Raw genomic sequence first — 72,089 nt, forward strand, 5'->3', positions numbered from 1 at the left:
ACACAGGCAGTACCTATTCAGTCACCCATTCAAACAGGCAATAACCATGTACACATCCAATCACCCAGGCACTACTGATGCATCCATCCAATCACCCAGGCACTACCTACACACTCATCTATTCACTCAGGCAGCACCCATTCACTCATCCAATCACCCAGGCACTATCCATGCACTCACCCAATCACCCAGGCACTCTCCATGCACTCATCCAATCACCCAGGAACTACCTTTGCACTCATCCATTCAATTAGGTGCTACCCATGCACTCATCCATTCAATGAGGTGCTATCAATGCACTCATCCAATCACCCAGGTGCTACATTTGCACTCATTCAGTCACCCAGGCACTATTTATGCACTCATCTAATCTCTCAGGCACTATCCATGCACTGACACAATCACAAAGGCACTATGCAGGCACTCATCTCATCACCCAGGCACTATCCATGCAATCTCCTAATCACCCAGCAGGCACTACTCTTGCATTCATCAACTTACCCAGGCACTACTTATGCACTCATCCAATCACTCAGGCACTACCCTTCTACACACCCATTAACTGAGGCACTACCCATGCACTCATCCAATCACACATGCACTACCCTTGCACTCATCCAATCACCCATGCACTACTCATGCACTCATCAAATCGCCCATGCACTATCCATGCATTCACCCAATCACCCAGGCACTATCCATGCACTCGCCCAATCATCCCTGGCACTACCCTTGCCCTCATCCATTCACGTAGGCACTACCCTTGCTACTGAAGATACTGATGGTGGTACAGCTGAAGATACTGATGGTCCTGCAGCTTCTTTGTCTTTGTTTTCCCTTTTTATAGCATTATTATGGTATGTTTTAAGATGGTACAACATAGAAGTTGTACCACAGGAGTACTTCTTATTTGAACCTCTTGTTAACTTTTTTCTTGGAAAGAGAGCACTTTACAAACTTTGCAACAGTCTTAGAATCCCCAGATGGGATAGTGAAAAATTCCCAAAGCTATACTGCACTTCTTCAGCTTGGGCTCTTCATCTTCTTCTTCTCCTCCTTCCACCTCCTCAATATCATGTTTCGCCTCCTATTGGAGCTGGTTCTCCTCCCACCTCCTGCTGACATTTTCTTTCAAAAAATTTAAAAGCAGCCAACCTCCACATTGAACTCTCCACTGCACACATACCTGCTCAGAATAATTCCCCAATGAACGTAACATTCAAGAAAAAAAATATGGGTGGGGACTTTTCATTAATATAGCTGAAAACTGTTTTATCCAATCATGTCACACTCTTTTCAGGTCACATGATCTTTGGACTACATATGTAATCCCGAACACCGGAGATGGAATATAAAAGCAGTTTTGAATAATGTAAATATAAAAGCATAACTTTAAAGATGTGGTATATATGCACCTAGTGTCGCACTTACTCTAAAATATGTGTATATACATTTTTAAACTTTTCAAAAACACTCTGTTTTCATGAATATAATTATGTTCGCAAAAACCAGCACAACTGCAAAATTAGAAAAATAGATTTTACCATTAGTTTTAAGCGAAATAACTACAACAACATAAGTTCAAACAATAAATAAACACCTCTACTGTTAAACATACTGTAGCATGTGTCTCTATATGTGTTTTACACTTTGTACAAAACATGCATTCTTCGCGACTACCTACGTCATTGCGATGCCCGGCGTCACCCCAAAAGTGGAAAATAGTCTTTGAAGACGATTTTTGGGGAAACTCACTACAAAAATATGAGTTTCACAAGTACACTAATAAAGCTCCACTGTACAATATGGCTATATATTTTTTTTACACTTTGTACAAACCACCTGCTCTTCGTTGCTACCGACGTCCTCACTGTGACATTGGTAGTTGCGAATATTGCAATTTTTGGTAAGAGTGGTTTTCTCATAAATTGATCACAGAAAGAAATGTTAAAACAATATTTTACTAAATATCTAGACTTAAACTTTAGTTATATGTCTTTAAGCGTATTTTTCAGTATGTGAAATACATTTGATTACCACACATTCTCCACAGTAAATTTGGAAATGTTGTGCCGACTCAAATTAAAAAAAATATATATATATATTAATGTACTTTCTGATAAACAAATACTAAATAGAACAAACAGTGGTATATAATATATTTATAATGTACAATATCAAATTATAGAAATTAATTATGAAAATCTTAGAAGTCACTTAAAAAATGGATGTTACAATAAAAAATTTTTTTAAAATGCCTTAGAAATCCACTGAAAAAACAATGGTTACAGGGATGTTATAGTTTGGAATTAGCATTTAAAAAAACAATAGAAATACATTTGCTGAAGAAAACAAAGGTTACCGGTATGTTATAGTTAGGAATTAGCATTTAAAAAACCTTAGAAATTCACTGAAAAAAAACAAGGTTACATAGAGGTTATAGTTAGGGGCAGCATAGGTGTCCATGGTGGGCACCCAACAAACAATTGTAAAAATAGCTGGCTCACACCAGGGGAGTGGGCAGGGACTGAGAGTGTCCTAGGGCTCACCCATGCCCTATAAAATTGGGTGCCTTGGGTGGGTTCCAGGGCAGCCACCATAAATTAACAAAGAGACCGGCTTCCACCACAATGGTGCCTGGGAGATTGCCAAGCTGCAGAGGCCTGGGGATCTTTGTGGCTCTAGCATAAAAGAAAAGGTATGTGTCCCCCAAGTGGGCCCTGGGGCACCCAAATACCATAGTAAAACAAATCTAATTAAAATGAATAATATATGAGCCCCAGGAGCCACTTATCTATTATTCACTACTCCCCTAAGAAGCACCCCATAATGCCCTGCAAGTGTTTTTGGTTTATATCTTTTGGAGCTTGGCGGTGCCTCTAGAAGAAGGAGGGGCACCACCAAGCTCTTTTTTCAATGCTGTGGGTGGGTACTGGGAGCAACATTTAAAAGAAAACAGTAAGTCTCCTGGGTCAGCAAGTCCTTGACTCAGAAGAGCTTACCATGTTTTATTAAAGCACTCCTAGCTAGAATTCTATGCTCTTCAACTAGAGTGAAGAGGCCCATTGTGGTTGGTTCTATGGCTGCATTTTGCAGCCTGAAAACTGTTAAAAAGGATCTAAGATGTTGATTTGTAAAATAAACTCTATAGAAAAATGTATTAAAACAATTACTTTTAATACATATTACAATGTGTGAATGAATGAAATATGTATTTAATTATAATGATTAGTGATTTTTTACAAAGAAAATAGGTGTGCTTTTTATATGTTAATATGCTGACCCCTTCATGAAGCTAATAGGCCCACATTTTATATTTTGGTGTTCTGACCCATTGACAAACCCTTCTGCTGTACATGGCTTGTGCCCAGAAGCGATGCCCTGGCACCCTGACCCCCTGCTCTGCATGGCTTATGGGCACCAGCAGTGGGTTGGGGGCAGGGCCTGACCCATGGCCAACTGCACATGTCTTTTAGCCATAAGCAGCATGTGGTTGGCTGCTCTGGCAGGTTGGATGCAGAGCCTGGCTGCAGGCCAGACCTTGCGTCCAACCCTACTCTGTGCACGGGCTTTAGCCATGTGCGGCATGGGGTTGGCTGCTCTTACGTGAAAAAATCCTAGTAATTCACTGACAAAACCAAAGGGTAAAGTGACTTATAGCTAAGTATAGCAATAACATCTTACTTTACTTTAGAATTTTATTGAACAAAAACAAAGCTTAAAGGAAAGTTACTGTTAGATAAAAAGGTATATTGAAACAAACCATTTTAAATTAACAAAACCAATGAAATTCACCAGTTATAGCTTTCTCAAGTAACTGTAACTCTTGCCCTAAAGTAAACAAATTTGGCAGGAAACGAGATCTTGGTGAAGAAAGTGTGCTTTCATTATTTGGTGTAAATCTGTTCAGTAGTTTTTGAGATACTATATCTCAAAAATATTTATATATCTTGACTGTTGGGTTCAAGGGACTCTCACAAGAGGCCCTCAAACACAGCTTTAAAAAATGTAGCTTTCTGATTGGCCTAGGAGGCTTTTTTACCATTGGGCCATCCTGCTCCTGCGGGAGCAAGGCTCTGATTCACTGGTTGTAACATCTTCGAATATTTAGCAGCAACCATTACAGGACTGGGGGATTAGTTCCCTATCTTGAAGTTGAATAATAGAAATACTACAGGGGGCAGGGAAGACCACAGAGGCACCCCAAGGGCCAGAAAGCTTTTTTTGATCTTTTAATAGTCATGATCCTGCTGGACTCCCACTGGAGTCCTGTTGGTCTCCTGCGGGAACTTAACTTTTAAAAATGTTAAAAAAATAAATGTTGATCCATTTTTTTTACTAATAAATACGGGGAGGGGGTGGCTGCACTCTCTGAGTTGCCAGTGGCCCGTGGGGAGTCAATCTGCTAGGGCAAAAATCATTATAAAGGGGTGGGTGGTGTGCAGCCCTCCTCCCTGTGCTGCCAATTGGCCCCGTGGAACCCATTTTCTGAAGCCAAATGTTTATTAAATGGAAGGGGGGCCTGTGGTTCTCCTCTTAGTGACGGCAATGGGATGTTTGATTACGTACAGAAGGTGATCCTTCTATAAACGTTTCAGCAGAGCATGAAGGCTATAGGTAGTATTACCTTTAGCACCTGCAGGCCTTGGGTGTTTACAAAGAGTAGTCAGTCTTTTAAGAGATTTTGCAATAGGTGAACACTGTTTTTAGTAGATTATTTTTTTAATATGCTGTGTATTCCTCATGAGTTTCACTCTCTGAAAACAGTGTGGTACAGGGTAAAGTTCTGCTTAGGTTATAGGGTATACACATTTTTCAGCACCCACTTTGCTACTTATATCCGCTTCATATCTCACAAGAGGTTTGCTAACTGTCAAGGGTTTGATGCAGGCTAAAAGCTGCCGTAATAAGGCATTATTGGTAGCCCCTTGGGAGTGCTATGGGCTGAAGAGTGTATTTGTTATTTGTCAATTTTATGTTTACATTATGACATTGTGCAATGCTCCAGTACTCTACTCCCTGCATTCAAAAGCTGCCAGAATTTACTAGTGTAAAATTAGGAGCGAAACCTTTTAAGTTGAATATGGAAAATAAGTTAAAGTCATAATTTTACATCCCAATGCTTGCATTCAAAAAGCCCTGGCATATACCGTGCTGTGCCTTGCATTCGAAAATATAGGTACCAGCAGATCCTAGAAGCAGGGATGTGCTAATTTACCCCTCATGGTTTGGGTAGCTTGACCAAAAGTATGGCCTATAAAATGGTCAATTATGAGCAATTTACCCTGAACTTAAAATTTCCCGCTGAGGCATGGCGATCATAGTTTAAATGGTTTTACATGTTACATTTTCGTCACTACTTATTTTATCAGGTGTATCTTTATCTAAGTCCATGGAAGTCAAGGTGTATTTTTAACCTCATTCAACAATAGCAAATCCTAAATTGGCTTTCAGTGGAGAGAAGACATGTTGGGTAGAAAATGCATATTCTCTGAAAACAGTCACCAGAAACCTTGAAAGATAGCCGAGAAGGCAGTTTGCACCCTGTGAGGTAGACGGCAGAGGTGCAAATTGCATTCTAAGGTACTTGCCAAAGGGGTCTTTATTTAATTCAAAGAAGAGGCAGGATCCATTTATTTAGTGGCTGACCTGGATACACTTAACCACTTCTGTGATAATGCACTTCCAGTAGCATGCACGCACGCACTAAAAGCACTTTGTCTGCGCCGCCAATGCAACATATAATGGCGAATCGTTTGTCCTGCTCGCAGGCAGTGTGGAAGATGCTTTCGGTTAATATGCATCTGCTAAGCTCCTGTTTGGCACCATTTAATAGTTTTCCATGTTCCGAAGTGTTGCTGTTATTACCGCCGCAAGATCTACATTATTTTAATTAAACCCTCCGTGCTCCACTGAAACTCTAAAAGCCCTGATTACCTGTCGGTCGGTATGTTCCGACCCTACATAAACCCCTGTTTATGCACTGGTCAGAATTACGAGTTGGTACGTGTTTAATGCAGCTGAGGAATTCTAGGTTGCATTAAATACCTCAACCTGCGTTAAGTTTCAGTCAAACCTACCGAAATTTTATGGAGGAAAGGCATAAGGGGCCTCATTTATGAGAAGTGACGCATCGCTGCGTGAAAGCAGCGATGCGTCACTTCTCAGTGCGCCCTCTTTGCGACATGATGGATGCGTCATATTTACAGTATGATGCATCATGTCGCAAGGCGTTACAGATACGTCAGTATTTCTGATGTATCTGTAGGCGCAAAAGTGACGCATTGCTGGAGTGTGTCACAAAAGGGCCTGCGTCAGTCTTACACCTGCTGTGAGGCAGGCATAAGATATTGATGCATTTTCACCCTAGAAGTGGCGCAGTGAAATCTCGTAGATTTCACTGCGTCACTTCTACGTGGCTTACTTACGTGGGAACGCCTACCCTGCATACATTATACCAGACTCAGGTATAATGTAGCGCAGGGGTTTACAAAGTGACGCATCTGCTTAGATGCGTCACTTTGTAAATAGGGCGCAACAGGAAGCATGTTTTACGCCGCCGATGCGTCTCAAAAAGTGACACATCGGAAGCGCAAAACTGTCGCAAGGCCTCATAAATAAGGCCCTAGGTATTTACCATATCACGCGGATTTTGGTGCATTAAACTTCAAAATCTGCGGGGGGGCGTGGCTTTGGAGCCGTTGGTGATGGCCGCTGATTTCGGGAGCTCCGCGGCGACGTAGACAGTGGAGGGCTTCCAGGCTTCTTTTCTTCTGTTCTGGGTCGCAGAAATCGACATGTCCTTCGTCGGAATACCTCAGCTATCGGTGTGAGGAATAGCGGAGAGTTTCCATGCCGTTAAGGTGATTTTATTTCGGGAAATGCAGTCAGTCAGAACAACGGCCGCCATTTTGTTTTTTGTGACGATAGTTTCCTGATACGTTCGTCACCCTTTTTATCAGTACCATTCACTACGAGACTGATATTATATCATATGCACAAAGGTTTTTTCTTCATGTATGGTGTAATTTCCGGGTCTTCTTTGTGGCAACTATTGGAGTACCTCCTGCAGAATCTTTTTTCTTCAGTTTATCATTCTCCTTTCATCAACGCTCTGTGGCGGACTTCTTCCAACTTTGACAGGTATTGTTGTCTGAATCATCTCTCCTTGTGACCGTCTCTTCCGTCACCAAAAGAGACTTTGTCTTCCGTTCCTTCATGGCAATGCCGCGCGGTGCTCGCAATGGCGCTCGCGCTGGGGCTCACCAAGGTATTTCCTCGCCACTGGCTGATAACAACCCTTTTAATGTCCTACGAGGCGCTATGGATGAAACTTCTCCGGAGTCCTCTGATCATAAAACCTCATCTTCGGCGGATACTCGCCCCAAACAACTCTCCAAATTACCTGCAGCTTCGCCCTCTGGCAAACGGGCAAAAATTAACCCCCCTTCTCCTACTAATCCACCCTCTTCAGTCTCTATGGAGCTTCTCCTTGAGGAAATTCGTGCTCTGAAGCCGTATATGGAAGAAACTAATTCGCGCCTACAAAGCCTTGAAGACAACTGGTCTCACACCGTCCAGAGAGTTGGGGTCCTTGAACAAAGAGTTGACGCGTCTGAAGATACCTTACAGCAAGTACCCCTCTTACATACAGAAGTTGATCGGCTCAAACAACAAGTCGAACAATTGGAAAACCGCAACAGGCGCAACAACCTGCGTATTTATGGACTAGCTGAAGGCCTTGAAGGTTCCAATCCAATTTCATTTTTTCAGTCATTCCTACCGTCTCTTCTTGGTCTTCCTGAATCTCCTCCTTTGAACATTCAACGCGCTCATCGTTTGGGCCGGTTGTCTGCTTCTTCCTCCTCCTCAGCGAGACCTCGAGGTACTATTTTATATTTTTTGGAATATACGGACCTCCTCAAAGTACTCCAGGCTGCCAAACAAAAAGGAAAGATCTCTTGGCATGGCTCCAATCTATTTTTTACTCAAGACTATGCCAAAGTGACTGCAGATCGTCGGAAAAAGTTCCTGGAAATGAGACCTGCTCTTCGGAGTCTTAATGCGAGATATGGCCTTTTTCATCCATGCCTTTTTAAAGTGACATATAATAACAAGACTGTTTCTTATGAAGATCCGGCTGTTCTCCAACAATTTTTGAATAACTGTCGTCATGAGTCTATGGATGTCTCCAGATTATAATTATTTTCTCTCCCTCATGTAGAATGTTTGCTGTTTTACTGTATATGGTTTTATTGTTCCACATCGTTAACATTTGTATTTGGTCTTTTTTTCCCCTTAGTTTTGGATACTTGGGCCCTTGTTTGTTATCCTCTTCAATTTTCCTGGATGCCGCCCTCCCTGCCGTCGTTGCCCTGTGGTTTCCCGTTCGGCGTTTCATTTCCCTGATGTGGTTCCAACACCCTCATCCTTTCTTGTTCTCCTGTGGTATGTCTTTTGCCATTGTGTTCTTCTGTTTATGGAATTGGTTGTTTTTGCTTTCTCGCTTTCTTCTCCTTATTCTACTCTCTTCTCTTACTCCTTCTTTCTTTTCTCAATATCATTGTCTCATTCTTTCTTCTTTTGCTCTTACCTATTGCTCTTTTCTTTCTTTTTCTCTCTTTCTCGGGATCCAGTTCCTTCAATCTATTTTTTATCTTTTTTCCTTATTTGTTTATGCATATTTCATTCTCATTTTATCACTGTATTCCCTTTTCAATATAATGTGTTTTATGGTGGTTCCTTGGTCGTATTTATTAAATTATGTATCTGCTTTTCTTTCTTGTATTTGATACTATCTCTTCTCCCTGCAATGCTTTGTCTTTCCTTCCTTTACTAATGTAAGGACTACTATCCAATTTTTCCCTATTTATGCTTTTCTGTTTTCCTTTTATTTACATTTTTATCCTTCTATGTGAATGACTTTGAATATTTTATCCTGGAATGTTAAAGGTCTTGGGTCACCTATTAAACGCCAAAGAGTTTTATCTCATGTAGCAAATTTAAAAGGGGATATTGTTTTACTACAAGAAATTCATGTTAAAGATACTGAAATTTCTAAATTGCGTCACAATTGGGTTGGTCATGTGTTTGCCTCTCCTGGTTCTGGGAAGCGCAATGGTGTTGCCATTCTATGCCATAAGAAGTTAGATGTTCAGCTTGTCAATCAAGATAATGATACAGATGGTAGGTGGATAGCAGTTTCTTTGTTGATTAATAAAGTTCCTTTGACTATTATTAATATTTATGCTCCCACTGTTCCAGATAAAGTCTTTTGGCCCCATATTCTCTCCTTACTTATGCAAGTCACCGATGATTATCTAATTTTGGGTGGAGACTGTAATATGGTTGTAGACCCCTTTTTGGATAGAAGATCTGATTCTAGATTCTCCCCTTCCCACATGCACTCTTTGTTTACTTCCACTATTTCCCAAAGAGCCCTTGTTGATTCGTGGAGGCTCTGCCACCCTACTCTTAGAGAGTATACCTTTTACTCACCTCCTCACTCTTCCCAGTCCCGGTTAGATTATATTTTCATTTCCAAAGCCCTCACTCAGCTTATTACTCACTCAGACATAGGTTCTATCTTAATTTCTGATCATGCTCCAGTCTCCTTAAGCCTGGAATTACTCCCCCCCGTGAAAGGCACTAGGAGATGGAGGTTTAATAACTCTCTTTTACTGGACCCACAATTTACACCAGCTTTTATGGAATTTGCCTCTTCATTTTTTGTAGAAAATGACTCACCTCAATTAACTCCCTCCCTTATTTGGGACGCATTTAAAGCCGCCTCTAGAGACTTCATTATTACATTTGTTGCCCGTAAACGTCGTAAAGCCTCTCAATCGGCCCAGTTACTTAATACACAAATTAAACAATTAGAACACTCCTTTTACCTTTCTAAGAAGCAATCCGACTTAGATAATCTTATTAAGGCTAAGCTTTCCTTTAATAAAATTTCCACTGATTCTGCCAATCTATTTTTACTTAAGTCTAGTGCTAAATATTATACTGCCCAAAATAAAGCCGGTAATCTTTTAGCTAAATACCTCAAAGTCAGGAAGGAACGTACTAAAATTGAATCCATTGTTACCTCCTCTAATGTTGTGGTCCATAAAGATGAAGATATTTTGGCCGAATTTACGGATTTTTATCAGCGTTTATATACTCCGGAATCCCTCCCAGCCATATCCGAAATTACTCGTTATTTATCACCCATTACCCCACCTTCCTCCTCAGAAGTTGATTTTTCCCCTTTAGAGGCTGACATTACTCGCAATGACATTCTGGAAGCTATCCAAACTCTGAAGAGGGGTAAAGCCCCTGGCCCTGATGGGTTTACTTTAGAATTTTATTCCCATTTCTCCTCCTTACTTCTTCCTAGGATTCACCAACTATTCTCATTTTTTATAACTTCCCAAAGATCAGAAGGTACCTTTCAGGAGGCCCTTATTTGTCTTCTCCCCAAGGATGGTAAAGATCATACCTTCTGTAAAAATTATAGGCCCATTTCCCTAATTAATTTAGACTACAAAATCTTTGCCAAGATCCTTGCACTTCGTTTAGAAAAAATTCTCCCAAAATTAATTGCCAAAGAACAATGTGGGTTTATCAAAGGACGTCACTTATCTGATAATACCCGTCTCTTCTTTAATGTTTTAAGTAAATCGCACTCTCATAAGTCGTCATTGGCAGCTATTGCATTGGACGCTGAGAAAGCTTTTGATAGAGTCAACTGGCAATTTATTTTTTCCTCCCTTTCTTGGTTTGGTTTTGGCCCTAAATTTCTTTCTTATGTCTCAATGCTTTATTCCTCTCCTAGATCTTTTATTCTAGCCAATGGCCTTGTTTCCTCTTCCTTTCCGCTTCTCCGTGGGGTTCGACAGGGTTGTCCGTTGTCCCCGCTCCTATTTATATTAGCATTAGAACCCTTTTTAACTAAAATTCGTATGAACGCTGATATTTCTGGTTTCCCTTATGGTTCTACACAGTTAAAGATCTCTGCATACGCGGATGATATTTTATTATTTCTCTCGAATCCCCATACATCTCTTCCGGCATTTTTATCAGAAGTCTCGAACTATGCATCAGTGTCTGGTTATAAGCTTAATGTAGACAAGTGCGAAATTCTTCCTCTTAATAAATTTTGTTTTCATGACGATTTCTTAACTTCTTCCTTTAATTGGAGCCCGAACAAAATCAAATATCTTGGTCTTTGGTTTACACCTTCTATTAAGGACACAGTGGCTTTGAACTTTAAAAATTTACTTACTGCTCTCAATACCTCTACGAATCAATGGCATCCTTTGTTCTTATCTTGGTGGGGTAGACTAGATTCTATCAAGATGATGTTGGTTCCTTTAATCTTATTTCTTTTGTCGAATCTCCCGGTTCACATTCCTAAGTTCAACTACAAGAGTATCTACTCCATTTTATCTAAATTTTTATGGCAAAACAAAACGGCCAGAATGTCTTTCTCTAGACTTAAGTCTCCCAAACACTTAGGTGGTGTTAATTTTCCTGATTTTTCGTTGTATCATACGTCCTTTTTTCTTGCTCATTCTGCTTTTTTCATTTCTGATCATACTCCTGACCCCTCTTCTTGTCCTCTATGGGTAGAGATTGAGACTTCCTTTTTTCAGCCTTTTACGTTTGAAGAATTTGTTTCATTGTCACAACCTCCAAAGAAATTTTCTCTTCCTATTCTCCAACATGTTTGCAAGACCTTTCAACCTATTATTTTACATAACCTGGATGACCGTGCTCGTTTTTTACAATCCCCTATTTGGTATAACTCTCTTATCAAGATTAAAAATAGATCTATCTTTTGGAACGATTGGCTTTCCCTAGGTCTTAAATGGACTCATCAACTCTTTCATGATGGTTCTTTTATTCCCTTTTCTGTTCTTCAGGATCGTTTCTCTCTCCCCCTTTCTTCTCACCCTAAATATAATCTATTAAAGTCAGCGGCTCAAGCTACTTTTGATGCCCTTGCGGATACTTCCATTCAACACAGTTCTTCTCTCATTTCCTTGCCATCTTTACATTCCTCTCCATCTGCTTCTCAAATTTATAAAAAATTGCGAGATACGTCTGCTAATCGAATGAAATCTCCTGTGGAATGTGCCTGGGAATCAGATTTAGAGGATTGTTTTCCTCTTACTACTTGGGATAACATTTGGAACAAAATAAGGAAGTCATCTAGAGCGGCAAATACAACCCAAACCCTATTTTTTATATACAATCGACTTTTAATTACCCCATCCAAACTACACCACATTGACCCCTCTATCCCGTCCAGCTGTTGGTCCTGTTCGGCTTCAGTGGCTGATCTTAATCACATGTTGTTTATTTGCCCTGCTGTTCATCTTTTTTGGGGCAAAGTTTGGCAACAAATTAACTCCATTTTTTCTACCAATTTCCCCTTCTCTTTTTCCCATATTTTTCTTGGGAGTCTCTCTCAATTGTGGTCCTCTTCCAACACTGATACTTCCATAGTTGACCTCCTTCTTGCTGTGGCATTTCAACAAATCACGAAAGCTTGGAAAGATACTTCCCTTATTTCCTATCAAGCATGGTGGTATGGGGTTTGTTATAACCATAGGCTAGATAGAGCATATGTCCATCCTATCTCCCTTGCGATTAAAAGAGACTTATTATGGCTACCCATTACCTCTTTTCTAAATATGTCTGCCCAATCCATCCCCTTACACAACCCCTGCAGGGAGGAAGTATCTAAACCTCCTTAATGTTTTTGTTCTTATTAATAATTCTGATAGTATTAATATAAGTAATTTTACCAATTTGCTCTATCTCTTGTTACATACTAATTCCTGTATTATGAAATCATATTTGTTCCTTATACTGCCACTTATTTAATATATTGTTGTAATATGTTTTTGATGATATCCCTTTTTCTTTCCCTCTTTTCTTCTTTCTCTTTCTCTCTCTACTTCTTTCACTGATCTGAACTGATTTATAATGTATTTTTTCACCATAAATGTATATTATTATTGTATTGCAACTTTTTTCATTCTTCAATAAAATCCTCTTTAAACTAAAAAAACTTCAAAATCTGCATGTTATTTCCCAACTCGCGATAGGTGTCATTTATGGTATCAGATAAATAAGTAGCCCCTTGGTATGGTTCTTTATCAGGAGCGATAAATGGCACTTAAACGCGTAATCAAGGCCTATGTAGGCCTGTGCATACATTTTTTAAACATGTACACCCTTGCTAGATGCTGCTTGGTGGATTTATGGTAGCTTCAATAATTTCTTGCATTTTTTATGCCTAGGCTACCCAGGTAGCTTCTTTTTGTAGGTGGCTTGGTTCAAGCACAAATTTCTTGCGGAAATTGGATTGCACCAGCAATGTGACAGCACCACAGACAGAAACTGGATATGGGACAGTCACGAGTGAAAGGGATCTGGGAACATATATAGTCACAGTTGCAGCGAATGGGGAGCTATCAGGATCAAAAGTGTAGGTTGAATCTTGATTTCTCAGGATAGTTACTTTCGCTCAGCGCAAAATTGCATTCACTTTGTTACAATATCTATCATAATATTCAGGGCAATTACTTGGATTGCTTTTGTATCAGCACGATTCACAAAGCCATTAGAACCTGTCAGCTTGACTTAAAATTAGATGTACTTGTCGGATTGTAGGTGTTTTTAATTTGTTTAATTGCTTTGTACATACCTGCTATCTTCCTTTAAACAGATTCACTGAGTGGATGGCATATTACGCAGGTGATTATGAAAAGCATACCTTGTATTATGCGAATTGTGAAGGTTTTAAAATAATTACCGTTTTGCAAAATGTCGACTGTCCAGCAGCACTAACATGCCCTACAGGAATGTATGGGTCCAAATGTGAATTGCATGCGGCCATCTGCCACCCTTTTCCTGAATGCTTCGACATTTAACTCCATACATTGGAGCTAGCACAGTGATGTTTAGAGCGAGATTCACACACAATCCTGCTGTACAATGTGGTCAGTGCAGTCCCAAGAATTTTGGACTCGAGATTAGCAGCGTCTGAATGCACCAACTGCGTTTTCTTGAAGTGTTTCCTTTGTCGACTGACAGACTGGATGAGCATGTATTGAATATGGTTCTGTGAAAATGGCGAATGCTCCTTCATGTAGGGGATTTAGACACAGGGCAAGAGCTTAATTTGAGCTGTTGGTTGATGATGGGAGGCATCAGCACTCATTTTTGAGAAGCGGCGCCTCATTTTCCTCATCGGGCATATCCAGAGAGCAATAAAGGGAAAAACAAATACACTGAAAAGAAGGAGAAAGAAAGACAACTGCCAGGTAGGGAGTAAACAAGAACCTTCAAGAGTGATAAAGGGGCAGATGTGTGGTAGCCGATTAAAGAGGTGGATTCCAAGCTATGCAGCCTTGATTTTTTGGAGTGGACATTTAATAGCGCCAGCCACAGGCTTCTGAGTGGAGTTTCGGGTACCAGCCTCCACATTTTTACAAATATGCAATGCACATGACTAATATGAGTACACTTTATATATATTCAAAACTATAAATCCATCTTTTGCTCAAAGTAGCTATAGATATTGCCAATGCGTTGCAGGATGATGCATTTTGCCACAATGGGCAACAGAGCAGATTACTTTCTTTATGAAAACCAGTCTTCATAGTGGGATGAGTTTGCATTATAGATTGCATTACAGAGCTCTCCTCTATGTCACATTGTCAACTAACATTTATTTGCCTGAACTCTACAAGCTTCTGTAATCAGTGGACTTTGCATACATTGGATTATTCTTGCACACAAATAGTAAGTTTTCAAAAATCCAAACTCTCCATTCACTTCATTCAACATTCTCCTTGCCCCAAATATTATTTCCCCAAACTTGGCAATACAGAAAACCTGATACATATCCAAAGCAACAGAAATCACTCATCCCACAATGTACTCATGACTAATCCATTGAAATAAATACTCTCTAACAGATTTAAGCATGCTGAGCAAGGTCTTGGTGAAGCTGTTGAATTTTGAACGGAAAGCTCAGAGTCAAAGAAATTGAAATTGTGCACCTACAGAAGGTCCCTCACCAGCTGAATACTTTTCATGCCTTGGCCCAGTGAGGATTTATACCTTCAGACCTGGGGTCCAATTTATTTCTTGGCAATAGGAATACTCCATCGTAATGGCAAGGGAATATTTCTACCACTAAGAATGCAGTCCATCCACCACATTTACAAGGGGGCAGACCTTAGGGTTAATCACGGTGGAGACTAGTCTGTCTCTCCCATGATCTATCCCCTCCGACCACCCTGAGGAGTCAGGGCCATCGAAGAAATGACTACACGTCCACACGACCAATTTAGATGGATGGATATGTAGTCATTTTTTGCTGTTCCTTCCCACCAGATTCTACCTGGTGGGAAGGAACAGTAACACTATTATAATGCCCCCGTGGCATGGGAGAAGCCCACCCCATGGCAAGGGGCGTGTGGTGTCTTGTGAGTTTTATGACGGAATCCTTTTGGCTCTGAACAGACTCCGTAGAGCTGTGATGTAGGTGTCAGAGCAGAATATAAAGAAAGCTTGTTTTAGAATGCTGAGTTTGCAGTTACACGCAGATTAATAAAGATGTGTAATATGAAGCTCTGTGTGTGGCATAGTCATTGACTGGTACCCAGGCTGGGTAGGACGCTATAACTGGTGATGAGATAGGAGATAAGTAACCCAAGAGAACAATGTTCTCTCCCAGAGAGTTTGCCATGGTCCAAGAAAACTGCTTGTGTGTGCCACATGTGTCTCTGTCGAAGTACGGAATCAACGCTTCATGCATGTGGAGTCAAAGCGTAGCACCAGCCACTGTAAAGAAGTTGAAGACCACAAAAGCGTTAAAAGAAACAAACACATCTATGACGGAGAACCTGCTGGTCAGGCCATATGTAAAGGTACTGCGCTGCCATGCAAGATAAAGTTGTACATTATGCAGAGTGTTAACGCTGAAGGTAGATTCAACCGGGTTTACAAAGTGCAGCCACTGATAATCATAACTTGATAATAACAATGTGAACAGAAGCCCTGCAAGGCAGTTATCATCTAGGTGTCAGAAAAAGCAAAATTACCTTTAGAAGAGAAGAAATAAATGACTTGCTGAATCCATTAAAGAAAATCATTGTACCACAGTACTCAGTAAAGTGGCTTGGGGAGAAGTGCCCAGAGTTGTGCTTACCGAGCTGCCCATACCTGATGTGGGCAGCCACCAAAACTGCAGAGTGGTGCTCAGAAGAATCCACAGGTCTTCGAAGAATGAAGAGTCAAGAGCGAGTGTCTGAATAGTAAAATGTTTCAGATGGCAGCAAAGAAAGTAATGTTATCAGCTATCAGTAAAGATAATTCAAGGTCCAGTAGGTCGCAAGGTCTGAAAGATGAGTTGCCTCAACTAACTGAAAGTGATCCACCAGTGATGTCAATACATTTCTTACTGGTTTACAATGCTGCTTAATTCCTGAAACCACTATCACCTTTCGATACATCCAAAATGTGAAATATTGGCGGATAGAGACATTTGAGGATTTCATTGATGCACCAAAAGAGACTGATAACAAAAAGATTATCAAGTATCCTAAAAATTCTGCTGGTTATGGTATGACAGAAGGCATTAAAAAAATGCTGCAAACTGATAATGAAATCACATATTGCTAGATTAAAGAAACATTGAATCTCAAGTTTAATCCAGTCCCAAATGTTGATTACAAAAGATACATTTTCAGTCAAGAATGTCAAAAAGCTGGTGAAACCATCGATGAATTTGTGAAGAGGCTGGATACACTCATCAAAAACTCTAAGTTCAATGAATTTAAGAATGAAGAAGCTATACGTGTTAGAGTTATTGATGGATGCTTGTCAAATTAATTCAGATGACGAATGCTGAGAGAAGCTCTTTGTCTGGAGTGAGTGTTGAAGCTGCCAGAGCTGAGGAGCTTACAGAAATACTGGCTGCTAACATATAGGCCAGAGGTGCCTTGAGTAAATCAGTCATGAGTAATAAAAGTAAGTCAAACCAAAAGACTGAAGGACACAAAGTGATGTCTACATGTAAAAAGAAGTTATGTTTTAGATGTGGATTTTCGTTTCCACATGAAGGTAAATGCCTGGCATTGGACAGATATGTAAAGGCTGTGGCAAACAGAACCATTTTCTGATGGTGTGTAAAGCAAAGGAAAAAATAAGTGGATTACAGCGTGAAGACAAAATGGCTGCCAGAACATTCCAGAGGCAAAGTTCAGTGAACACCCACAAGGCCAAGTGACAACATCAATTCAAGAAAATTGACACTAAACGAAGTCGATTGGCATCTAAATCATTGTCAAACAGTCCTTCCATCTCAATATCAAGTGAAATTGAAGAAGATGGTTGTGCCATGTTGATGTTTACCTCAAAGAAACAGGTACATGTTATATGTGAGGAAAAATGTCAAAGAAAAGTCGACATGCCAAAGCACCAAAGTCATACAAACATTGCCCGAAGATTACATTGAAAATAAAGGGTTGGGGGAAAAGGGAAACCGATCGGTGCCCTAGATGTGATCAGGGCCCAGCAGATATGATTCACATGTTTTGCGGCTGTAATAAGCTTGGTACCCTGAAACAAAAAATAGATAATTTTCTTAATTAAGTTATAGGCGGATTAGCTCGATTAACTCCTACTCTGATTATAATTGGGATTGATGATAGTTTACAGATGCATTCCTCCCAAATATATTTTTGTTTCATGGTAACTGCCATTTTTCGTTTAATTATTTCAACTCATTGGAAGGATGCTGAACTACCTTCCTTTCAGGAATGGTATGCAAGGCTCTATCATGTTTTTAACCTAGAGAAGGCGCTTTATAAATGTAAAGGGAAAAGAGCTAAAAAAAGCGGTCTCCGGGTTTGGGGCCCGATATGGGAAGCTGATGAGAATTAAAGTAATAATCTGGCGCTGTAATGAAGCAGCTGTAAGTTCTGTTGTTTTCTACCCTTCCCTATGGGATATATGGATGTAACAAGTAATTTGTGAAATTTGTAATGATTATTTGACGGAATAGATTGTGTCTTTTTTTTCTCTCTCTGTAACAAAGTATGTATTGGTTTTCCTGATTGAAATAATAATAAAAATATTCAAAAAAACAAACCAAAATAAAGGGTTGCTCAATACCTTTCATCATCAACAGTGGGGCATATATAAACATAATGGCTGAAGAGAAATAGCACAAATTATCTCTGTTGCCACGACTTATGGCACTGAAAACCAAAGGTACACATGGGCTTCATCGGTGCTCATAAAAAGTCAAGGTTAATTTGTAGCAACAATGAAACACAATAACACAAAGGTGCAAGCACCTGTTCATGTGCTTCAAGGTACAAAGGCAAGTGCTAATCTGCTCTGCTTCAGTACAGCTGCTGATATGGGACTGATTTCTTTGAATTACAACATGTTTGCTCATCACAACATAGTAAGTCAATTCCCTTCATTATTTCATGGTTTAGGAAAGCGTAAGACTGTGAAAGTAACATTGCATATTAATGAAGATGTCCGCCTGTTGCTCAGAGACTTAGACGTATTGTTTAATTTACAAGAAGCTGTTGAAAAAGAACTTGAATCATTACTTAAGAATGACATTGTTGAGCATTCAACTGGTCCGATGCCATGGGTTTCTCCCATCGTGGTAGTGCCCGAAAAGGATAGTGAAGGAGCTGCTCTCATATGCGTTGACACATGCATCAAGCAAATAAAGCAATTGAATGAGAACGATTTCCAGGTCCACACATTGCTGATATTATAGTGCAATTCAATGGTGTACGGGTCAACTCTAGCCTTGATTTAAATAAAGGTTATCATCAGTTGGAACTCAAAGAAGATTGCAGGTACATTAAAACCTTTTCGAAACATGTTGGTCTGTTTCAGTACAAGAGACTCAGTTTAGGTGTTTCAGTGGCTGCAGAACTTTTCCAAGATGTCATTCGACGTTTCATACAGCCTGTTGTGAATGCTTCCATTTATAGCGATGACATTGATTTTCGGAGCTACACAGAAGGGGTATGCTAAAGCTCTCACACAAGTATTCTTTTTATTTACTGATGCAGGTTTGACTTTGAATGCAGACAAATGTGAGTTCCACAAGACAAAGTAAAAGTTCTTTGGCTATATTTTTTCAGACGGGGGTATGACACCTCATCCTGCAGAAGTGCAAGCACTGTCAAATGCTGATCCCCCACAAGATGTATCTACGATACGTTGATTTCTTGGCATGGCTAGAGCCTGTTCAAGATACATACAAGACTTTGCTACTTTAACTCCTCCTGTAGAGTTGATGAAGAGAAATGTTTCCTTTAACTGGTCACAAGAATGTGATAGAAATTTAAAGAAAATCAAACAAGCCAATGAAACTGCTGCTGAAATGTCCTACTTCAATCCAAAGCTTCATATAGAGGTTGTTGCTGATGCAAACCCAGTCGGGTTATGAGCTATCCTTGCACAGCACAGCGGACACCCAAATGCTCGAAAGCATATTGTGGCATATGCAGTAAAAGTTGGTCCCAGACAGAATGTGCTTATTCAGAACCTGAGACAAAAATTTTAGCCGTGATATGGCTTTGTGAAAGTTTTCATTTATTCCTGTACAGAAAGACTTTCTCGCTAGTACCTGATTATCAAGCTTTACTGACTATCTTTGGCAATCCAAAAGCCAATATGCCTCCTCGCATTGAATGGTGGGGACTATAATTACAAGAGTATGATTATACCATTGTTCATTGTCTAGGGAAGGATCAAAACCCTGCAGACTACTTTTCCAGAGTGCCCATACAAGGTCAGGGTACTCCATCCAAGACGGCTGAAGCCTCCAATAATTTCATTGTAAGCTTAAATATGACAGCTGCTATATCGCTAGCCCAGATCATCACTGCCACAAACAATGATGGTGACATTCTGAATTTGAAAGATATAGTTGCGCATCAGTCTTGGAACCTAAACACTCGACCTTTCACCAGTGATGGTGAATATCAAAAATGTTAAAAATGAACTGTCCATAACTCAGGAGGGAGTTATAGTGTGAGGGTTGAGAATCCTGATTTTGGAGCATCTGTGAAAGAAAATAATTGAAATAGCTCACGAAGGACATTGTGGTATTGTTGCCACCAAAAGAGCTCTCCTAGAATGAGACCATGTTTGATTTCCATATTTAGATGAGAGGGTTGAAAAGGAACTCAAGGCCTGTCATTTATGAAATTGCCTTTCTACCAATGTTACTCAACATACTCTTAACATGTCAGCACCCCATAAGCATGCATGGGAGAGAATTGCCATTGTCTTCTTTGGTCCACTCGATAATGAACATCATCTGATGGTAATTTGGGGCGATTACTCAATTTTCCCATCAATAGAAGATCTCTTGTCCACAGCTCACAAGTGAATCATTGAGACTAGATGGCATCTTTGCAACATGGGGCGTTCCAGCATTTTAAAGTCTTTTAATGGTCCACCTTTTAACAGTCGCGAATTCAAGGATTTTCTGGAGCATCTGACCAAAAAGCATCAGAAGAGTACACTTTTATGGCTGCAGGCCAATGGACTCATTGAGCATTTTATGTGTCCACTGAAGAAAACAGTACAGCGTGCAACTCTTGAGAGTCTCAGTTCCAAAACTGTATTGAATGCCACCATACGAGCTTATCGTTCAACACCTCACTTGACCACAGGCTAAAGTCCTTTGATTTTGATATTTGGGAGAGCAATGACAAAAAAGTTACCTCAATGGACCAACAAAAGAGAAGGAAGTGAGAACACAACTCATGTAAAGGACTTGGTTAACAATCAGAAAATGAAAGCCCACTTAGACAAGAGGAAACATGCAAAGGACATAAAGTTTAAGAGAGGAGATCTAGTAATCGACAAACAAAGGCAGAGAAGGAAATCTTATGCTCCATATGATTCTGAACCTTTCCACGTAGTGTCACCAAAGAGCACTTGGTGACTGCCCAGCGTCCTGGGAAGTCTGTAAATTCTGTTACCAGATACTCTTCTCACTTCCGACTGTTGGTTCATCAGTCTTTTGAATGAAATGGTGAAGGAAAGACTGAACCTGAAAACGTAGTGACTGCTGTTACACTGAAGATGATAGCTCCCAGCTTCTAGAAACCAGATCAGGTTGAATAATTAAAGCACCTAGAAGGTTGATTGATGAGATGTCATTTACATACATACTGATTTGTAAACATTTTTAATTTCTTTTTATTTATCAGAGAGCGAGTTTTTTGACGGAACCCCTTTGGCTCTTAATGGATTCCGTAGAGCTATGAGGTAGGTGTCAGATCAGAACACAATGATAGCTTGTTTTAGAATGTTGAGTTCACAGTTACACACAGACGAATAAAGATGTGTAATATTAAAGAACGTATGTGGCATCATTGTTGGTGGGTATCCAGATTAGGGGGAACGGGGCGTTACTATTTTCTTTTAAAAAAGAAAATCCTGTTTCCGAATTTTCTTTTTGAAAAGAAAAAAAGAATACTGTTTTCTACAGCACTGCATCCTTCTGACACAGCTATGTAGCAAACAGTAAAATGCATGAAAGCGTCCGTCATGATGGATGGTCCTGACAATGCTTTAATAAATGACCGCTAGCAAGTCAGTTATTTATAAATCTGGTGGGTGGAGTAGTCTTGGCCTGGCAGATGTAAAGCCCTCCACCAGGTCAAGGGAACTACTGCATCCACTAGGAAATAAATTAGGCACTTTGTCACTTTTTTGGTGCGCAGATTCTTCCAGCAGGCCAAGGCTGTAAGTTGTAGCCAAAGAGGTTGCCACAAGGCCAGATACCTTCTCAACAGGGTCCTGCTGAATTTGATTTGGTGTTGCGGAAATGCTTTGAGTGGGAGCAAACTGAATCTTTAACTCATCAACAACGCACCTTTGGCAGATCAGCTTGGAAGGTTGGTCCCGGCCTCTGGATGTCTTTGATGTCAAAATGTTTCTAAGACCCAATTTTCAGGAAAACCTAGTAACAGACAGTACACTTTGACCCCAGCCAAGGGTCTAAGACCTAGGGGAAAGCACTTAGGACCAAGATTCACTCCAGAAGTGACCAGCAGCAAGGTCCAGGGCAGGTCTAGTTGAATCTAGCCAGCTGGGCAATTGCAAAAAAAAGGCTCTTGTAGCTTTTTATGTCCTTGTAGGCTTGAAAAGATGGTCATCCTTATGACCCTCTTAGTCTACGTCTTTGTCCAGGGTATGAGAGGGAAAATAGGTCCAGTCTTATAGGTTCTTCTCAGGTCATAGACACGAGGCCCAGTCCTCTTCTGTTCTTCCACATGTCCAGACAGTGTTATGCGGAGTGTACTGTTGATGCCTCATTTATGCCTGGCACTAACCTGTGGGCTTAGGTGACTCCTGGGCACTGAGTAACCAATAAGGTAAACATTCCTAGGGGCAATGCTACTCTCTTTTGTAGATCATACTCTGTGTACTACTGCAAAAAATCCCACAGTGCCTCTCTCGGACTAAATCCAAGAGGGTGAAATTCTTCTTCCCTTGATCAGAGCCTGTGGGTCTACCTCAGAGGTGTGGCCAGGGAAACAAGCACATCCTCTACTTTGGTCACTCAAAACTGGTTCTGAAGGCAGTTCCTCAGCCACTGGGATTCGAGTCTGCTTGGCATTTTTGAGAAGGGATCAGAAGAAGAGCCCAGCCCAGGTGTCAGTTAATATTTGCCTGTGACAGGGAAGGCCTCTTTGAAGTTAATTACGTTCCTGGGCACAAAATAGATGGTCATACTGCAAGAGAAACAAAACACCTACTTTTTATTTTTATATGATTTTATTTTACAGAGTTTTATATAGCGCAAACTTGACCCGAATCGGGTATCAGAGCGCTTTACATAGCACCAGTTGCATTACATGAGGACAGTTTCATTTTTTTTTGTTAGGCACGGGGAGATTAAGTGATTTGCCCAGAATCACAGGATGTTCACCGTCATTGCAGAGACTCAAACCCAGTTCCCCAGATTGGAGGCCGACATTCCTAGCCGTTAGGCCAATTCCTCTCCCCACCTACCAACATTAAATGTCTTTGCTCATCTCTGGTAGCAAGTTCGAAACCTCACCAAAAGAGCTGTAGAGCTGTCAAGCGACAATTGGGATCATGCACATGGGCACATAAAGGCTTTGGACAGGGAGACATTAACTTTGAAAAAATGCCCTTTTCAAAATATGTATTACAAATCCGACTTCACCCTGAATTGGGCTTATAATAAATATTTCAAATAGTATAGGGATTACATTTGTAGCTGCTTCCTAGCCAGAGACAACATTATAACATGTAATACTGCCTCCCAATGCTCTCCTATAGAGCAGCCAACCATGCTGCAGTGAAAATGTCTTTTAGACCCTTTTCACTGTAAGGACATGTTTAACATTAAATGTTTACATCTCCTTCTTTTAAATATCATACACGCTGCCTTCTGGTCAGTAAGGCCTACTTAGGGGTAACATTAATGTTAAAAGGAAGGTTTAGGCCTGTCTAAAGGAATTATGTGGCAACAGGTACCCACCTCAAATTAGAGCACATTTGAAAGCTATGAGATTTACATCTCACCTTCCGAGACAACTTATCTACAGTTCATTGCTTACTTACCCATACTCAAATCCAATGATTTACTGGATTATAGAATAGTCAAACATTATAATTTTGCGGACCCTCAAAGTAAACTGTGTCAATGTATAATGCAAACATTTCCTCAGTCTTGGTAGCCTCTTACACTTACATATTCTCCACCAAACCTCTTCCCTCCCAACCCACAACATAGGGCAAGTGTTAAAATTCATTGTGACTGATTTTTCCACCATAATTTCCTTCTCTCTATGACCGTTCAACTACTTCTATTTTTCAGGAACCTCAATGTAAACTGAGTGAATGTTAAATGCAAACTTTTGCCCACTCTTGGTAGCCTCATACAATTACATATTCTCCACCAAATGTCTACCCTCCCAAGCCACAACATAGGGCAAGTGTAAAAACTCCTTTTGACTGATTTTTTTTGTTATTATTTTCTCCTCCCCATGAACACTCAACTCACTTCTACCAAATCCTAATAAATTAAAGATGGAGATAGGTGCTTCTAGAAGACTTCAGGCCTGTCCAGGAAAGGGGATGGGGTGTATTCAAATTTGTATTTAGATTTTGAAAATGTAGGATTCATCCTCACAAGTACATTATAGCCACATTATAGTGGGCTGCGCTTCCCACCGCCTTCAGAACTGGTGATCCCATCCTATGGTGTAGCATGGTCTTCAATGTACCAGTAATGGCAGGATGGGCAAAGAAGGAACTCCTACGGTGTGAGGAGTCCTGACTTCTTGCATTCCTTTAGAAGTATGCACTAAGGGTTCTAGAAAGGGAGGTAATGCCTACTGTTTTCCAATGTTAAAAAAGTCTTTCAGTTGCATAAACTTTGGGTAGTTAGATGGAATACAGCTGTTGGTGGTCCTATTTACAGAAAAAGGAGGCTGGAGTTAACTCTGGTGAGTTTTTCACATTGGAAGTCAGGAAATGTACAGTGATGACACTTGCTCAATCTCATGCACCTCCTTCCTCTCCTGAATGTTCACAGAAAGTCTTAGTTCTCACCCATGGTGAACTTCAGGAGATTGTGGATAAGGCAGCTGCTTCTGCCTTAAAACAAGATAATGGAAAAAGGCCCAGGTTGGAGCTTGAAATTGAGCACACAGAGTAGTTAGTCCAGGGAGCCCAATTCCAGGCAGTGGTTCAACACATCAGGGAGAAGCTGGGATGTGAGATATCAGATACTGGGGGTGACAGTGATGAGTTCTTCTCAATTGTCTGATGCCCTCATGATTCATCAGTGATGTAATTTGTGATATGATAAGTAGTGCACAGCAGGGTGCAAGTTATAGTTAGGTCAGTAAAGTAAAACTTGTGAATTTTAATTTTTTTTGTTATTTACTTTATTTAAGATCTAACTTTATAACACTTTAACCTATGTTTTTTTCAGTTAATTTCTAGTTTTTTTAACATAAGGTAAGACATTATCACTATATCTAACTATAAAATTGCCTCAGCCTTTGTTTTATCAGTGAATTTCAAGATTTTTTATAGTGTAAAGTAAGATGTTATTAACATAACTCACCATAATGTTACTTAAATCTTTGAATCTTTGCAATGGATTTCTATTTCTTTTATTTTATTCATCCAGTCTCTCCCACTAAGCACAGCTGTTGATTGTGTGTGTAAGGAGTTGGGCCTAAGTCCTGGCCTGCAGCAAGGCTGTGCACGCAACTGTCCAAAAGAGGCAAACCCCTGCCATGCACAAGTTTCAGCCGTGCATGGTAGAGAGTTGGGCACAGGGCCTGCTCTGAGGCCCGGTCCAGCAGCCAAACCCTGCTCTGTGGCCAGGTCCTACATCCAAACTACTGTGGGTTCTCAAACTCATATGTAAAAGAGAGTGGGTACTATTTTTTGTATTGTTTTTCAAAACATTTCACATTTTTGCAGTTTTCAACTACTGCATTTGTACATTTTTTATATTGTTTTAACTTGTTTTGTTTTCCTTCTTTTTTTGTTTTTAACTACTGATTTTCTATTTTTTTATATTGTTCTAAACTTTTCTTTTCTCTTTTTACACAAGTCTTTGTGTTTTCTTTGCAGACGCTCTTCCCTGCCCTTTGCATATATTCTTCTATTAATACCACCATAGGCCACAACTTTATGACAGTGTCTGCAGTGTACTCTGAAGTTCTGCATTTTGTCATCATTTTCCTGCTGCTCTTATTGGAGCTTTTCCGCTTAAGCCACTGTAAGTTTGGTGGCGGTGGCCATCTTTAAGGGGTCTATTCACCAAACTTTTTCATTTTTCACAACCAACCTTCCAAAGAAGATTTGATTTTGAAACAAAACAAAAAAGAACTTATGATCACCACACCCTGGGCCTTTTCGTGTGCAGGTCATTTTTCTTTTTTTTCTCTCTGGTCATACCAGGATTTTCCTGGCTATGATGGACACAAAAAAAACCAGCAAACCATCCGCTCTAAATATGGTGGGCAGACTGATGTTCCTAACCTGATGGACAGTTAGAGTAAGCGTTCAGAAAGTGGATTCAGATGGAGCACCCCTGTGGGAAAGATGACAGTCCACCAGACTCTAAACAGAGTGGGCAGAGCAAGGGTTTTAAGTAGCAGAGTATCTTGTATGCCGCACTCTAAATCAGCCTCTTAGTTATTATGTATTTTGCTTGGTAAGCCTACAAAAGCAATTACCAAGGGCCTGATTTATGGATTGGGGGACAGGGTACTCCGTCGCAAATGCTACCGAGAACCCTACCCGCCAAACTCTCGATCCATCTGCCATAAGCTTTCTATTGACAGAGCTCCGAATTGGCTCCAGTCACAGAAAGATTTCGCCAATAGCCTGGCAGAGTAGGAGCCATTGGAGGAAGGGCATCACCCCATTCACTGGAGATGGGGCTGTTGGTTAGACAGGCACCATAAGCTTAATTACAGGCACCTATTGGGTCCATCAACAGAAAGCTTCCTCCGATAGCCAGACAGCGTAGGGGCTGTCAGAAAAAGTGCATTACACCACCTATTGGTGTAGTGGGCCATTGGAGGAAAAAACTCAGAGGCTGTGAGGGTCATTCATTTTTTGTTTTTTAGCAACAAACTCTCACTTTAAGAGTTTGTTTCTAAAACCAAAAAAAGTTGAAAAGTTTGGTGGACAGCTGTCAAAACAGATGGTGACCATCCACCAAACGTTTTGTACGTGGGTGAGAATGTTTTTGTACCTTGATGGAATAATTTCAAGGTACAAAGATGGGTACTGGACCGCCTGTCATCTCTAAACTCCTTCAGACTGGCAGAGGTAATGTCCTCCACCACCTTGATGGACAGAGTACCATCTGCCAAACTCTAAATCATGCCCGAAATTTTGATCAATTGTGTAATGAGAAACACATTAACATTCAATCCAGTGATAATGTATACATATTTGGCCCTTTCTTTCTCTGCAAATTTTGCAACAACTGAATCAAAGGTTTTAGCAATAGCAAAGGACTTAAATGCTCTCATAAGACAAATGGAGGTTATTCATTAATTGCATAGCTGAAAGGTATTCTGCCTACAATTACCTAACGTGCATGCCCTATGATGAGCCAAATTGTTAGCACCAGATGAGAAAACTAGCTTTATGCAAATATATTTTTTGCTTCCTAATACTTGCAATTTCTATGAAACATCCCGCGAAACTGGAACCATGGGCCTGATTATGATGGCAGTGGTCCCACCACCATCGGACCGTGAAGGTCCGCCCGCCACATTACAATGGCAGGCAGATGGTTGGCGATCATAGAGACCGACCGCCACGCATCTGACGGGCGCAAGGAGCCCGTCGGTGCATCAGATGAACCTGAATCCCTACAACAGTGGTGAGTAGGCACTGCAGTAGGGATTACAAAGTCCCTTTCCGACTGCCGTTCCATGGCGGTTAACTCGCCATGAAAAAGCAGGAGGAAAGAGACTTTGAGGGCCCCTAGTGGACCCCCTTCCACCTTGATCTTAGCCTTGGGTTCTATCCCTGCACCATGTGGCAGGCACCGCATGGTGCCTGCCACATAGTGCAGGAATATGCAAAATGTGCTCTTTTTGTACTGCTGCATGTGCTTGTAGCCCGCAGCACATGCCGCAATAGAAAACATACACATTGCGACCGCCTTGGAGGTGGTCGCATTGTAATCCCTATGGTGGGACCGCCGAAAGCTAGTTGGGCGGTCCCATTCCTGACAGGATGGCGTCAGACAAAAGTCCGACCACCATCATATCAAGCATCAAATGTCACTGCTTGGAACATCTAGTGCAAAAACCTTTTAGAGGTTTTTACCATGGATCTTCCAAATTGGGGTGTATGCCTAGAAAATTTTGCGTCTAAGAATATTGGTAAATCGAGCTGGGAAGTTTCGATGTCTAATGTCTAAGGTAGAAAGTACAAATAGAAGATGCGTTTGTAAGTTGTGTGTGAAAATGTATATGATAAACCTTGTATTCAATTTTTCTTTGTTGACTAGCCAAAATCCATTTTACATTCTATATTTAAGAAATATAATTGCAGAACAAGAATTATAACAATTTGTTTACATCTCCTATAGGGATGTAGAGATTGCCATGGTACACTTTTAAAGTTGGTTTCAAAGGTGTTGTTGCAGCTGACTTTTAGGTTATGAATTTGTTTATTTTGAATGATATCATGAATAAGTGTTTTTATGTATAATGCTTTATAAGGCAGATTTCTTGCTGAGCTAATTAGACAATTATAAACTATTTTTCAGTTAATGAGGGACATCTTCTGGAGTCTTTGCTGTGTTCATCTCTTTTTACGAAACACATCCTTGTTACTCATTTGGCCATAACCATCTTTACCTTAATATTGGTCTAAACCCTTTCAACTCACTGGCACTTCAGCAACCATTTTTCCTTCTAATGGAGCATGTCACAGGCATTCCACTTTGATGGTGTTGTGTTTTTACCTCTTGGTTGTTTAACTGTATTGGTTGTTTTAAATGTAAACTTTTTAAATTAACACTATTACTGTTCTAGTGGCAGGCACGTTTCATTGTTCTTCTCTTGCATCTTGTTGTCTTTCAATGATCTGCTTGCAGACCTCTCTCTAGCGCTGCAGGCACATTCTGTAATGTCAATTGACTTACCTGTCAGTTGGAGGTTATCTGCTTTGCTTCTGGTCGCCTTTTGCTGCTGGGGAAGTTGCCACATTAAAGTGTATTTTACTTCTACATTGCTTTCAGTCATTACTTCAGATGGGTCACTATACTGCCTCTGGGCGGTGCCATATCTCTCTGTCATATGTGCCCTAGTCAGGGCACACGTGGAGACTGAGATAGCCTCAAATAAGACCTTCTGTAGCAATCTTTGTCCACCCCAATAATTTCCAGTGTAAGACTGTAAGTCTGTGTAGTTATCATAAGCTCCACTTGAATCTCTCCTGAAGACAATCTCCTGAACCAACAACCAAGGAGGTTGTTGTCCTAATAAGGTGTGTGAGTCCGCAACCTGTGCTGCCTATCTCTTGAGCCTAGTTAAAAAATACAATTGTGCTCAAGAACAGGAAATCAACACAACTTCTGACAATAACATCTTGGATTTCAGACAATTTGTAGATAGTCCTCCCAATAATATACAAGCTCTGTGACATTCTCTCTTTTCAACAGATATCGGAGCCTTTTGGAATTGCCTGAATTAATTGACTTGTAATATTATTTGGTTGCAAGGGAATACATGATCAAATATAACGCTCTGCATTTTGCTAAATTTGTGATTCAAGAAATTAAGGTATGCACTCTGATCTTTATAATTATTATTTTTCCTTTATCTTTCATGCCTCTTCATTTCAACAGCCTTAGACAACTCTTATACCTTCTCAGACATATGTTAGGTTGCACTAATAGAATCACTTTGCAGGTGTGATCTTTATCACAGTTATATTTCAACTGTTATTAGACTGGGTGATAATGTTTATATTTGAGAGTACTTAATTTCTCACACTAACTTAGCCAGAACACTAAAACTATATGTATCCAAAATGATAACCTTATATTAAAAAACGTAATGGTATATGGAGCCCTAAGCCTAAACCTAAACCTAAACCTTAACTTCCTTCACAATCTTAATCTAACTCTTAACCTGAGCCTAACCACGACTCTTAAATTTTAACTATACTTAACTTTAAATCGAACACTCATTCTACCAGCGACTAACCGTAACACTAATTCCACGCACCTTTATAATCATCTTATTATTTGATACTCATTTTGAGATGAATTACTAAATAATCTAACATGTTTTTCTAGAATTGTGAACTGGGCTTAAACTCATATATTTCTCAATTAGTTGGCACCATTTTCTACTTTCGAAATGACAAGATGCTGATTCTCACATCTCTGCATGATAACATGGATCTGCTCGACTTGTCTGCAGGTTAAGAAGATGATGTTACAGCAAACAGCTATTTGTTAGAGGAAGCAGAGGCTCGGGTGCCAAGAGAGGTGGTTCTATGTCTAGAAGGATTGGGAAACAGAGGACTGCCAGGGCGCTTCGTTGGGAGGAATTAGTAAAATATTATTAAAATGCTGGGGCTGCAGCAAAGGATTAATCATAGCGAGGCAAAGATGAGGCTGGAATCAAGTAGGCTATGGTGTTGCACAAGGAAAAATGGTACTCAGAACCAGTTTGGCAGTGTCAATGTAACATTACCATAGATGCATCTAAGTACAAAGCATTTCTTTAGTGTCATCAAAAAAATATTTATCTTACAGCGTGCCCACCCAACTAATAATCTCAGTGGGGAAATTCCAAACTCTGTAAGTGGTTGCTTACACATACTACATATAACCTTAAATTTGAATTTAGATCTGCTGAAGTTCATGTGGGCTCTAAGGCAACAACTTGAGCTTGCAAGTAACAGCGTATTTCCTGGTGTTCTGTGCCGCGCGTGGATGGACCCTCAGATATTACAGAATGGCCACCGATATGTTCCGCTCTCAGGACAACACATGTTTACGGCCATCACAATGGGAATGAGCTTCTTAATTAGGCCCTTAGGAACCTCTTGCTCCGGCATCAGTGTATTCAGTGGTACAACGTGGGCTTAGCCCCTCTGGTTTATCTGCTGCATAAGCACGTGAATGATGAATGGTGCAGCTGTGCACAGACACTCTGAAGATTCATCTTAGTTTTATTGAACATTCTTTATGTCCAGAAATCAATCAGAATTCTCATAAGCAAGAGTCAGGAAGCAAGGGCAGGAAACGGCAGCCATGTGTCCAGGTTCTGCTGCGTTATTAGCCATTTTGGCTCCTCATATGATAAAGTAGAGAACGGAACATCGGAATGAGGCCTCCACTTGACACTAACTAGCTCAGAGAGAAAAGAGTGCCTTGAGGCAATTCCAAATTTAGCCGGGGTGAAGTAGGTGTAATGATTAATGAGTGTGGCACGAACAAAGGGTCACTGTCAGAAACAGAGCATGAAGAGAGCAGCATTTCCACAAATAACAACGGAGATCTGAGCGCTCACGCATACCGTTCTTGTCCGTGCTAAGTTTACTCGCAGCTCTCTCAAATATGGTGATGTACCATTGACCCCCGGACAAGACAAACAATTATATATGGAGACGTGGCAACGTGATTGCCTTTGTACACAACGCAAAGCCGCATGGGTAATATGAGGTATTGATGCACATGAGAAGAAGAAGTGATTCCTTAGGACTCTCTGTTAGGATTTTCTCAAACTTTTATGCATTTTCAACCAACCAAAAGGGGAGCCATTCTTATTTAACTACCAAATTGAAGGACAGAAGGGGGGGGGGGGCGGAAAACCCCTTAAAATGGTGGCTTAATGTTATCAAATGTAGACAATGTAAATGATAAATGCTGTTACTGGGATTAAATACGATGCTAGTGTGCACTCAAGGGGGCAGAAAAAAACCTGCGATGGCTTATTTTTGATAATGTGTAAATTAGTCTGGTTTACATTGAACATTTTCCGAGCTTCGTGATTTTAATGTTCATGCTGTCATTTGGGTATGCTGTCACATTGATGTCAAGGTGCGGTTTGTTTTCTTCTCTGATCTATTTGAAACTATTTTTCTTTCACCGTCTGTGTGATTGTGTAGCAAAAAAAATGCGATTTTTACACGACCAGTGCTATGTAGGAACTACACAGGTATGTTCACACAACAACGAGCTGCTGGGCCAACATGCAGGATCTAAAACGTCTCTGTCTAGTGTCCACATTGCATAAGGAATGCTTTGAGAGAACATTCGAACTGCATTGTGGGACAGGTAAACTTGTCCACACTACTGTTGAAAACAAGGCATGAACAGGAAACGTTCTACGAGCATGTTAGAGTACATTTTAGGAGGATGCTTAAGGCTCTGTAATGCGAACACAAATTTGCTAAGGTCACTCAGTCTTTTTTAGTAAAGGGTTCGAGCTACTAGAAGGACCTGGATATCTGTGTTCACGGTCTAGATAGATGAGTTGCATGTCATTTGTTTATTTCGAAATTTCCTAAATGCCTTTGCAAATTGGCTCAAACATCTGCATTTGGAAAAAGCCGAGTATTGAATGGCTATTCATGGACAATTGGTGCAAACAGAAAGGACTCTGCCCTCTTTGCACTTTTATTATTATTGAGTTGGACATTTCAGGTGTCATTCACAAAGGCATTTATGAGTATATAAAAAAGTACTCTGGTATTACAACTTCACATACTCATAAATGCCCTGTGGAAATCTACCCCATTGATCAACATGCTCTTGTATTTCTTAATGATGAAATTCCAATAATTTTATTCATGATGCCATAAGTTTATAGATCCATAGGCAAGATGAGCAAAATCATATATTTTATCTGTATATGCCAACCCAGGGACTCCATCGGTAAGATCGATCCCCTTCAAGTTACTTTTCTGATTTTGTATCCTTTCAAGAATTGATCAAAAAATGGTTATTTCACTCATGCCTTCATAATGAGGGAGCGTGGAAAGTAAACCAAGGTATTTGTTCCTCTGTCTATATGTTCATGAGAAAATCGAACATGTGGTACAACTAGGCATGTTTCATAAAAACACCAGAATAAAACTTGGAAATATATTCACTTGAGCTTATGCTTACATTTGAGATACAATTCTCTCTTTTTAGATATTCTTTATTCCTGGTGTACTCACGAGAATGTGATACTATTGCAGATTTATGTTAGCAACCAGAAGTGTAAATTTATACAACTAGATATGCATAGGTTTGCAAAACGGCACGCACAAATGGAACATAGAAGCGATCTTTTTTCTCCATGGGATACATCTATTTCCCGGTGTACAAACTCCTTCCTCTAGACTGATTAGGCTTCATTCCCACTCTATAATAGATTTACTTATCAAACATTTTCAATTTTGTAAATTACCTAAAAATCACTGGCAAAGCTAATACGCCTTTCCCATGATAACGATCTTAATTTTGCCAGATATTGTTTTTTTCCTGAAAAAATAATTCCGGTCTTAGTTAGGATTTGGGAGAGCGGTAGGAACACTATAAACTGGCAGTCCTCCTGCCCCACCACACCTTGGTTCCCTTGTTCTGTTTAGATTCAGGGAAGCTGCTGGGTTACCCTTAGTAGAGCCCCCCCTGGCTCTGCCCCACATAACCATTGGCCCAGGCGTCCGTGTAACACAGGGCATATAGCACACAATGTCAGTTTCCTGTTACTCATATTGAATTACTCATATTAAATAGCTCCAATGCACATGTAAAAAGCTCTCTGCACCTCAAAACCATTTTTGTTCAGAGAAAACAAAACCCTGCTGTTCAAGTTTGCTTTCTCTAATCAAAAACAGAGCAAGTGCTTTAAACTTGGTGGCTGCTCAGCAAACTTCACAGCTGTGAAGAGGAGCCACTGCTATGAAAGGCTGCCTTCAAAGTATAGAGATTTCTGGATAAAGGGATGTTCCTTCACCAAGTAAGTGAATGTCATGACGTCCACCATCCTGGGGGGATGATGAGTGGTTAGCCAAAGCCTAACTAAGCCCTTAAAGGGGCTTTGTTTAAACCCAGCTGAACTGTCTAAAGGTGAGATCTAAAATGTTTGATGAATACTGTAAGAAATTGGGTTATTAGTTAAGGTGGTAAGTACCCACCCCAAGTAATAATCACAATCCTTGCCAGCGTGAACCACTGAAGGCACTAAATAAACCTGAGCTCAGCCCCCTGGCTGCTATATTACAGAGCATACAGGCTTAAAATAGAGGCAATGTGTAAAGTTTTTATGCAGTACTAAAACAGTAATAAAGTCAAAATGAAAACAAATAAAATTACCAAAGTGAATTAGAAAAACAGAGTAAAACTTGATGAGTAAAATGACACTAAAATAGCAAAACCCCTATAAGGGGAAAAAGATTTACGAAAGCTTCAAGTTTTGACTAGAAATAGCACCAAGAAGCACACAGTACCAATGACAGTCCATGGTCAAGCAGGACCTAGGCGCAATTTGACACAGACCGCATTGAAGTTGAGTCATAATACACTAACCAGGGTCATCCTCGTCAAAGATTTTAACATCTGCTTTTAGTCATTTAAGTCTCACTCCACCACAATATTACCCTTCTAGAGCCCCCCCCCCCCTTGAGCTTAGGTGAAGCATTAGAGCCTTACAAAGTGGCAGACAGAGGCAAACAGGTTCAGTACTTATGATTTTCTGCAGATTCAGTAGTGCTCTGAGGAGTGTTCTAGCACGAGCTAGTAGGAATGGTCCTTGGGGATGCTCTAACAAGTGAGATAAAGGTTCCTGGGGATTACCCTAAACACTTTGGGTATTTTAAGATAGTAAAAAGTATTCAGTCACACTAAACGTGGGCTCTGAGGGCTAGTGGTGAGTGGAGGTGCACTATGGTAATCGTGTGTCTTCCACCATCTAACACAAAAAATTCAGATTGAGGTAGGTCCTGTGCCAACAATAACCTTAGAAACAGAAGTTTGGAAGAACAAAAGCTGTGGTTTCTGCAACCAGACTATGGATACACAAGAATTGTTTTGCCATCTTGTTTCCCTCCTTTAAAGTGTATCCCAAGTGTTACATGTAAACCCAGCAGACCTGTCAACCCAGTTTTAACAGTGTAATGTCAAATAAAATGCTCATGGTGATTTTGGGGCTGGACTGACTGAGGTGACTAAAGAAAGGTGCAGGCCTAGGTGTTAGCTACTTCTGTTTGTGACAGCGCAGGCCTCCTTGATGTTAATGAAGCTCAAGGTCCCAACCCACGGATCATCATGTCACAGGAACAAAACACCTTCCCTCACCCAAAGCATTTTGTCTCTGTCTTGGGACTTCAGGCAGTGAAAAGGTAGCTATCTAAAAGTACATTTTCCTTGATAGCTATACAACATTTCATTTTGCCATTAAATTAGATTTTGAATAACTAATGAAAAGAGATCTTGAATTGTTTTTCTAGCTGCTTCCAAACTGAAATTACTTTAAGGGAACAGTGGTTCTGCCACTGTTTAACTTAAACAAGAAACCTTCAATTAATTGTGTCTCTCTTATAAGATGAAACCAATCAATTAATGAAAATGAATTTTTACTTATGTCCAAACCAAAAACGAAAAAACTCATGTATTCTATTTCATGATATGATTTTATATCTTAAATAATTGTAGGTTGTTGCAAACAATTTGAACATATATATATATATATTCACACACACAGAATGACTCTCTACAATGACATTCAGGTTTGTGACGTGAAGTGAACAAAAAAAACAACAACATATATATTTACATATCACAACACATTATATACAGATTACATGAACATATACTCAAAAGACAAAATAGACACAGTGTGCAGTTCTTGAAACAAAGTATCAACCCAGTCGGTAATTTATTACTTTTCAGTCATTCTGGGTGATCATTAACACTTGACATTAAAGCATTGACGTTTTGACCCCTGGGAAAGTTGCGATATTAAAATCGTCTATGTGGGGTCTTCTTCGGGACTAAATAATTGGTCTGTGTGTGGCCTTTAGAAGGGTACCACCCTGGCATGTGTTGCAGCACGGCAACTCGTACTCATGCGATGATTGATGACCTGACTCTGATTCATGTTCTTTAGTCACTCCATAATGTTTACTCTGTGGCAAGGCTTCCTCCGGCGTGGGGCGCATGGGGTTCCATGGATGTATCTCTGAAGCTTCCCGGTTTCCCTTTCTGATGGACTGAAAGTCCAAGAAGTATCCAAAGGTGACTATCCTGCCTTGGATACCACTGCAAAGTTATATTTGGAGGCGGAAGGTCCCTAGCAGCTATCTCTTGAATCGTAAAGTGATACATCCATTGAACCCCGTGCGCCACACACCGGAGGAAGCCTTGCCACAGAGTAACCATTATCGAGTGACCAGAGAACATACATCAGAGTCAGGTCATCCAGTGTTTTCCTATGGGGGAGCCAAGCTTGCTAAGGCGAAAATAGCTTTTAGGCCTTTTCCTCTCTAAGGACATGTGGAACAGTAAACGTTCACAAGTACTACTTTTAAATATCATGGTCCCTGTCTTATGAGAAATAAGGGCCACTGAGGGATGGCTTATTAACATTTAAAAGGGAGGTTTTGACCTGTCAAAAAAGTTTTGGGACAGGTTGAAAGGGCAGTTTAAAACTACGCAGCTAGGCTACAATGGCAGGCCTGGAGACAGACTTTGTGAGTCACTGCAGTGGGTGGCACAATGAGTGCTGCAACCCACTAGTGACATTTAACTTTCAGGCCCTGGGTACACTCTGTTCCTTATACTAGGGACTTATAAGTAAGTTATATATGTCAATCAGGTGTATACCAATTTCAATATTATATTCTAAATGTGGGAGCCCATGGACTTTACTACTGGTTAGCAGGACTAAAGTGAACGGGGTTCTGTGGCCAAAAAAATAGTGTTCAGCAAAAAGGCAAACAATCCACAGTAACCCTGCTGAAAGGGCAAATTTCCAAAAAAAATCCCCACAGAATTGCAGTAATATAAATATATTCAGATTCTACACACCATTAGCAACCACTGACACACACCATGACTGAGCTGACATAAATATCTGGCCATCCATGGAGTCTTGAAAATTCGGTCCGACAAGCAGCATTTGCCATCCGTAAATGAACCTTTAAAGTAGTTTTAGAGCCCACTGATTTACATCAAATAATATGTAATGTAACATATATTATATATTTTAAAATGTGATAACATAGTTACACAATCTGCAGCAGATGCGTCAGAGTCTTGCTTTTTTCAAACTTTTAAGTTTACCTGGAGGTAGAGTCTGGGAGTTGCTGGGAAAACATTCGAAGGGGCAGATTTACAACTTCTGGCGCATCTCTGCAAATCAGCAGGGATGCGCCAAAACAGATGCGTCACGTAATCCCCCCCCTTGCGCCACCACGGATGCATCGCATTTACAATGCGGCGCACAATGGTGCAAGGAGGGGAAGATGCGTGACGCATCTTGTGGCGTACGGGCTGCGCATTGCTGGAGTCGCGTCGCAAGCACGACACAACTCCTGCAATGCACAGGGGCCGCCCATACTTCACGTGGTGCGTCACTCCTTACGCCTGCTTCAAGGAGGCGTAAGGATTTGACGCAGCAGCGACGTAAAACTGACTCAGTGAAATCTTGTAGATTTCACTGCGTCAGTTTTACGGGGCTTTCCTGCGAGGGAACGCCCACCCTGCGACAGACCGCCCACATGAAACCTGACGCAGGTTTCATGTGGCGCAGGGCTTTAGAACGTGACGCATCTGCCTAGATGCATCACGTTGTAAATAAGTCGCAACGTGGCACATGGTTTACACCGCCGCTGCGTCACAATAGCGACGCAACGGCGGTGTAAAAGTGTCCCAAGGGACTTGTAAATCTGCCCCTTCGTTTTCATTTCTATGCTAATGCATGTATCAGCCCTCTCTTGGAGTTTACTTCACGCAGAAAGTGTCCATGTGGTAGGGGTGGGCGGAATTTGCGAAATTCACTTTTGCAAATTATCGCGAAAATGTTAAAAATCTCCGCAAACACGCGGAAATTTCGCGAAGATGCGGAAGTTTTTTTCCCGCCCGTTCGCGGTATTTTCTGCGTGGTCGTGGCTCTCCAACTTACCCATGAGGTTGCTTCCGGGCACGGCCATCTTGTTTTCACTTGTCTCACGGTGCATGATCGTGAGAAGAAAGACGTGATCGCGCGATGAATGACGTTACTGCGTGCGCGAACTGTCGCGAGACAGCGCAAATGGCTACCAACAATCCAACATCTCGTGGAGAACGCGACCGGATCGGGAAAACTTGTCGGCGAACACGGGGATTCAGGTAGGGCGATCGCGCGCACGCGAGAATGTATTATTTTACAGCGCGAGCAAGCAAAAAATTTCCGGTAAAATGCGGATTACGGAAATTTTGACATTTTCGCGCTCTCCGCGGAACGCGAAAATGTCAAATTATCGCATTTTCCGTGAGCGGATGGAATTTTAGCCTAGGCCTACCATGTGGCACAATAAATAACTACAGCCCAATCTAAAGCACTGCAAAGCAAGTGACTAGTAGTAAAACTGCATGCAATTTTGATTGATATATAAATGGTAATGAACCAGATGATTTCACGGAAGTATTTTCTCAAGGGACTTCTGCCAATCCTCATCATCTTTTTTAATGGAAATCACTTACCTTTCATGTCCATTAAACAGACTTTAAAGTAATAAATACATAACTATGCAGATGTAAAGAAGACCATATCAGTTAATATTTCAGCAAATAGAAATTCTGGCGGAAATGTTTCATTCAATTGGCAAGCTCATTTCCTACGGGTACAGCCTACATGCCACTCACTGTTGATCTGTGGACACAAGGACATTTAAGTCGGCTTAGGATGCTGTTCTTCCTGAGGAAGATCACCTAAAACTGTTCACACTCCATGGCATGAGGTTGAAACGCACAGAATAGAAATGTAACTGAAAAATTTGATATAAAACAAGAGTACTTAGGGAGCATAAATACGTAAGGATGGCCAATTAATATACACTGTTATGAGTTTCATTTCACTTTCTGAAGGAGTGATGTAAGCATTACAAGTGGTCTGTTTTGAACAAGATTCCTACTCATTTTTTATTTCTTTAAAATACTGTTGCATGTCTGTATAGAGATAAATGACCAGTTGACCAGTTATTTTAATCCTATAACTTGTTTGATTACATTTGTGTCACTAGATAGAGTGAGGGGTGTAATCCATGTGGAGTTAGAGCATGCAATGTGTTCAAATTGATTGTGAAAATGGCTACTTTTTTCATTTTTTTATTTCTGAAAGTTCCCTAAAATTATTGGTAATCTCCAAAGTGGTTATTGATGTTGTACTGAAAAAGACTTTTTGATAGGTATATAAATAACAACTGACAGCAAATGGTCGGAACACCTGTGGTTTTACATACTTGTATGATCAGTGCTATTAAAGAACCCCTTCCTTGTTTGTAATATAAGATATCCCCCTCCCCAGCTTGGGAATGTCCTGTTCGATAAGAAGTGTATGCTACTGCTGGGATACTTTATTGAAATTAGTTTTATTTTGCATGTTGATGGGCTGTTTTAGGAGTGCATCTGTTTACTTTAGTTTTATATGGTATTGCGGCTTAATTTTGGTTTATATTTCGTTCCTTTGTTTTCTTAAATGGCACCACTGCCTCTGCAGTGCAGCCTCAGCACGCTGGTTTCTCTTCCCTTCCACTTTCAATAAAGGTGTATGTGCTTCCGATAATATATTAAAAGCGTACAGCCAAATTTCTATGTGTGTGCCTGTAAATGCGAGTGAGAGCTACAAATAGCGGGTGAGTTTAGTTGTTGTCACTCCTGTGATAATGCATTCAACAGAAAAGAGTGCGGTAACAACATCCTTTAGTAGGTTGCATTAAGGGTGCAATACCTTATGTGGCTAATAGAGGTCCCTTTAAAACTCCAGAGAAACACCTAGTAACAGCCTGTGGCGCTGAACCCTTTCCTTGCTTCGTGGATTTTCTTTTATTGCTTATGCTACTGGGATATTTTTTTTAAATTATTTTTAAAGGTTTTTGTCGTCAGGTTTCTGTGGTCTTTCAGAATCAGCCACCGCAAAATACTTTTTCTAATAATAAAACCATTTCATTCTGTGCTCCGCTGCTGCAAGGAGGGCAGACCTACCAAGCTTCCTTTACTGTAACATAGTGGAAAAGACACAAAAAAAAATATAAAGAGTTATCTCCAACTTCCACCACCCGTTGTTAGTGGCTGGGTGCAACAGGAGATGTAGCAGTTACTACTGCCTGTTCCCACTATCACCAGAAAACTCTCAGCCCCTCCTCTTGCTGCACCCCCACTAGAGGGACACAAGTGAATGAATATCAAACATATTGTGATGTTGGATTCTGCCATCGTGGCCGACTTATGTTCCTGGGGTTACCTTCGCTATGCACGGTTGCCAGCTGAATACTTTAGTGGTTGGTGTCCCCCCATCAAATTATTCAGTCTTTTGCCCCATGCAGCACAACCAGGCAAGTTCCCACTTGTTGGTAGAGAGATTGAGAAGAGGCAGAGTGTTGGCGTAGGTAGGATGGGAAGCAAAGGCACATTTTGGGCCATGGGCATAACCTCATCAGTTTGAATCTCTGTTCAGTTCTAAGGGCATTTGATTCCTGAGTGACTGCTTATTTCCTTTACACAATTAAGCAATTAGTTGGAAGTGTGACATTTTTGTGAGAACAATCATGTATTTCATAAAAAAATATTTCTATTACTATGTTTTGCTTTTATGCTATGTTTTATTTTTTACTATACTAACAATTTACCTAAACTTTATGGGAGTGGGGTGTGCCTAATCCTCCCCACGAACTTGGTCATATAATTTTTATTTTCAAGACAGGTAGGAACTTTGATATGGCTCTGCCGCCTCTTCATTTCCATCTCAGCACATTGGTTTGTCTTCCCCTATCTCAGCTGCACCAGACTCTTTCATAAACACATCAAATGTTTCTGTGCACTGCAGCGCTGGCTGAAACCAGCACTTAATGTTTTAGATATCATTGTAAATGACACATTGCATGAGCATAACTTGTAACACATAATTTTGATTGTTTTGAGTGTGCCACAAGCTCATTACATGCTCCAGGCTTTCTCCGGAAGGCAGTTCATGATTATCAGACCATTTTCATATAATTATTTTAGGTTTTGTGACGCTTTGGGTAGTCTGATATATGGGTAGTCTGATATTGTGCTGCATGGGTAAACACTTTCTAGGTCAGGTGTTAGCTCAGACTTTTTAGTGTAAGTAAAACTATCACTATAATATACTTTTAGGAGCTTTCAGCCACCCTTTTTTGTCCATTGGTCTGCTGTTGTGTCATTCACATTAAAGCCTAGTGCAGTGCGGGGAAGTAACACAGGCCCCCGCAGCCCCCGCAGTGCGGGGGCCCCCTCAGCACCGCACTTCGGCTGGAGAACTCCAGATTGAGTTCGGAGGGGGGCCCTCCACGTACCCTGTAGGGGGCCCCCCTCAAGTTTCGTTATGGCACTGGTGGAGTGGTTACATGGGTCATCCCTCTTCAGCCACTGGCTTACTTCACTGTGAGTGGCGGCCTTCTGCTCTTTCACAAGGAGCACATCTGCACGTGAAGTAGTTCCCTTAGATGATAGGGACTTATATGTTAGTGTGTGCCTTTTTCAGACCAAGAATATTTTTGGCTTTAGCCACTGTGTTTTTTTACATTGATGAGGGCCTGACAGCCTCCCTGAAGAAAACACAATGGGGCCTATTACGATGTCGGGCGGTCACCGTCTTGGAAACTGGACCTCCTTATGATGTCGCATTCTGACATTTCCATGTGTTATGGCTGGAAACCGGCTGTAGTACATGCTCCCATAGGGACATGTGAGGTGGCATCTCAGGGTGCCTGCCACAGGCACAGGGATTAACTGCCACCAACCAGAGGCCTCAAAGGAAGGGGGGCTAGTGTCCCACAAACACACTTCCCGACAGGGATTCCATGTCGGAAAGGCCGCCATGAAAACCCTGCCGAAAATCGTGCATCATAATCCGGATGTCCTAAACCTTCCTGCATTATATGACAGGCCAGTTCCGACTTGAGCCCGTCAGAAGCCATCTGGAACAACCGGCCAGTTTCGATTCCAACCGGCTGGATCAAAATCAGCCGGTCTGAATTGAAACCAACGATGTCGGTTGTAAGGTCTCCGAACTGAGGTCGGAGGCCTTAAGACCGACATCGTAATAGGCTCCATTGTTTGCAAAATCCATGATAATACAAAACAAGCATATACAAACCCAAAAGGCTGGCTGCCATCGATATATCTCTTGACACTGCCACTGCTTGTTAGTTCAGACAATTTTTGTGCCAATGAAAGTCTAAGTTTGTTGAACTGTTTCCTATTCCACTTGGCCTTGATATACAGGTTCTAGCTGTGAGCTACCACCCCAAAACCTAGTACCGTGCGTGGATTAGCTCTGATGTTCGGGTGGCTGCTGCCGTCCCTTCCTGGCTCTTTGTTTTGCACTTCATGGGCACGCGCCTTTCTTTGTTCTCACGTGCTTTATTTTCCTGTTTTTAGTCGCACTCAGCAAAGCTGTATCTCTCAATCTGGCTTCTTCTTTAACGTTATTCGAATCTTATTCCTGTATCGTCAGCACACTTCTTAACCTCCAAATATATTGCACGGAAGTACCTTTATTGAATGTTTCCCATCTGCTCATTCGTTGCTATGCTTTAATTAAGTCGTTTTTTTTCTCCACTGCGAATTATTACGCTGTTTTGTACGTGTGCGTCGCATACTTTTGGTAAAGGGCTAAAGTACATTTGCCATTTAATAAACACTGATTTAAAAGATGAGGATGCTAATAGGACCATAACTCTCGAACACATTACCATTCAACACCTGTTCTTAAGCGAGTAGTCATCCGAGCATCCGAAATCATGCAAAGGGCCTTGGCTAGGGGAGGGAAGGGTTAACCGTATATCACGAGCCCCCGGGGAATGCTCAATTACCTTTTTTTTTTCTCCTGTGGTCAATTGCAGAACCCATATGCCCAACCATAGAAAATATGTTTCCAGCAGTGGCGTCTGGCTCCTTGGTAAGCCCTACAAGCAGCTGTGTTGATGAATCTGGAGTTGCCCCGGGCTCTGTCATGCAGTTAAGATGGTGATGAGCTGTCACGGCAGACGGGTGCTTGAGGTTTCCATTTATTTTCTGACACACCTTTGGTTTTAGGGAAAGGGCCCGTTCGCGATCCTTTCTTTTTCTCTCCCCACAAAATCGTTTACGTGACCCTTCTGTGGATTATTTTATGAGCAAAAGAGGCATTTTCTGCACCCAGATGCACCTTCCGTCTGGCAGAGGAGGTAGCCACTCTCTCTTTGCGTTCCAAAGGCGTCTAACAGTGCATGTGTGAATAGCAAGTGAGCACAGTTGTTCAGCTGTGTGGTGAAGTTGCACTTTCATTTCCACAATTATGTCTATACAGAGTGTTTATGCACATGCTAACAGAGCGCTAGAAGGTAAAAATAGATATTAGATACATACCTCTTTAAAAAAAATGGTGATTTGTTTTTAATTTAAATTAATTAGAAAATCACAGTAATGTGTACTTGTCTCTACCACTGGCGTTCATGGTCCCAGCATTTTTTCTTTATAGTCAGGTTGTGGAAGAGATATAATTCATAACAGAGTCTAAGATGACTACAGAGGTGATAGGGAAAATGTGCATTTGTGTACATTCTATGTTCAGCTGCCTTTCGGCAAGATGTATGCTACATTAATACCACATTCATACATAGATTCATATATTTACATGTGAATTCGTGCACTGTTCTTAGAGTGTGTGCCTGGGTGTTGTGGGCATGTATGATGTGGAGTGGCATCAGCCTGCATGTGAATGTGGATGTGCACATGTAATTCTGTATGTGCATGAGTACGTGTATTTGTGAAGGCATGTGTGTGTGAGTGCGTGTGTGTGTGTTTTTGTGTCCATGCGTGTGCGCCCATCCATGTGTGTTTTTGTGGGCTTTTATGGCGTGGAGCAAGGTCTGTGTGTTTGGAAGTTATTTTTGTGTGCATATGTGTTGGTCACTCAGTGCTTGTGCATGTATGTGTGGACAAAAGTATCATCTACTGTTCCTGTGTGAGTGTGCGCTTGCAAGGGCATATACTTACAGCATCTTGACCAAAAGAAATAGAAAATAAAATAGCACCGACATAATATTTCAGCAGAGATTGTGGAACTTGGTAGAAGTAACTAATACTGATTCTCCTTTTTCGTTAAATATTGCTACAAAAAAAACAGACGGTCTACCTTTCCCTTGTGACACATTCCATTATTTGAATCCACCCTTGTGAAATGGACTTGGCCTTGCAATTTAACATTTTTTTAAAAAAAATTCAAGTTGTACGTTTATTCATGTGCACATCCTGCTGTTTCTAGCTCTGTTTGCCTTGTCCTGGGTTCCTTATAGACATCGATAGTGCAATGTCAACAAAAAGCTACAGTGACATTTCTCTCTCTTTCTCAATTACACGTCGGCTTTTCACTGGCAGTATAAAATACATATTGTGCTCCTGCCAGATTCATTGTACTGAGGTCAGCTGGAACTTATTGTCCCTGCTGCTTTAGAACAAGACAAAACTGACATCTGTAAGATTTGCTGTTAAATAATCCAAAGCAGGCAAGGTTCAGAGAAATACACAACAATAAAGAAAAAATCTTTTTTTTTTTTTAATAAGAAACCTAAAAAGGCATCCACGTAAACACCGGCTATAGAAGGCCAATTCAAACAGTTGCATGCATGTTTGATTATCAAATGGTTTATGGCGCACGGATATTTATGAGTGCTTTCAATGTACCGATATTTTTAAAAGGAAATCATACCTACATCGAACAGTTTGATACCCTACAGATCTAGGAGGCCTCTATGTTGGGACTCTGGAGAATGCCATCATATATCCCCTTTTCTCATCAAGCCAATTAAACACGAACTCTTGCATCACATTGATATGGTGGTATATGGGACCCCAATTAATACACAAATGAATGGGAGGTTGAATTCATTAATGAAGAAAGGTAGACACAGGCGGGTGAACTAATGTATGAATGAGAGAATAAAGAGATACGTTGATGAATTAACACTTCAGTTGGTGAATGAATGAATGAATGGATCGGTGAAACGGAGTAGTTCCTGTGTAATCATTAAGACTCACATACACACAATAATGCCTTTGGCTTTTAAAGGAGCATGGGATGATGTAGAAAGTGTGGAGCATTGTCTAGGACGCACATATTGACAAGGAGAAGCACATCCGTTCTCTGCTATTCACAGATATTCATAAACGTGTCACACCCATGCTCATATGTTTAAAGAAACCACTCAGCTCAGAAACAAAAAAACAAATATGGTGGCTCCACCCGCCCAGGCGGTAGTTATGCTTTTTAAGCACCGTATGAGTGCCGCAACGAAAGGCCTTAGTGGAAAACATCCGGAGCGCGCTCTCTTCTCTTTCTAGAGCTGATTGCGCACGAAATGCCTCCTTGCAGATTACCGAGAGAGCATATTCCTGGATTGCATTATATTAGCGTTTGTGCCGAGGCCGTTCCATACTACTCATTTCGCAAGCTCGCGCGCTCGGTGGCGATGACAAGTTTCCGCATTTCTAGTATTTTTCAGACTGACACAACTGCATTAACCTAAACTCTAATTTTACAGCCCTGGGTTGGGAGGACTGTCATTGGGAGACATAATGGAAAGAATAATTGCTTGGGAGCAGCACGTTATGAGATGTGTTGTCAGGCTGCAGTTTGCAGGCTATATCTAGCCTGGGAAATGATTGATGCTGTTTGGAGTGTGATGTGGAAGCATTACTTGTACTGAAGTAACCGGCGTTGCTAACGCGGATGCATTCACAGCTATTCATTGGCTGTTTGAACTTGTTCACCTAAATGTGTCTGATAGGCTGGACATTCCACATTCAATTCTACCAGCCAGAGCAGGCACGAGATCTTAATTTGAAAGCAAATGTAATGTCTGAATAACAGGACCGTTTTTCTCATTTCCTAATAGCATGTTTTTTTACGACTTTGCATTCAACTGTGAAAAGTCTTTTAAAACTCCGAACAGCCGTAAAACTTGAATGAATTTTTGACCTATTATTGCATAGCGGGTGCGCTTTCCAAGTTCGAGCTGCTGCCAAGTTCTCCCCACCTAATATTTCCACTTTAATTGTGCCACTTGAGAAATTTACGTGCCTCAAAATATGGCATGAATCTTACGCTTATTGCAGTATCATTAGCAGCAACATTTAAGCAACATCTGTGTGCTATAGAACTAATTGAAGTAGCAGAAGTGGCAGCTGTAAATCCACAGGAAGATGGCAGTTTGCACCCAGCACTGCTGAGTTAGCTAGTAACTGTCAGCCTGTTCCTGCAATCTGCTCTGGAGTACTTTGGTACAGGCACACAATGTCCAAAAAAATTCAGCGAGTAGGCTAATGATCCTATTAACCACTTTGCTGCACCAATTTGGCTGTTTTTCCAGTTTTCTTGTTGAATTTCATTATATGTTTTTTTCCTACTCCGGCGGAAAGTCCAGAACGAGGCATGTCTGTGTTTAAACCTCTTACCTGGCCTGAATGTGGTTTGCTTGGCAGAACTAGCTCAGCATTGATTTCTTTTCTTATTTGATATAGTTTTCCATCCTTTCAATTGCTCAAATTGTTTTATCGTGCAATATAGTGGGGAACAGATTTCAAGCCACTTGTGATGTTTGTATTCGAAGCAATGACATTTTATTCAAGCAGACATGAGGTTTTTCTATGATTGGGATTGCAAAGGAAACGGTGTGTCCTTTTAGTGGTAATGCACCACTTTAGAGCATTTTGTGTGAGAAGATCTATGTTACAAAGCTTTTTTGCAGTCACAAAGCTGTGATTCACAACACTGTAGGCTTGCAGCTGCAAAAGGGCAATATGCAATATCCTAAGGCAGGGCTTTAAGTGGGATGAAAAAACAGGTTAGTCTTTCAAAGGGGTGTGGCCAATGTAATTAAGGGCGCGGCTTAAAACACATAAGCTAAAAATCTGTGCTTAGCTCAGTGTGCCACCCGACTTGTATTTTGCTGTTTCTGTCATTACATCCAGATATATGATACAACAAGTAACATCATACCTACAACAAGGCAAGACTATTGGCTTTGTCAATGGTTGTTAGTTGCATAAGATAAATAAGCAGCAACTATGGCTTGTTGTATATAATATTGAAAAAGCTTCCACTTAAAGCCCTGCTGACACTACGACAATGTTTCTGGTCCCGAGTTTCAAAAAGAGAAGGGAAATCCAGAGAGAAAATGGATCTCTAAAGGATTTCCCTTCTCCTACAACGTTCATCTGGCATGACGTCATGCCCTAACTTCTCCACTAGTGAGAAGAGCAGTGTGAGCATGCGCACATCAATGTGCCTGCTGTCACTGCAATCCGGAAAAAAGTGGATTGACTGTGCCAGGGCACAAAACAGAGCCCGATAGAGACACGTTTCGAGGCCTCCTTAAAAAAACTGCTGGTGCTCAGACCCGGTGAGACCCGGCCCACTTAAAGCCCTGTCCTAAAGGTAAGACGAGAGTCATAGAAAGGCAATTCACATGAGAGTGGCATCACTCTTCCCTGAGAATCACATTGGCATGCATCAATACTTTGAGGCTTATTGTGATGTTGGGCAGAGGCAACACTGTCGTGAAAACAAGACAAACAGACCACCTAATTGCGATGCAACCACACATGGTGCAGTTGCATACTTCCATTCCTCTATGAGAGCTTGTGTTACAGCCGTAAACCGGCCCTAACACAAGCTACCATAGAGGAATGGGAGTCTGTGTTCATCCCTGCACCCCTAGGCAGGCACCTCAAGGTGCCTGCCACAAAATGCAGGGATTAACAAGGGGGCACCTATTGTGCCCCCTCGGCCCCCAACCAGTGGATAAAAAACAGAAGTGGGCCCTGCTAGGGGCCCCCAAACACGCTTTCCGACTGGGTTTCCATGTTGGAAAGGCCGGCATGGAAACCTTGTTGGAAACCATGCACTGTAATCCAGAAAGTGGAAACACCTTCCATTTGGATTATAGGCTGGTCTACAATTGGCAGGCAAGCTCCTGGAGTCCGCCGGAATGACTGTCCGGTTTCAATTCCGACCGGCTGAATTGTAATCAGCCGGTCGGAATTGAAACCGATGATTTCGGATCGCAAGGCTTCCGACCTTAGGTTGGGGGCCTTACGACCGAGATCGTAATCGGGCCCTTTGTGTCCTCAAGTGCGCTCCCAAACCATCAACAGGTTACCAACTTTTCCAACCACATTGTATAGAATTTACAAAGTGGAAGCTGTACAATGTGGAAGCTGTGTGAGACACAGCTTCCACAGAGTGAATCACAGCTAGGGGCACTAGTGGAGAGAAGACAGCAGTTCATTCGTCTGCTACATGCTCCCCCAGAAGCTCATTCGCAAGATGCCACACTTTTTTGAGCATCGAAGTATCTGTCCATTCATGAGCTAAAGGCTGCTATATTCAGGGGCGTAGCTTCCATTGATGGAAGAAGGTGCAGTGGCACCGTGGCAAAGAGGCCTTAGGAGCCCACTGAACCCTGATTATTGACGTATTATGCTATTCTATATACTGCTACGTCAGCCAGGGGGACATTTTCTTCTTTGCACTAAGGCCTACTGCGACACACTGGCTTCGGCAATGGCTGTGTTCGCATACTACTAAAGATAATGCAGGGATAGTGTTCTGAAATACCTAAAAACGCAGTGACGCTGAGCCTCTCCCTCTATATATCTATGTATGGACTCCATGGTCTTAGTGGACTTACTTACCATCAAACTAAATAAACTAATAAACATGCTTGTTGGATGTTGGCTTCACTACAAACCATTAATACATTTTTGTGGTTGATTTGTGCACTGCCACTCCCCAACCACAAGTGGGTAGTGACAACATGCAAGTAAACAGATGGAAGAGATGGAGGTGCCTGAATCTCCTCACATATGCAGCTTTGTTTTCTGCATCACACACTACAACTGACTGACATGATATAGATAAAGCACAGGCATGTGAAAGCACTGTTTTTGTAAATAAACCAAAAATTATACCATCATCCATTAGCATCATGTGCTAATCCTTACACTACTTGTATACAGACATCAATCTCTCGGAATATTGATGATTGAAAAAAAAGACATTGACGCCTTTTTTGTTAAAAACTACATTTGAAACAAAATTGGCATTCCGTGATCACATTTGTAGCGGTGTTTGAGAAATGTCTTTTCCTCTGCGCTTTTGTTTTCCCTAGAGTTGGCACCAGGGAATGCATTTTCTGCCTCAGCATGGCCTCACGCAATGATGTAACTGGTATCGCTAGAGGCACTCGAGTGTGTGTGGAGAGCGCCCATAAGAAGACCTCATTCGCCATGTGATGACTGCTGTGTTTGCCAACAATCCAGCTTCATTAGAAATTTGGCACGTCCACTAAACTGCCTTGTGACACGCCGTTAAATGGGGATATTTGTTGTGTTAATACACACGTACTTGGGGACTGAGCTGATGAGAAGAAAGCTGTTCTAAATCTGTTGAACCACACACCTATGGTGGCCGGGACTACTGGAATTGAAAATCAATAGTCATGTGCTAGGTGAGAGGTCAAGGGTTCCATAAATTAACCCAGAGGCAATAAACTATTTTCCCTTGAAGGTTTCAGCCTATTTCTTTCTTAAAACATCCTCGGAAAAGTGCAGATACGTTTGATAATTCATTCACTTCAAAAAGTCCAACACTTTTAAAAGGAAAAAAATGAAAATATTTTTTTCATATGATAATTTTGTTATCCGTGGCCTGTTTTCCTGGGATTTTGTGTGGGATATTGAAAATATGGTACTATTACCATCCGAACTCTTCTTCTGTAGGTCAACGACAAACTTGCGATCTGCAAATGTGCACCAGAAAAGAAAGCTTATACGAAAATAAAAATATATGCCCTTATGTCCTAAAAATGCATTTAATAAAAGTAGATGCAATTTGCACACCGACATTTGCCGAATGCATTTGTATTTTGCTAAGAGACGTATGTATTGATAGGTCAGTAAACAAAATGCAGAATGATATTTGGCTGCAATTCGACCTACCATATAAATATTGTTGAGGTACTTAGCAGATGGAGAGCCACTACCATTGGCTTCAATCACAGGAATGGAGGACCACTAGGGTCTGCAGACCACCATGTCTGTGATTGCATTTCAATAAAGCAATACTTTATTGAAAATGGAGTCCATTTTCATAAATGGAAATTGGGATGTGTTTTAAAAGAAAAAAACAATGTTTTACAAACATGTTTTACTAGTAAGCAGTGGTCCATGGGACCACTGCCTACTCCAATTATATTTTTTAAGCATTGACAAAGGTGAAGCAGTCCCTTGGGGACTCCTTCCCATTTGCCAATGGTGTGGTGGTAAAATATCAATGTTTTGCAACCGGATTTCGATTGCAAAACATTAATACATACCATAAAGAATAAGTATTTGGAAGGGATGCCCTTCCTAATACCGATTCTTAATGGTTTCCTAAGCCTGTTTAATAATTCTGAAATCCTTTTCCAAACTGTAAAATTGGCTTTGTACATTTTAAAAATGGTTTTATCATTCGCAAACCCTCTGATTTACCAAATCAGAGGGTTTATGAATGCTAAAACTGTTAGTACATGAAGCCCACGTTCTCTTTTAAAACCCCGAACTCTGTTGCTGGACTTATTCAGAACTGCTTCTGAGTACCCCCTTCTCTGAATCATAATATCATCTCTTTCCCAGTTTTCTCAAAACCCTCTTGTATGCTACAATTCCTCTTAGCTCTTTAGTGCTCTCCATATAGGATACTCTCTTTGAGTGGTGTATGGTGAAAATTGCCTGCATGTAAAGTGCTACTGTCTGCTGTGGATATCCTGTATAGTGTTGACTACAATTTATGGTTGCCCACTGTAACCTTCACATCTAGAAATTCAATTTCAGTTTCACTGATGTTACTGCTGAAAGTCAAGTTCAAATTATTTTAATTTATTTGCTATCCCAAATTATATTGCCTTTTTTAACCCCCTTTTCTTAATATAAATAAGTCATCAATAAATCTTGTTGAAATGAAAATGTTTTTGTTATTTTGTCTGCGTAGTATTCTATGTAAGTTAGCATTTAGGGCACCATTTTATGTTTGGATGCCATTTTGAACCATGATCAAAACTAATCCTTATTTGCTTCCTGAGAAACGGCCTGTGGTATTTTTCGTTTCTCCAAGGTTGGGCCATGCTTTGCTAATAAATACACTGTTCTTATTAGCGCATACCTTTCCCACAAGATAGAGGCCTTCTCCCACTAGTCTAGTAGCGGGCACGGACACAGGGACCTTGGGTAGGAGATAGTGCGTGCTCTTTCTCAGAATCGAAACCTATCCTTCTGTACTTTTTTGTTTAACTGCATCTGCCTGGAAAATTCCATTATGGGCGTGCCTTCATTGGTTCTGAATTGTACATAATGTATCTCCATGTTTGCTGATGTCAATTCCTTTGCAGCACTCTTTAGAGACTGTGCAGACAGGGCTCCGCTCAAGTGTATTTAAATAAATATATTGGTTTGTATTCTCTACTGTCTGACCGACTCTTCATTTGTATGGAAGGCTGAGAGGTATTTGCGAGTGACCCCGGTGACCCTAATCGGGTCACTTCCTTCAACCTAATCCAGAAATTAATGTGTTCTGACCATGCCTCCATTTCAAGGCCATTTGCCACCATTTCCTCCTAATAGGCTATATGCAAATTAGTAGTTAAAAATACTTTTCTCTTTGAACTAATATAAAGAATTATACCACATAGAAGTCACTTATTCCATTCATCCAATTGCACACTTTCAACCTCAATTATAACCACTCCGCATGAAATGTTGGAAAATTATCAATAGGAAAATTCTTTCTTTTATTTGCCGTTATGATTTAGGTCTGATCTATAGCTATTTATTTGTGATCGTTCTATTTGATTTAATATGATAATGAGATTTTTTAATTTGTTAATAAACTTCAATTGATGTTTTTTACTAAAGAAAGAATTTTCCTATTGATAATTTTCCAACATTTAATGCGGAGTGGTTATAATTGAGGTTGAAAGTGTGCAATTGGATGAATGGAATAAGTGACTTCTATGTGGTATTGATAGAGCGCTGCTGACGCGAAAATTGTAGGGGTGCACCATATTCTTTGTTAGTCAGCACCCGCATATAAATGAGCATGTTATCCAAGAATAATGGAAATGTATTCAATGAAATAGGATAGTAGAAATGTAAACAGGCCTCAAGAGAAGAGAAAGGCCATCAGTTATTCTGAAATGCATTGATATATATGTAATGCCTAGTATAGAAATGTTGTGCATTAAGAGACATTAAGCCATGTTAGAAGGAGGAATAAGGTAATTCTCTCAAGTATGAGACGAATGATTAGAATTGTTAATGGTAGAGCGTTTAGTTTGAGGCCTAACCATGTATGTAAGAGAAGGCCTTCGTTTATTTTAGCCATGTTTTATTAAGACGGTAGGATATTAGCAAAGCTTAAAATACAGTGCATTGTGAAACCTCATGATGTTAGGGTTTTTTTCCTATTCAGCATTTGGCTGCAGGTACAAGGCCATCTAGCTCGTTAGTTAGAATGAGTCTTTGTTCGAATGGAATGGAGACAGAAGGAGTAGACATGAAGGGAGTGGATTGGAATGTAAAATTGCAACTCCTGGTACAGAGAAGGCCTGGGACCCAAGGTCGAATTCGTGGAAGGAAGATGAAAGGATCCAAATGGAAATTTACTGAAGAAAGAGGCTGCATGAAGGGGTGTGCTGAAGGGCGTGTACCGCTTTTTGGGGTTTTGTATTAGGGACAGAGCCCCGTGGGTTGAGCAGACGAGACTTAGGAGAGGGACGGAAAGGAGCAATATAGATCAAGCTCTCAAATGGTGAAGACTTCTTAAGAAGTTTCACCGCTGACACCCTTTTATGCGATCCTCACCTGGAAGGGAATGTTAAGTAGGTATGTCACCTTAGAGTAGAGTAGGGACAGAATTGATTTGATTGATGACTTTAAATTTTGATATCACGATTGCCATAGGGTACTTGATGCTCTTGGAAGCTGTAATCCTGTTTATTTTCAGTCGTATGCGAATACTTCGCAGACTAGCATTTGTATTAATCCCCATACATCTTTTGTGCTTGGTATTGAGGTGCGTATATATTCAGATGTTTTTGCTGATAATAAAAGGTCAACCTCCCAGATTATGAGTCTTCTTTTCTGAGATGTCCAATTGTGGTAAATACGACTTGATAATTGTGATTCTTCCCTCTACGCTATTCTGCAAGTAAAACGATCCTGGCAACCTGAGTAGGTTCTTGTAGATAATTAGACGAGGTCAAGAACCGGCGTTCCCAGTATAATTCTTTATATTAGTTCAAAGAGAAAAGTCTTTTTAACTACATAGTTACCGGTGCTCTATCCCTTTGGACTTTATTGAGCCCCTCTCCTTGTTTTGCAAAATATATGCAAATTAGCACATCTGGCGGTGAAGCAGGTGCCCCTTGCTGTGCCTTGTTGGTGTAGCCAAAGTACCTTATTGAACTAAAAGATATTCTTCATCAGAAATAGTCCTGTCATTCTCAGAATCATGGTAGCCTGCTGGTAGAGTTTCAGTGGTCCAGCCTTGAGGAACTACGTTGGAAGATAACGTTTCCAGCTGAATGAACCTGGTCCTTGCATCCAACCCACACTGCATCACTGTAGGCCATAAAACTTACCTTTGTTCTGGTCAAACGCATCCAGATGACTGTGGTTGGCGAACAACACTTTTTGGCACTATTTTTTTCTACAACTTCAAAAATTCATATCTTTGGTTCCCACTATTGGATTTGTGTCATTTTCTTCATTAAATTATCCTCTATTCTTATAAATAGGAGAGGGATTTTTATTATGTTGTGCTGTTGATACTTTAACCGTTTTGGTACTTCTAAATTCTTTACACATTTGCTTAAGTTAAGCCTGTCTTCTCTGGGCCATAGCTACCAGGGTTAAAGCGCAGGTTCAAATTACCTTTACTGGGCCTGACAAGAACACTGTCATTGTTATTAGTGGTGGAGCATCATCGATCCCACACATCGACCTCAACGATTTCACTTCCTCAGAGATGACACATCCAAATTCATCATTAAGTAATCATCTTCCCAGCCCTCAGAAAAAAGACTCTTTTGAAGAAGTCTGTTGCATCTTTCATGTGTGATTATACACATTGTATCAAGAGTCTGAGAAAGCTGTCTATATATCTGGAAGTGTTTTCGAACAGACTGTTGTGTGCAGATATAACAGGCCTACCGGTGGGGTTCAATGTGTCTTTCAATATCTTAAAATGTTGGATCCTAGGATTATCCATTTTGAGGAATATGTACTCCGCATAGTTCAAATTTCCTTTGCCCCTCCATTCTGCCAGATCTGAGTTATACCCGTGTTTGACTTTAAGGCACTCAGTCATGCTTATCTTGATATAGCATTGTATGACATTCAACTGTTTGTACGCATATTTCATTAACATTTCCTTAGGCCAGAGTAACAAATTAATCACTTTGTCAGAGGAACGTACTGCACAGTTATGAGTGCTACTCAGTTTCGTAACAATCTGATTATAACCAACTAATCCTTTAATATTACAGCTATCCTCTTTGATTGTTTTAGGCTGTAGATTCTTATGTTGCCTCATTATCATTTCAGAAAACACATCTTTCTTATCATTCTGTCATTGGATATATATCTAGACTTAGATTTAAATGTTGTGCCAGCCTCTTCTGATTCTTTCAGACATAATGTTGTTATAATCGTTTTAATCATTACCAAAGTTGTCACCCCTGCAGTTATATAAATATAAGTATATATTTGCTTCAAATGTTTAAATCTGACTTTGTATGGATATTTGTCTATACCTATAACTATTTGTGTATATACATATGTATATCTAGATGCACACATGTACACATGAATCAGATTTAAACATGTTAAGTAAATATGTGGGCCCATATATTTCCCTAAACAAATACTGCTTTGCCGTGAAAGATAGTTGGACAAATGTGTGTGGCAAAATGCATTGTCTGTTATTTTTCTTGTGTGGCTTCTTGACACATTCAACAGGTGTCTTTTGTCCCACACAGGACTATTATAGTGATAACAGCAAGTTCAATGCTGTACCTCATTTGGTAACCTACAATCTGTAGCAAAAAAAAGTGAAGGAAATGTTTACCAAATGGTTTTTCAGATCATTCAGCGCTAGAGCTGGAAGAATAGGGGGGTGGTCCAAAAGTCTAACCATACAAACTTAAAGGCAGGGAAGATCAGAAATAAATCAATGCACAAATGCATTTTTATATTGATTTGAAAAACTCCCTTTTGTCGGGGAAGGCTGCCCGCCATGGGTTGATTAGTTCAAACAAGCCAGAATTAACTTTTAAAATTTTAGCAGTTTGATGTTTATTTTACCTCTTATTTCTGGTTGAAATATCAAGACTTGGGTTTTGTAAGAAGTAAACCCCACCCCCTAAAAAATCCTATCTTCTATCAACCCGAAAGATTGAAAAAGATTGCTTAGGGGACCATGGTCGTACTCAACTGGAGCATATACACATGCCAGTGTTAATGGAAGAGAATCTATTGAGCAGCTCACCCAGGACCATCGACCCTCAGAGTCGGCCTGCCATAAATCAACTTTAGGTCTTACATTCTAATTGATGTACATCGCTACCCCTCTATGAGCAGCTCTAACAGAGGAAAAGCACTTAAAACCAGCCCAACTGGGAACATGATAACTAGTTCAATTTACAAGAAGAAATTTGTGTCTCCTGCAGAACTACGACTGTTGGGTTATGTCATTGGACCCAGGCTTCTACAGCTTTCCTTTGCCACGTATTATTCAGTCCATTGGCAGTAAAAGAGAAAACCTTAATCCTAGAGTACATCAATTCTTCCATACAAAAGTGCTTGTGTAAACATAAGGTGGAAAACAAAGAGCATAGTTAATAAGCAACAATGCAATACAAAGCAGCAATACAAGACCGAAGACAGGCTGTTCCGAAGTATATCCATAAATTGCATTAGATATAGTTCTCATCTAGCCATTTTAAAGGGCTGTAAATGCTCAACAATATGCTTGTCTTGAATATCATTAATCCTTTCCAAAGAGCATCCTTAAAGTGCGTTGCATGTAGACTACATTTAACCATCTTAAAGTGCTATAAATGCTGACAATAATACTGACGATAACCTGTCCTGAATATCATTCCTAATTACACCCACTTTACTCCACCAAATTCATATTCCATGGCCTCTTGACCTTCTTCTCAAACTTCATGTGAAAAACTGCATCCAATGCACCTCCTTTTTTCCTACTGCACTCCCTACCCTCAAAGTCCAGTCCTACCCTCACTATTGACTCCCTCCCCTCTGGGACGCCACATCACCCGTCCCACTGCCCCATGAAGTGCCCTTTCCCCAAAAATAAGACCCATCATCCTCCCCCTGATATTGGATATCTCATTCCTCATCAATTTTACTTCATGTCATTTGACGCTCGCTAAAGATAGGGCTGGTAGCTTCAAGCTCTGTGCATTTTCATCAGAAATCTACCCTCCCACAAGTTCTGTAACCTTGCTGGTTGATCCTACTGAGCTTTCACCCCCTTAACCTTACATTCACTCAGCATTTCCTTGAATTCCCATCGTCGAAGGGAGGTCTCAAAAGACATGTCAAGAAAAATTTGAAAAGAGAAATCTGGCTTCACATTTATATTTTTGAGCTGAAAGGCCTTGCGCAATATTCATTAATGGAAATATACAAGGCCTTTTACCATCTCTGAATGATTTCTCAAGCTGTATGGTATGCGCTCTAGTATATGTCAAATCTGAGACCGTTTTTTTTAGAATGAGTCACAATCCAATTTGTGACCTTCTCTATCATTTCAGAATCTTGTTCACAATTCTCGGGAACACCTAGTAAAAGCTAATTAGACCTGCAAGGGCAATTTTCCAAATCCTCAAGCTTTCCATTCATGCACTGTATTTGTTTCTGTGATTTTATGATCCATTAACCCTGCTTAGAAGCCAAATAATCCATATTTGACACTCTTTGTGCCTCGGAGCTTACTGACCTCCAGAGACGCTAAGGTGATTCACGGGGGAAGGCTGCTGCTTCTTTCACTCTGGGACTGCGAGGACCAAGGGGCCCAGCGCCAACTACATCAGCCTCACCTGGTTGCTCTTCCCGGAGCCGCCTCCCTGCACCATTCCACGCCTCGCGGCCCCCGCTTCGCGGGTGCCGCTCGTTGTTACATTCTGGATAAAAGCTTGACAAAGCCCCCATTCGTGCTGTGTGCCTCGGAGCTTACTGACCTCCAGAGACGCTAAGGTGATTCACGGGGGAAGGCTGCTGCTTCTTTCACTCTGGGACTGCGAGGACCAAGGGGCCCAGCGCCAACTACATCAGCCTCACCTGGTTGCTCTTCCCGGAGCCGCCTCCCTGCACCATTCCACGCCTCGCGGCCCCCGCTTCGCGGGTGCCGCTCGTTGTTACATTCTGGATAAAAGCTTGACAAAGCCCCCATTCGTGCTGTGTGCCTCGGAGCTTACTGACCTCCAGAGACGCTAAGGTGATTCACGGGGGAAGGCTGCTGCTTCTTTCAGTCTGGGACTGCGAGGACCAAGGGGCCCAGCGCCAACTACATCAGCCTCACCTGGTTGCTCTTCCCGGAGCCGCCTCCCTGCACCATTCCACGCCTCGCGGCCCCCGCTTTGCGGGAGCCGCTCGTTGTTACATTCTGGATAAAAGCTTGACAAAGCCCCCATTCGTGCTGTGTGCCTCGGAGCTTACTGACCTCCAGAGACGCTAAGGTGATTCACGGGGGAAGGCTGCTGCTTCTTTCACTCTGGGACTGCGAGGACCAAGGGGCCCAGCGCCAACTACATCAGCCTCACCTGGTTGCTCTTCCCGGAGCCGCCTCCCTGCACCATTCCACGCCTCGCGGCCCCCGCTTCGCGGGTGCCGCTCGTTGTTACATTCTGGATAAAAGCTTGACAAAGCCCCCATTCGTGCTGTGTGCCTCGGAGCTTACTGACCTCCAGAGACGCTAAGGTGATTCACGGGGGAAGGCTGCTGCTTCTTTCACTCTGGGACTGCGAGGACCAAGGGGCCCAGCGCCAACTACATCAGCCTCACCTGGTTGCTCTTCCCGGCACCGCCCCCTTCTTGACGCCCATTGCCAATGACGCCACTACCTTGTTACGCGCCAGCGGAACGCGCGCGGACCGGGGCGAAGACCGGGCAAAGAGCGGGCCGTTTGTGGCCGTTCGTGGTCGGTTGTGGTCGGGGCGGGCCACCTCCTTAAAACGAGCCACCTTAAACAAGTGACATACTTTGCTGGTACTGTGAGTACTCGCGCCATTGCCGACTGGTGAACTGTTTATATAGCATTGGTTGCCCACATTTTGTGCTTAAGCATTGTAGTGTGTTCTGGACATTTTTAGTGAATTTCATCTTCTTGTTATCATCGGAGGTTTATTTGTTTACCACCTTTTGAGTTTGTTTGTTTGTTTGCTCATTCCCTAAATCATGACCTCCTTAAGGTCTGGCAGGAAGGTGGCTAGGAGCAGCGTAGGGGGTCAAGTTACAGGGACTCTTGATAATTTTATTACTAGAGCTGCTCGTGTTCTTGAACACGAGATTTTATTAACGGAAAAAAGATTGTCCCTAGAACTTTCCGCTAAAAGATCTTCCCTTGGCAATATTATGTCAGCTGTTTCGCCTGATAACAGCCAGCCCCAACCTCCTTCCAATTTGTCTGGTAATACCTTAAATGCACCGCCGGACACCTTTGATCATTGCCCGTTGGTGGATATCCACGAGATAATTAGTACCCCTGATACTAGCGGTGACCAAACCATTGATAGCACTTATATTCCACCGTCCACCATCGACCAGCAATCTACTGGAGCAACGATCCAGGCCTCTAAGCCCAGGCACATCCCGAGTAAAAGGAAACGTACGGGAGCCCCTTCTAAGGGGAAACGAGCTAAAACCTCCAAAGTGTCTAACCCTCATAAATCTGCACTTACCTGTGAAGCTCCCAACCCTACTACGTCTGCTAGTTCCCATTTGGCATCTGGTAGTTTGAAGTCCCCGCTCCCTCCCTCCGTTCAATCTAACGCAGACTTCTCTACCTTCGATCTTCTCAAGCCTATAGAGAAGTTATTTAAATCACTACTCCTCCCACTATTAGAGCGAGTTACTCGTCTCGCCTCCTCACTTGAGAAGCTAGAGGGTATGGTATCTGCCAATACGTCCCTGCTGGAAAAGATTGCAGTGTCTTCCATTGATCATGCAACTTCCTCCAACAAAGTCATTGCCGATAAACCCAGGCTTGCTTCCACGGCTCTCACACCCTTGGATGGAGCATTACCCAATATCCCGACACACAATGTCCAGGCGGTGGATGTTCCTTGCCTCCAGGTTAACATTGAGGTCCCGAGAGAAACAGATTGCAATATCAACACTGCCATCAATACTAACAACATCTCTACCAGCAAGTCCAACTTAGAGGATGTTGACCCCCATCAAAATTTCCCATCCATCAATCTTCCACCCGAGTCCCAGCCTTATACTATTATAATGGTGGGTGTTCCTCGGCTCCTCCAGACAAAGTCCGAGTGTCATAGTGAGCTGAAGAACAAAGTCTCACATTGGCTAAATACCAACAGGCCTTTATCTGCTGGACTACGGGCTGAAATAATGACCGTTCGTAGGGTATGTTGGTTGGGCAATAGAGTCAAACAGGTGGAGGGAGATTGTGTGATTTTAAATTTCCGTGACCCCAGGGCTGTTAGGCACATCTGTTCTTTTTCCAATACCTTGAGAGGGACTGGCATATCTACAGTGGATTTGTCATACTTTTATCCACAAAAACCCTCTGCCACAATACGTGATATGTCCTATGCTTGGGAAAGGGTAAATAGGTCTTCCCACCGCCAGATAAGGCCGGATTTTTATCTTCCACTGTCAAATTTTTATACACCCTTGAACTCATTAGATGGGGTTGACTGACAGTTACCTTATTGGGAAAACTCGAGTAATTTGTGGGAAGTCTGTCTTGGTTCAGTTAACCCAGTGCAAACAGGGAGTGGTGGTTTACGGGGGGCTCAAGTTGGCTTGGAAAATATGTCTCCCAGTACCCCGTTTTCTCAACTAATTAGTCAATCCCTCCCCCTCATTGATCCTTGCCCAACTGAAAGCGAGACTGGGGGCCCCATTAATATTGAAATTACCCCAACTACTAAGGGTCCCGCCCCCGCAGTACCATGCGCCATGCCATCCAGTCCTATGCCCCTGACCCTGGTCTTGTGGAATATTGCGGGCCTTAGTAGCAGGGTATCCTCTGAAGAATGGGTAGGCTGGGTCAACACCCATGATATCCTGGTTTTCCAGGAAACTTGGGCTGTGGACCCGATCTATCTTTCCGGGTTTGTAAACTTTTTCAAGGGGGCAATCCGTGGCACCAGGGGCCGCCCGTCTGGCGGGCTCTGTATATGGGTTAAGCAATCCCTTGGGTATTCACTCAAGGAATTAGCTATTGACAGCCCCGACTTACTAATTATCTCCTTGCAACACAACAACGATCCCGTAGTTTTACTTGTAAACGTCTACAATAGAGGCCTCCCTGGTGGACGTGGTACTAATACCTTTTTATTATTAGATGGGTTTCTGGACACTATTGACATATATACAAATGTCTTTATTGTGGGCGATCTAAATTGCTGTTTTGAACCTCTGCTCTCTACTCTTGACTCACTAACCTGGGAAGTTGATGCGATTTTAAATATTCCCCCTCTTGATCTCCCTCCTATTAAGAGGTGGACAGAGTCTGCCACTCAGTGGATGGGATTATGTATGGAGCGGGGATTCAGGGCCGCCAATGGGAGGACCGCCTCTGATAAGGGTGGAAAGATGACTTTCTCAGATGGCCGACGTTGTAACAGCAGAATTGATTATGCCCTTGTTAAAATCGAGTTCTGGTCCACTTTAAGTGATATGGCGATATTAGACCGCCCGGAGAGTGACCACAACCCGTTGGTTTTAAGTCTTTTACTTTGCCCAGCTCATAGATCCAAACCCTCTGAAATAGTGACCGCGGAAGCCGTTTTAACTAATGATCAACGGCGTGTACGCTGGGACAAGGTTGCAATTGATGTTGAATTATTGTCCGTGATTAGTTCCAAGGTATCCGGTGCTCTGGTTGACTTACAGTCTCTTCAGAACACTGAGGATGTTGTTGGTAAAGCTACACGCATACATGATCATCTTTTCACTGGCCTTAAATCCCTTTTTTCAAAACCTTGTAAGGCCAAGAAATCCGTCACTCTAAAACCATCTTCCTGGTACAATAAACCTTGCCGAGAATCATTTAGCAAGTTAAAATCTGCTATTGCTAATAAAGATCCAGATAATGTTAGACTGGCTAGGAAAATCTATAATAAGGCCAAAGCCAAGGCCAAACAAGAGTGGGACAACGATCACTGGAACAACCTTTTGGCTGCCAGTAAGCACCGGAATCTAACCCTCTTTTGGCACATTGTCAAGTGGGGTAACTCCCAGAACAGCCAGGTCCCTACCAACCATGTCCCTCCGGACGCCTGGGTGACTCACTTTGAATCCCAGTTCTCAGTTTCCCCACAGGTTGAGGGGCCTGCCCCAGCTATAACCGGGGACCTTTCTCTTTCCTCGACCTTAACCTTTGACTGTGCTGAGGTTGAAAAGGCTTTAAGTAAGGTTCCAAGTGGTAAGGCGCCAGGCATGGACTGTGTTCCTACGGATCTTTTTAAATCTGACCCAGTGAATTGGGTGCCTTACATCGCACATTTTGCCAACGCCGTAGCCAGAGGGGCCGATATTCCTGATTCTTGGGGGGGGGCCGAGATTCTTCCCATTTTTAAAAAAGGTGATCGCTCATGCCCGGGGAACTACCGCCCAATTAGTCTTATTGACTCGGTCCAGAAAATTATCGCTAGAATGATCTTGGCACGAATCCAGGCTTGGATTGAGCAGGAGGATATCATCTCCCCTCTCCAAGCCGGTTTCAGACCGTGTACCAGTACCATCGACCAGGCATTCAAATTTCAATTGATTGTCTGGAAAACGGTCTATTTGTGTGGCGGTACTTTATACGCTGCCTTTGTAGATCTTCGGTCAGCATTTGACCTAGTCAATAGGACGAAACTTTGGAGCGTATTGGCTGAGCTAGGGCTTCCTCCCGATTTCCTGAATATCATCATTAGGCTCCATGACAATAACTATGCACAAGTTCGCTGGGGAAAACAGGGCCAGGTCACTGATCGGTTCAGGGTCAATCGGGGTGTCAGGCAGGGGTGCGTCCTTGCTCCCACCTTGTTTTTATTGTTTATTAACAGTGTTGTTAAGTATTACTCCAACACATCGACGGACGCCCCAACGTTGGGAGGTATTAAAATTCCACTCCTTATGTTTGCCGATGACACCCTACTTCTCTCCCAGACCCTATCTGGACTACAGGTGGCACTCAATGTCTTTACGAATTTCTGCTCTGATTTTGACTTGTCTGTCAATGTGTCCAAAACCAAATATATGGTTTTTAACAAAGGGAGAGGTATAAAGGGCCATGTCTCCATGGACAAAGCCTTGCTTGAACGTACAAATGTTATGACCTATCTAGGGGTAGTTTTTGAAAACAAGTTGGATTGGAGGCCGCAAATTGATGTTCTATCTCTAAAATTTGCTCAGCTTTCTGGTTGCCTAGTTAAAGAACATAAGCAATCCCAGTCGAGAATGATAGGCCCCCCCATCAAAATCTTTAATGTGAGGATCAACTCGGCGATCCTTTACGGCGCTGAACTTTGGGGTTTCGCTGATCTTTCTCTTCTGGTTAAGGCACAATATAAATTTCTCAGATTGCTTACGGGCCTTCCATGCTCTACCCCTGTCAAACCCCTCCTGTTGGACCTCGTCTGTCACTCGTTTGAAGACATTGCAAGGTTTAAGCCATTGGCCTTTTGGCGGCGTTCATGGACAGTCCCTGAGTTGGACCTCTATGCAAAGGCCTTTCTTGATGTGCGATCTATCCTGGGGGCTGGCAATATTCCCTGGTTCAAACAGACCAAGCAACTTCTGGAATCTATGGGGTTGGGCAATCTATGGACCGACCCAGCTAACAACCCCTTTCCCTCTAAGAAAGACTTTAAGAGCCTCTATTGGTCAATGGTGCAGCAGAAACATACTAACTCAGCTACTGCAGAGTCCTTGACAGGAAGGTTCCTAGCCCAAAAAAGAACTCCACTCCTCGAAGCTTACTGGGATACCATCACCAGACCTTGTGACAGGAAACTTTATCATCAATTTAGGGTAGGCACACTTCCGACCAACTCTTTCACCAAAAAATGGAAGGGTATGTCTAGCGACTCTTGTAAAAGTTGTCTTGACTGTATAGATTCTGTTGGCCATATCTTTTTTGTTTGTCCTGTCTATGCCGCACCCCGAGCTAAATGGCTCAAACCATTATGTCGAACTTTGGGCACTAGACAAGGGTCAGAAGCACTTGAAATGTTGAGATTTGAGCCAAGTGAATATGTTGCTATTGCTGTTGCTAAATTTTTGGCTTGGGTTTGGTTTATTAGAAACAAGAGGCATTAGGATATTGGATTATTTTTAAGTATTCTGTTCATGTTTCTCTTTTTAATTATGTCTTTTTATAAATATGTATTCTTTTATGTTTTGTAAACTGTCTTTTATGATGTAATGCATCGATAATAAAGACTAATGAATGGAATGGACACTCTTTGCTTAGCTGTTGCTTGATGGCAGGTGTCTAAGTCCAGTATTCTGGTTTTGAATGTCCCTAGACCAAATAGAGCAGTGTCAGAATTTCCTCTATCTTCCAGACCTTTAGGGTCTTTCCAAACTGGCATATTCTCCATGTCTGAGACGGATGGGGGTGTTGTAGGCTGTGGTAAACACACTGGTTTGGTCTCCAAATGTGAGCCCGCCACGTCAATATTAGTGGCTGCCAATAGACTGGCTTGCTGCATATTATCCACTAGGCCTGGGCAGTAAATTCCGTTCTGCTCGCGGAATTTGCGGAATTTGGGTAATTTCACGTTCCGCGGAGCACGCGGAATTGCCCAAAAATCTGCGTTCCGCGGCTTCGTGGAATTTTTTTGCTTGTTCACGTTATCAAAATGCATGTTTGTGAGATATTTCCCCCTGAGCACGCAAACAGCATTTGCGAACAGGAAAAAAGCATCGCAAACAAGCAATTCTGCGTGTTTGGGGAATTTCTGCGTGCTCGCAGAGATTTTTTACTGTTTCACGAAGCTTTGCGTAGCAGCGACTACGCAAATTCCATCCACCCCTATTATCCACCCGATTCTCCTCAGCAACATAATTCCAATGATGTTGAACATTCTGAACCAGAGGGAGTCTCTCTCCATCCCTACAGACAGCCACCTGTTTTTTAGGTCTCTGGCAGCCCTGTTGAAGTTTTTTTGGCCCAAGCCTCCTGAGCCGTGAAGATTTGTGGTGGTGAACATATTGGTAAACATAATGGAAGGTCTTGTCCCTTTTCTAGCCCTTTGAAAAATTGGGCATTGAATCTCGTTTTATGAAACAGCCTGCCCAGCATTGTGGTTTTCTTCATTAGAGAGCGAAGTGGGGTCACTCTTAGTATCAAATGCAGCTGGGATCTCTTCCGCCAGCTAAAGATTGCTTCTTTCATTGGGTGGGTCCCCTTCTCCATTACCTGGGGTTTGAGCCTGTATTCATTGGGCACCCATAGAGAGGATGAAATGTCACCATTTCCATCTGTCCTGGTTGTTGAGTTCTGAGCTCTGCTATAGGAACTTGCGTCAGTCCTTCTCTGCCGATAACAGGGTTCCTATCGCTAGATTCCATCCTCCCAGAATGTTGCAACTTAGTGTCTCTTGTAAACACCGGAGCCTGTGTCTCTGACTGATTTAGCTCCAGCAGAAGTTGACCTTCCCTCTGGAGAGGGAGCCGGCTTGATATGGCTTAGTTTTTTTCATGGAGGGTTTCCTCTTCAACATCTCTGCCAGCAGGTGCAGCGAAAACACAAAAATGCACATACAGAGTCCTATTTGCCCAGCAGGGGGAGGTGAAAAAGAGAACTAAAAGTCTCAACATCCAAGTAGTAAGCAACAACCAAACTAAATATCTAATCTTCCAAATCAAAGGGGAGTATTCCTCCTGCTGTAGGAGGGCACGCAAAAAACTTTCAACAATTTCAACGTTTTCTGGAGTTCTAGAGTTAAAATAAGCTCAAGGGTGTGCCTTTTGATTATTTTGGTGTCAATTATCGCTGGCTTGTGCTTTAGTCTTCTGCCCAAGCCAAAACAGCAAGTCAAGCAAAATAAAGTCTGAACCGCAGTCGCCCCCTCACCATACTTACCGTGCCAGACTCCGGTGTCCTCCCCTTCCAAATCAATCATTCCAGCTTTTCCAGACTGCTGATCACCTCCATTGAATATCACTCTCTGGCCACAAGCTGGACTGAAAAGGCTCCTAAATACAGCTATGCCATGCCAATGCCGCAGCCAAAACTGATGCCGATGTTGCTACCAGGCCCTCCGACTTTAAGGGCAAGAAACTGCATTTCGCCAGCCGTGATGAGAAACACCGTACCAATGACAGCAAATAATATAACAAAGTCTTTACTCATTTGTAGTCCTTGCCTCAGCCCTGGCTCCTTATGGTCTGAATTAAGAGTGCAACTGTCACCAGACAATTAAGTGAGGCTGACCCGAAAGGAGCGTTGGCTCCGCCCATATGTTGAGAGCCAGAAGTACGTATTTTGATTGAGCAAAAGTTGTGTGCTTTCACAATTCTACATCATTCCATTAAATTGCCTTGTTCATTTTGTTACCTTTTAATGTATTACCAGTAAAATGTTTAGTCATCAACCATAATGACGATGCATATAAAAGTGTCAGCAATACTGTATGCGCAAAATATCAGTTTATGTGTATGTTGTATTATTATTTTTGTGTTGTTGTTGTTACATTTGTAAGATCCCACTTAGATATCTTTCCATGTTTCATTTTTCTGCTACCCTAATATTGTTTATAGGAGCGCATGACACCACTTTATCAACCCATGGCCAATGTCTTAGCAACATAGAACACCAAATATAAATACAATTAATAACTCATACATACAAAACCCTGTAATCGTTGTATTCAAATTAAGAAAATTCAGTGAGTTAAATAAATTCACATTGCAGTATATTTTCACAGGATGTTTGCGTAGATAGTCACAAACACAGAACACTCGATGCCTAGCTTCTTTCTTAATGTGGTACTTGCCTACACAACATATTTTTGTATATAGGATATAATATATAGGTGTTATAAATCATTAGGAAATCTTTTATTCAACTAAGAGCAAACATTTTTAAATCATCCAACACATCAAAATGCAGGCCAAAATATTTCAAAACCACACAAATGAATTGTTTCGAGCAGAACACTTTACCACACTCGCCGTGCATTGTGTTTTTTAATACATTCAAACACATATACACATATACGATAAACTATTAATTTACAAATATCTAATTTACTAATTTTACAGCGTAACATAGAACAAAACACTAAAAAGAACATTAAAAAAACACTAAAATTCCACAATAGTTATGCTACTTAATCTTTTCAATAATGCCCGCATGAAAGGCCGCTCGTGTTTTTTACCTGTCCCGAAACTCTGGGACTCTCTCCCAGCTCCGCTCAGGAATTCTCACTCTTTACTCACTTCACATAAGAACCTTAGGACCTTTCCCTTTAGCTGCCATGCCTGATTCTCTGTCTTTGGGGTTGTTGATTAGCAGCCTCTGTGGCTCTGCTTGCCATCCTGTCCAGCGCCGGGAGACCCTTGTTGGGTAATCTCCAGTACAGTACAATATAAAGCCCCCATCCAATTCCTCAGGCTAAAAAAACTATTTTGTATTAAATGGGACCGAATTAAAATGTATGAACCCCAATATATATAAAGCAAAACCAAAGGGATAATGGACGGAGTGTTGAACATTGCAAGCACTCACCCCCATTCAACTGATCTGGGTTTAATCCATCATAATTCTTTAGCCCACTCTACCACCCCAGTTCAGACATGGCCATATGCAAATCAGTCTGACCCTGTGCCTCATGGGAACAGTCCAGCCCGAACTGCCAAGCCATGCTTTCCCTGGACCGGAAACAAGCTTCCTAGGACCGGTTTCTGGCATTTCAGCCGTCTTCAGCCAGGCTTGCTTGAATCCAGTGGCAAAGTGAGCAAGGGACTCACGTCTGAGCATACCCTGCCAACTTATGGCGAACAAAGCAAAACCAAAGGGGTTGATGGACGGAGTGTTGAACATTGCAAGCACTCACCCCCAGTCAACTGATCTGGGTTTAATCCATCATCATTCTTTAGCCCACTCTGCCACCCCAGTTCAGACATGGCCATATGCAAATCAGTCTGACCCTGTGTCTCATGGGAACAGTCCAGCCCGAACTGCCAAGCCATGCCTTCCCTGGACCGGAATGTTCAACACTCCGTACATCATCCCCTTTGGTTTTGCTTTGTTCGCCATAAGTTGGCAGGGTATGCTCAGACGTGAGTCCCTTGCTCACTTTGCCACTGGATTCAAGCAAGCCTGGCTGAAGACGGCTGAAATGCCAGAAACCGGTCCTAGGAAGCTTGTTTCCGGTCCAGGGAAGGCATGGCTTGGCAGTTCGAGCTGGACTGTTCCCATGAGGAACAGGGTCAGACTGATTTGCATATGGCCATGTCTGAACTGGGGTGGCAGAGTGGGCTAAAGAATGGTGATGGATCAAACCCGGATCTGTTGATTGGGTGTGAGTGTTTGATTGGTTCTTATGCTCCGTCCATCACCACCCCCTTTTGTACCCCAATGTATATAATACATATATAAAACTATTCCTATTTATTGCATTTATGAATAAGAACTTAAATAAAATAATGCATTTAAAAATAATATATCTTTTAAAAACATGTTGTAAGAGAAATCTACCTACCCAACCCTGAAATAAACTTCAAAACCTATAAAGAAATAAAATCACAGAAATGTATAACATAGTAAAAACAGAAATAAACATCCAAAGACAATACTACACATTAAAACAATAATCGCAAATGAATGCAATGTTAATTGATAAATTTATATATATATGTATATGTATTTACATCTACCCTTCCAATCCCCCATAAACTCCATAATCCTGAAGATTTAACACATATAAAAATATAATATTAAAAATTAATAGCTTACTAAATATTTCCATATTGGTTTATAGCAAAAACAAACACAATGTGAAGCAAATTAAAAAAATTGAAAACCACATTATTTCAATGAACAATATTTGGAACATAGGCATTATTGTAAGAAATAAAAAAATACTTACCCTTACTGTCTAAAACCGAATATCTTTGTTCTTCTTATATTTTGACCTGAAAATTCTGCTCAAAGTATATTGTGAATTAATATTCTGGAGCTATACCCAACCAGGTCAAGGAATTTTCCCAGAAACTTAAATACTAGTGTTATTTAGGTCGCTGCTAATGAAAGCTTCACTGAACCTAATGGTTTTAAAAAACTGCCATCCTATTTCTCTGCTACTGTTCCTGAGGAAGTTGCTAAAAAACACTAGTCCCGGATCATCCTTAAATATTCACAGATTTGAAAGGTGAGCTTGATAGGTATCAGGCAGGCTTTCAGGATGGCTTCAGCACTGAACTGGTTGCACTCTCAGCCTTAGATGAGCTCCGGAGATTAGTTGACAGCTGTGATGTTGCAACACCGATCCTATTCGATCTATTGTCTGCCTTCGACATCATAGACCAGAACATTAGGCCTAAATCCCTGGCCAAATTCGTCACTGCCAGCAATGTTGAGAACCATATTATATCCTTTCTTTCAGGAAGCTGCCAGACAGTGGCATTTCCTCCTGACATCTCTGATGAGAGAACTCTTATCTCTATTGTTCGAAAATGTTCTACTTAGCCACTATTCCTATTTTATCTATACATGAGGTATTTAGCTGCTTCATCAGACTGTAGCACAATTTTACTAGTACATGGATGACACAAAGGACTCTCATGTCTAGGTTATAGTTATTTGGATCCTTGGGGTCATTGCCATGTTTTTAATGATTGACATTTCATGTCTGGTATTTAAAGAGTCAAGTTCTGTCCTGTGTTCAATTAACACCTTTATGATGGTAAGTCAGATAATGATTAGCTTTTAAATAACCCATAGCCCTCTAACTTATGGGTGAGGGTTCCTTCCTTCTTTTGCAATGAGTCCCACATTGCATTTTGTTTAGATTGTTATATATATATGTGTACCTGTCTCCCGTGGGCATTAAGGGATGCCCTTGTTGTAGATATAACTTTCTAAAAGTGTCATTTTCAAAATTGTAACTTAAATCAGTCTATACTATTAGAAAGAATTTCTAATTACAATTTCTCTGACACCAAACATGAAATCTTTATCTGTTGCCAATCAAAAGTTAGCACTTATTAAATGTAATTAGGCAACCCAATGTTATCCTACGTAAGAGGTAGAACTCGCAGTAGTGAAAAACAAATTTAGGAGTTTTTCATTATCAGGGCATGTAAAACTTAAAAGTACATGTCCAGCCTTTTAACTACAATGAACCCTGCCCCATGAGTAATGGTGGGCCTAACTCTGTTATTATACACAAAATCGAATTGTAAGAATAAAACTGCATTCATGCTGCAATGGCCAGCCTGGAACATGTTTTAAGGGGCTACTTAAGTAGGTGGCACAATAAGTGCTGCAGACCCACTGGTAGCATTTAATATAAGGCTCTGATTGTATGATATACCACTGTTCCACAAGATACCAATCAGGTGTAAGCCAATTTGACCATGTTTAAGGGAGTGAGCATAAGTACTTTAGCATTGTTTAGCAGTAGAAAGATGCACAGAGTCCTAGGGGCAGATGTGCTTCCCTTTTTAGTGGTCACAATTGGGAAATCAGCCCGTTTGCGACCGCTAAAATGGGTTGTGTGTATATTTTGCCAGCCTATAACCTATTATCGACTCTCAAGATAGGGTTTGCAAGTCGCTTTTAAGAAGGGGCGTACTAAAGGTATCCCTTCCTAACAGCAAGTCGCACTAGTATGTACAATTGTTTTGCGACTGCAAATGTGGTCTCAAAACAATCGCAGTTGCCACCTGCTTCAAGTAGGTTGAAAGGCGGGTGCAAACAGGAAGGGATCCCTAGGGGACTCCTTCCACTTTGTGAATGTATGGGGAAATATTTTTAAAAGCAGGCAGTGGTCCCACCGACCACTGCCTGCCCTTAAAAATAAAAATAAACTTTCAGATTTTTCCTTTCAAACACATCCTGTGTTCCTTTAAGGAAAACGGGCTGCATTTGAAAAAAAAATAGCTTTATTTAAAAAAAGCAAACACAAATGTCCCCAGCAAGCCCCCATCCCTGTGATATGTGAGGCTCTTAAGGGGTCCCAAATTGCGACCTGCCTCATTAATACTAATGAGGTAGGTCTTCCTCAACCCTGTTAGGAATCACAAGGAGTGTCTGAGACACTGTTGTACATTCCATTTTGCGAGTCGCAAATTGAGAGTTGCAAAACACCATAATTTGGAACTCACAAAACTGAATGGTCATACATCTGTCCCCTAATGCCAACATAAACAAATTCAAAAAAATAGGATGGATGAATGCAAAATGTATGGGCGTGACTCTGCAGAGAGGGCCAAGTCCAATAGTTACCATGTGTGCAAGTCAAAGACCTGTGCCAGACTTTAAACCCCTAAATTGACAATGTCTAGCCTGCTAGGTTAGAGGATCTCTTGGATTTACCAAATGTTGGTCCTGCATAAGCCAGACATTTTGTCATGCTTGCAGTGACATGGCAGATTACTCTGGGTACTTTTAAAGGTGTAGATTGTAGAAGGACTCTCATTGTACCCAGGTCATCATATTATCACACCATTAGTTTATACAATTCAACTACTTGTATTACATTTTTTTTACAAGAACAACTTTGTGGCATATGAAAAGAGATGTGCCTACCCTATGTTTGAGGTGTCAGGTGAAAGAAAGGGGTTTCTTCACACTGTGTGGTTGCAGGATGAATGAGGTTTTCTGGGAAGTGATAGTCAGAGTCCTGTCTGACGTTTTGGGATGTTCAGTTATCATCACCCCCAAAGAGCACCTATAATTATTATTGAAGATCTGGACATTAGCCAACGTGAGCAAATCTTCATTGGGGTAATTTTATTTCGGGCCTACGAAGATATAACTTTAATCAGTTGTGTAGCCGAGAAACACTGGTGCTTCATGGGTTAATTGATAGCTGGCATACATGTATGGACGATCCCATGATTATCTAAGAAGCACAGACCATTGGAAGTATACAAGTTCCCGGTAATGAGGGCCACTATGTCAGCCTGGGATAGTGTAGCCTTTCCTTTAGGCCTCACCTCCATGTCCACCCCAATGACCCGATCATAGGCAATCCCAAATTCTCACCAGCATGGGACACTATGGACTTTCAGACGTGACAGTAAGCAAATTGTAAACACATTAGGGACGTTTTATAACATGGACGGCTACAGTCCTTTGAGCAACTCCAGGCAGGCTATGGCCTATCACAGAAAGAATGGATGCTCTACTTACAGATTCGTCATAGGGTGACCCATCCTACCATTCAGACATTTTCGACCTGCCCATTGACTCCCTTTGAAAAATAGTTCATCACCAAAACTGACGATGCACATCTGGCCTCAGACCTCTATAAGTTTCTTCGGAGGGCCGCCCCCTTTCCATGCATGTTGGCACAAAAAAAGATGGAAGATCAAATTGAAACTCACAATCACTGATAGGGAATGTGGGGATACATTTTACTGCACACGCACAACACCATACAGCGCTGTGGGCAAATAGGCTATGATTAAGGTTGCCCAATAGTGTTAATACACTCTAGCCCACATACACTCTTGGTCCCCAGGTAGATCTCTGAACTGCTGGAGGGGGTGTGGAGGACCTGGTACCCTTGTCCACTTATTGTGACGCTGTCCAAAACTCCAGCCATATTGGACCACAGTACTGCACAGCATTGGAAAAGTATTTCACACCAATATCCCTCCATTTCTGGCCTACACTAGCTTGGGTCTCCACCATGCACTTGTTTCCACTACATTCACATAAGGGTAAAGCTATTGCCCTGACACTCTGAGCAGCCAGACAGGCCATCATGGCCCTCGGGTGCAAAGATACCCTCCAGAC

The sequence above is a fragment of the Triturus cristatus genome, chromosome 1_2 (genome assembly GCF_964204655.1).
Source record: "Triturus cristatus chromosome 1_2, aTriCri1.1, whole genome shotgun sequence".
In the NCBI taxonomy this organism is placed as follows: domain Eukaryota; kingdom Metazoa; phylum Chordata; class Amphibia; order Caudata; family Salamandridae; genus Triturus; species Triturus cristatus.